Here is a 72,089-nt window from a genome sequence, read left to right on the forward strand (position 1 = left end):
TGATAAACATCACATGCAATCAAATAGTGACATGATATGGCCAATATCATTTTGCTCCTTTTGATCTCCATCTTCGGGGCGCCATGTTCATCATCGTCACCGGCATGACACCATGATCTCCATCATCATGATCTCCATCATCGTGTCTTCATGAAGTTGTCTCGCCAACTATTACTTCTACAACTATGGCTAACGGTTAGCAATAAAGTAAAGTAATTACATGACGTTTCAGTTGACACGCAGGTCATAAATAAATTAAGACAACTCCTATGGCTCCTTCCGGTTGTCATACTCATCGACATGCAAGTCGTGATTCCTATTACAAGAACACGATCAATCTCATACATCACATATATCATTCATCACATCCTTCTGGCCATATCACATCACATGACACTTGCTGCAAAAACAAGTTAGACGTCCTCTAATTGTTGTTGCAAACTTTTACGTGGCTGCTATAGGTTTCTAGCAAGAACGTTTCTTACCTATGCCAAAACCACAACGTGATATGCCAATTTCTATTTACCCTTCATAAGGACCCTTTTCATCGAATCCGATCCGACTAAAGTGGGAGAGACAGACACCCGCTAGCCACCTTATGCAACTAGTGCATGTCAGTCAGTGGAACCTGTCTCACGTAAGCGTACGTGTAAGGTCGGTCCAGGCTGCTTCATCCCACGATGCCGCCGAATCAAGATAAGACTAGTAACGACAAGTAAATTGACAAAATCGACGCCCACAACAACTTGTGTTCTACTCGTGCATAGAAACTACGCATAGACCTAGCTCATGAGCCACTGTTGGGGATCGTAGCAGAAATTAAAATTTTCTATGCATCACCAAGATCAATCTATGGAGTTTACTAGCAACGAGAGGGGAGGAGTGCAACTACATACCCTTGTAGATCGCGAGCGGAAGCGTTCAAGAGAACGGGGTTGATGGAGTCGTACTCGTCGTGATCCAAATCACCGATGATCCAAGCGCCGAACGGACGGCACCTCCGCGTTCAACACACGTACGGAGCGGTGACGTCTCCCACGCCTTGATCCAGCAAGGAGGAGGGAGAGGTTGAGGAAGAAGGCTCCAACAGCAGCACGACGGCGTGGTGGTGGAGGAGTGACAGTTCTCCGGCAGGGCTTCGCCAAGCACACGCGGAGGAGGAGAGGTGTTGGGGAGGGGAGGGGTTGCGCCTTGGATGTTCTGTTGCAGCCCTCCCCTCACCCCTCTATTTATAGGGAGAAGGAGGAAGGGGGCCGGCCCCTCTAGATGGGACCTAGAGGGGGGCGGCGGCCAAGGGGGAGGTGGCTTGCCCCCCAAGCAAGGGGGCGCCCCCTTTAGGGTTCCCCCAAACCCTAGGCGCATGGGCCCTAGGGGGTTTGGCGCCCCAGCCCACTTAGGGGCTGGTTCCCTTCCACCTACAGCCCATAAGGCCCTCCAGGGCAGGTGGACCCTCCCGGTGGACCCCCGGAACCCCTTCGGTGGTCCCGGTACAATACCGGCATACCCCCGAACACTTCCGGTGACCGTATGGTGACTTCCCATATATAAATCTTTACCTCCGGACCATTCCGGAACTCCTCGTGACATCCAGGATCTCATCCGGGACTCCGAACAACATTCAGTAATCACATACAAACCTTCCTTATAACCCTAGCGCCATCGAACCTTAAGTGTGTAGACCCTACGGGTTCGGGAATCATGCAGACATGAATGAGACACCTCTCTAGCCAATAACCAACAGCGGGATCTGGATACCCATGTTGGCTCCCACATGTTCCACGATGATCTCATCGGATGAACCACGATGTCGAGGATTCAAGCAATCCCGTATACAATTCCCTTTGTCAATCGGTACTTTACTTGCCCGAGATTCGATCGTCGGTATCCCAATACCTCGTTCAATCTCGTTACCGGCAAGTCACTTTACTCGTTCCGTAATGCATGATCCCGTGACTAACTACTTAGTCACATTGAGCTCATTATGATGATGCAATACCGAGTGGGCCCAGAGATACCTCTCCGTCATACGGAGTGACAAATCCCAGTCTCGATCCGAGCCAACCCAACAGACACTTTCGGAGATACCTGTAGTGCACCGTTATAGCCACCCAGTTACGTTGTGACGTTTGGTACACCCAAAGCATTCCTACGGTATCCGGGAGTTGCACGATCTCATGGTCTAAGGAAATGATACTTGACATTAGAAAATCTTTAGCAAACGAACTACACGATCTAGTGCTATGCTTAGGATTGGATCTTGTCCATCACATCATTCTCCTAATGATGTGATCCCGTTATCAATGACATCCAATGTCCATGGTCAGGAAACCGTAACCATCTATTGATCAACGAGCTAGTCAACTAGAGGCTCACTAGGGACATGTTATGGTCTATGTATTCACACATGTATTACGATTTCCAGATAACACAATTAAAGCATGAACAATAGACAATTATCATGAACAAGGAAATATAATAATAACCATTTTATTATTGCCTCTAGGGCATATTTCCAACATGAGCAGCACCCCCAGCCCCTTCTCTCTGTTCAGCCCAGCAGTGCTCCAGATTCAGCCCGCTTCTATTTTTTTTCCTATCAGCGAATTTCCTAATTATCCAAAGAACGTTGTTTTACAGAAAAGTCCCTCTAGATCATGCATTTAATAACTCACAAATGGTGCATCGGATTAAAATGATTTTAATATGTAAAATGCTTAGAATTTCATCTAGTTTCATAATATGCTACTTTCATCCATGTTTAAAATGATTAAAATGCTGTTTGTTTAAATTTTGCATAAATGCCATGTTAAAATTATTTATTTCATAACTAATTAACCGTAACTCGGAATTTAATAAACTTTATATGTAAATGGGGTAGAAAAATGCCTAGTTTAACATGGTGCACTTTATTTTGCTGTTTAACAACATTAAAATTGTGTTTATGGCAGAACAGTACCAAATCTAAAATATGCACATGAGGATTTTCCGGAATTGTTGTTTGTTGTTCCGGCCTCATTTAAACTTGCCTAGATAGGTAGTTTTCATATGCTTCACCCCTTGCCATGTTTAATAACATTTAATATTTTTGGGTACATAAACGAGAGAGAACTAAATAAGTGATGTGGTGTTTCGTCAATATGCAACTCGTTGCATATTGAGCTCCACTTAATTTGTAGTGTTGTTTGTTGCACTTTGCCATCCCATGCCTCATTAAATCGGACATGCATCATACTTGATTTTGCATCATGCCATGCTTATGTGATGGTTGTTTACCATCTTGCTTACTTCTTTCCGGTTTACGTCTCTCGTTAGCTTCGGTTTCGTTCCGGAGTTGTGAGGATTCGTTCGACTACGTCCGTTTGTCTTCTTCATGGATTCGATCTTCTTCCTAGCGGGATCTCAGGCAAGATGACCATACCCTCGAAATCACTTCTATCTTTGCTTGCTAGTTGTTCGCTCTATTTCTATGCCGCGCTACCTACCACTTGCTATATCATGCCTCCCATATTGCCATGTCAAGCCTCTAACCCACTTCTCCTAGCAAATCGTTGTTTGGCTATGTTACCGCTTTTGCACAGCCCCTCTTATAGCGTTGCTAGTTGCAGATGAAGATGAAGTTTGCTCCATGTTGGAACATGGATATGTTGGGATATCACAATATCTCTTATTTAATTAATGCATCTATATACTTGGTAAAGGGTGGAAGGCTCGGCCTTATGCCTGGTGTTTTGTTCCACTCTTGCCGCCCTAGTTTCCGTCATACCGGTGTTATGTTCCTTGATTTTGCGTTCCTTACGTGGTTGGGTGATTTATGGGACCCCCTTGACAGTTCGCTTTGAATAAAACTCCTCCAGCAAGGCCCAACCTTGGTTTTACCATTTGCTACCACATATCCCCTTTTCCCTTGGGTTCTGCAGACTCAAGGGTCATCTTTATTTTAACACCCCCCCCCCCGGGCCAGTGCTTCTCTAAGTGCTGGTCTGAACCGAGCAGACTGCGGGGCCACCTTGGGGAAACTTGAGGGCTGGTTTTACTCGTAGGATGTCTCATCCGGTGTTGCCCTGAGAACGAGATATGTGCAGCTCCTATCGGGATTGTCGGTACATCGGGCGGCTTTGCTGGTCTTGTTTTACCATTGTCGATATGTCTTGTAAACCGGGATTCCGAGACTGATCGGGTCTTCCCGGGAGAAGGTTTATCCTTCGTTGACCGTGAGAGCTTATAATGGGCTAAGTTGGGACACCCCTACAGGGTATTATCTTTCGAAAGCCGTGCCCGCGGTTATGTGGCAGATGGGAATTTGTTAATGTCCGGTTGTAGAGAACTTGACACTTGACTTAATTAAAATACATCAACTGTGTGTGTAGCCGTGATGGTCTCTTTTCGGCGGTCCGGGAAGAGAACACGGCTTTTGGGTTATGTTTGACGTAAGTAGGAGTTCAGAATCACTTCTTGATCATTACTAGTTGACGACCGTTCCGTTGCTCCTCTTCTCGCTCTTATTTGCGTATGTTAGCCATCATATATGCTTAGTGCTTGCTGCAGCTCCACCCCACTACCCCTTTCCTACCCTTAAGCTTAAATAGTCTTGATCTCGCGGGTGTGAGATTGCTGAGTCATCGTGACTCACAGATTCTATCAAAACAGTTGCAGGTGCCGACGATACCAGTGCAGGTGACGCAACCGAGCTCAAGTGGGAGTTCGACGAGGAACTTGGTCGTTACTATGTTTCGTTTCCTGTTGATCAGTAGTGGTGCCCAGTTGGGGACGATCGGGGATCTAGCATTTGGGGTTGTCTTCTTTTATTTTGGTTCCGTAGTCGGACCTATGTGTGTACTCTGATTGATGTATGATTTATTTATGTATTGTGTGAAGTGGCGATTGTAAGCCAACTCTTTATCCCATTCTTGTTCATTACATGGGATTGTGTGAAGATGACCCTTCTTGCGACAAAACCACAATGCGGTTATGCCTCTAAGTCGTGCCTCGACACGTGGGAGATATAGCCGCATCGCGGGTGTTACAATCATGAAGCTCATCATCACCCAAAGATTGCTCTTTCTTTATTTTAGATCAGTTTGTAGTACATCCCACTCCCCATAACATACTTCATTTCCATATTGGAGAAATTGTTGGAGCTCGTGAACAAAAAATAAGCATTCAGTCAATTCAGTGGGAAGACAAGTGCTCCCTCCGTTCCTAAATATTTGTCTTTCTAAAGATTTCAACAAATGACTACATATGAAGCAAAATGAGTGAATCTACACTCTAAAATATGTCTATATACATCCGTATGTGGTAGTCCATTTGAAATCTCTAAAAAGACAAATATTTAGTAACGGAGGGAGTATTACCTTCTAGTAAGAAAATGTGTTACTCAACAACCATATTTCTGTACAAACCGTATTAGAAGTACGTCCACAACTGGAAAATATTAGTGATACTGGAAGACTACCTACAATACTTTATCATGAAAGCAGACAAAAATACTTTGAGGAAAAATGTCAGTGCTAGAAATGTTAGATTGAAATTTGGAATGGGAGGAGAGATGAACAAACCTTCCATAAATCCCGTCAAAAAATTCAACAATAAAGAACTCTACTAATCTGCAGTGTCACAATTAAATTTTTAGTCAATTGTCTGAATCTATACATTACACGATCAATTTCTAATAGTACCACACCTTTTTCTGAATGGCTCCTATAATTTTTGAGAGTGCAGATCAATGAGATTAGCTCAACAAGTATCATGGTTCAACTTATGCAACTATCAACATTGATTTTATTGAAACAGAAGAGACTTAACTTAACTACATTATCTCACAATTTCATTAGAGACTACAGCAGCAGGAAGAAAGCCTCATGGTTTAGGCTTCGTAACTACCAAAATGTGATATCATGCGAAAAAAGGACAATAAATTGTTCGGCTTAGCATCATGTGTCAGCTTACACAACTACGAAAATATCAGGCTAAGCCATTGTCTTATAGTGTCAGGAAAAAGGATTACAAGTTCACCCATTAATGTGATTCAGGTTCATCCTACCATAAGGTCAGAGAAGTTAATCGTCCTCCGCGTTGGCTTCATCTAGTGCACTGTTTTGTTCCTGCCGCACTGGTTCTTTATCCAGTTTCTGTATATGGAGTTATCAAGCTGTACCTACGGCAGCCACGCATATACGTACTTTAAACACACTGGACCTGTGGTCATCTATATAATGAGTTCATCTTGCACCCATCGCATCCCTGCCTAGTTCTACACTGTACTCCAGTCCGCAACGACGTTTAATAGGATCAGAAACTCCCTGCAAAGAAAGATGTTCAGCTTCTTAATACTGCACATGGCATCATTGAAAGTAACGTATATGTATTTCTCCATGAGATGGAAAAAAGGAAGTCAATTAGCTTAATCATGGAGCAACCAAACTGAAGAGTATCGGCAAAACACCTTCATTTTAATGATTTTCGTCAAGAGACTGGAAGTACTCAACTTCTCCAGCTCCCTCACCTAGTAGAGCTTTGTATTCCCCTCCAAGGACTTCGTATCCATCTCATGTACTACAGCCTGTAGGCACCAGAATGAAATAACACACATTGACAATGACTTGATAAGGAAATGACGTTTACGGTTAAGACACATTGAAGTTACAGGGAAGCTAGCAGGTATGTTGCTCTCCTGCTAAAGGTCTGCTTACACTGCAAAGTCAATAGTTTTTTAGTTTGACTAAAACAACAATTGCAATTGCCTGACAGATCTAGGGCCATAAGAGTCTCCAGAATTAGAATACTTAGCTGATTTCTAAGAGGAGACGTGATCCTTTTGCTTTGATATCCAGCTGTTTCTTTCCAACGTCAGATTCATGTTTATTATTTAGTGAGCGACACATGACAGGTTGGATGTTCCTTTGCTATAGGAGGAGGATGGGAAGCATGGAGTACCTTGTCTATGCTCCCTCCTAAGTTGAGCATTTCATATCTCTTCCCTGCAATAACACAACATATCAATATTTAGATGAAGCTATTAACTACAGTTTCAAACATGGCTAAATTATTTTCGACGCTGAAAGCATATACAAACAGAGCTAGTCTGCAGCTCCTCAATCAATCAACTTTGCTTTTCAAATAAAAATGAGTGCCATATATCTGAAGGGACAAGTATAGGTCAGATAGCAGACCAAAATATCATGTAGTTAGTTTCCAATGATGCGGGGATAAAATATCAATCAAAGAACAGAAGCTCCATCCTTTTAGCTTCAAATACAGCTTTAGAAGAAACTGGTGCGACGTCCTCAAATGATTCCGGGGAGACCCTCCAACGTTCAAATTAGTTCACTGTCAATCAGTGTGAAAGACCAGATACTAAACTAACGATCTCATGTACCTTCCATCATGCATTTTAGAGTAGCAGAGTAGTCTCCAAGATGTGACTTTAATAGGTTAGTTTTTATACCAGTGCATTAGTCCAAAGAACAAATAAATTACAGAATTATGATAGACATGCACTGCAGTGAATGAAACATTCATCTCTAGGAAATGAACATGGGACTTCTGTTAGTGTTGAAGAACAACTGCACATTCTCGTTCCACAAACCGGCGGCCAGGGGGCCGCTACCGCAGAGGCCGAGCTCGTCGGCTGGCATGACATGGTAGAGGCTGGGACATGAAGGAGACGACGGGCAGGCGAGAGCGGAGGGAGAGGAAGGGGAAAATGCAGTGTACGTACAAGCATCAATCACATGAGAGTACAATAAGCTCACAACAGTTGAAGCTCATATCCGCAATGTAACTCTGACCACGGTGGTAAGGGGATAGAGGTAAACTAATGCTACAATTCCTAAATCAGTATCTGTTCTAACAAGTTAGGTTTCTTTCAGCGAATCAACTTGAGTGAGTTCAGGTGTGTGCCACATAAAGAACCTTCGGTTCAGGTTTAAGAAACAGGAACAGTCAGTTACTCCGGCTATAAGGATGCAAATTGGAAAAGCTAAACTATTGTTACTATTTACCCTAATCACAACGAGTACCTGTACAAATAGTCAATCAGTTTAACTTCACTTTAGTTAACTGAAAGTCTGAAACCTCTATGGTGTGTTTCAGCTTAACTGAAAAACAACTTAAGTTCTGGTTTTGTAACGGGATTTATAGTAGCTTACACTGTTTTGGTTTCTCTAATGGAAATCGGAAGAGGAGAGCCCTTCTTCTATCAAAAAAGAGGAAGGTTTCGTAACATGCGACAGATCTAGATGCTTCCCAAGCCTACTAGGTGAGGCAAAGGCAAAATTTGATTAAACTGAATTGATATCAACGCTGACCCCAAGGATTAGTGCAATACGCGAGCGTCCCAGTCCCTCCTGTTGCGGAACGTAGTAATTTCAAAAAAATTCCTACGCACACGCAAGATCATGATAATGCATAGCAACGAGAGGGGAGAGTGTTGTCCACGTACCCTCATAGACCGAAAGCGGAAGCGTTAGCACAACGCGGTTGATGTAGTCGTACGTCTTCACGATCCGACCGATCAAGTACCGAACGTACGGCACCTCCGAGTTCAGCACACGTTCAGCCCGATGACGTCCCTCGACCTCCGATCCAGCCGAGTGTTGAGGGAGAGTTTCGTCAGCACGACGGCGTAGTGACGATGATGATGTTCTACCGACGCAGGGCTTCGCCTAAGCACCGCTACAGTATTATCGAGGTGGACTATGGTGGAGGGGGGCACCGCACACGGCTAAAAGATCAAACGATCAATTGTTGTGTCTTTGGGGTGCCCCCCTGCCCCCGTATATAAAGGAGCAAGGGGGGGAGGTGCGGCCGGCCAGGGAGGAGGCGCGCCAGGAGGAGTCCTACTCCCACCGGGAGTAGGACTCCCTCCCTTCCTTGTTAGAATAGGAGAAGGGGGGAAAGAGGTGGAGGAGAAGAAGGAAATGGGGGGGGGGGCCGCCCCCCTCTCCTTGTCCTATTCGGACTAGGGGGGAGGGGCGCGCGGCCCTTGCCCTGGCCGCCTCTCCTCTTCTCCACTAAGGCCCACTATGGCCCATTAACCCCCGGGGGGTTCCGGTAACCCCTCCGGTACTCCGATAAAATCCCGATTTCACCCGGAACATTTTCGATATCCAAATATAGGCTTCCAATATATCAATCTTCATGTCTCGACCATTTCGAGACTCCTCGTCATGTCCGTGATCACATCCGGGACTCCGAACAACCTTTGGTACATCAAAACATATAAACTCATAATATAACTGTCATCGAAACTTTAAGCATGCGGACCCTACGGGTTTGAGAACTATGTAGACATGACCGAGACATGTCTCCGGTCAATAACCAATAGCGGAACCTGGATGTTCATATTGGCTCCCACATATTCTACGAAGATCTTTATCGGTTTAAACATGTGTCCCTTTGTCATCGGTATGTTACTTGCCCGAGATTCGATCGTCGGTATCTCAATACCTAGTTCAATCTCGTTACCGGCAAGTCTCTTTACTCGTTCCGTAATACATCATCCCGCAACTAACTCATTAGTTGCAATGCTTGCAAGGCTTAAGTGATGTGCATTACCGAGTGGGCCCAGAGATACCTCTCCGACAATCGGAGTGACAAATCCTAATCTCGAAATACGCCAACCCAACAAGTACCTTCGGAGACACCTGTAGAGCACCTTTATAATCACCCAGTTACGTTGTGACGTTTGGTAGCACACAAAGTGTTCCTCCGGTAAACGGGAGTTGCATTATCTCATAGTCATAGGAACATGTATAAGTCATGAAGAAAGCAATAGCAACATACTAAACGATCGTGTGCTAAACTAACGGAATGGGTCAATTCAATCACATCATTCTCCTAATGATGTGATCCCGTTAATCAAATGACAACTCATGTCAATGGCTAGAAACATAACCATCTTTGATCAACGAGCTAGTCAAGTAGAGGCATACTAGTGACACTCCGTTTGTCTATGTATTCACACAAGTATTATGTTTCCGGTTAATACAATTCTAGCATGAATAATAAACATTTATCATGATATAAGGAAATAAATAATAACTTTATTATTGCCTCTAGGGCATATTTCCTTCAGTCTCCCACTTGCACTAGAGTCAATAATCTAGATTACACAGTAATGATTCTAACACCCATGGAGTCTTGGTGCTGATCATGTTTTGCTCGTGGAAGAGGCTTAGTCAACGGGTCTGCAACACTCAGATCCGTATGTATCTTGCAAATTTCTATGTCTCCCACCTGGACTAAATCCCGGATGAAATTGAAGCGTCTCTGGATGTGCTTGGTTCTCTTGTGAAATCTGGATTCCTTCGCCAAGGCAATTGCACCAGTATTGTCACAAAAGATTTTCATTGGACCCGATGCACTAGGTATGACACCTAGATCGGATATGAACTCCTTCATCCAGACTCCTTCATTTGCCGCTTCCGAAGCAGCTATGTACTCCGCTTCACACGTAGATCCCGCCACGACGCTTTGTTTAGAACTGCACCAACTGACAGCTCCACCGTTCAATGTAAACACGTATCCGGTTTGTGGTTTAGAATCGTCCGGATCAGTGTCAAAGCTTGCATCAACGTAACCATTTACGATGAGCTCTTTGTCACCTCCATACACGAGAAACATATCCTTAGTCCTTTTCAGGTATTTTAGGATGTTCTTGACCGCTGTCCAGTGATCCACTCCTGAATTACTTTGGTACCTCCCTGCTAGACTTATAGCAAGGCACACATCAGGTTTGATACACAGCATTGCATACATGATAGAGCCTATGGCTGAAGCATAGGGAACATCTTTCATTTTCTCTCTATCTTCTAAAGTGGTCGGGCATTGAGTCTTACTCAATTTCACACCTTGTAACACAGGCAAGAACCCTTTCTTTGCTTGATCCATTTTGAACTTCTTCAAAACTTTGTCAAGGTATGTGCTTTATGAAAGTCCAATTAAGCGTCTTGATCTATCTCTATAGATCTTGATGCCCAATATATATGCAGCTTCACCGAGGTCTTTCATTGAAAAACTCTTATTCAAGTATCCCTTTATGCTATCCAGAAATTCTATATCATTTCCAATCAGCAATATGTCATCCACATATCAGAAATGCTACAGAGCTCCCACTCACTTTCTTGTAAATACAGGCTTCTCCAAAAGTCTGTACAAAACGAAATGCTTTGATCACACTATCAAAGCGTTTATTCCAACTCCGAGATGCTTGCACCAGTCCATAAATGGATCGCTGGAGCTTGCACACTTTGTTAGCTACCTTTGGATCGATAAAACCTTCCGGTTGCATCATATACAACTCTTCTTCCATAAATCCATTCAGGAATGCAGTCTTTACATCCATTTGCCAAATTTCATAATCATAAAATGCGGCGCTAACATGATTCGAACAGACTTAAGCATCGCTACGGGTGAGAAGGTCTCATCGTAGTCAATCCCTTGAACTTGTCGAAAACCTTTCGCAACAAGTCGAGCTTTATAGACAGTAACATTACCGTCAGCGTCAGTCTTCTTCTTGAAGATCCATTTATTCTCAATGGCTTGCCGATCATCGGGCAAGTCAACCAAAGTCCACACTTTGTTCTCATACATGGATCCCATCTCAGATTTCATGGCCTCAAGCCATTTTGCGGAATCTGGGCTCACCATCGCTTCTTCATAGTTCGTAGGTTCGTCATGGTCTAGTAACATAACCTCCAGAACAGGATTACCGTACCACTCTGGTGCGGATCTTACTCTGGTTGACCTATGAGGTTCAGTAACAACTTGATCTGAAGTTCCATGATCATCATCATTAACTTCCTCACTAATTGGTGTAGGTGTCACAGGAACAGGTTTCTGTGATGAACTACTTTCCAATAAGGGAGCAGGTACTGTTACCTCATCAAGTTCTACTTTCCTCCCACTCACTTCTTTCGAGAGAAACTCCTTCTCTAGAAAGGATCCATTCTTAGCAACGAATGTCTTGCCTTTGGATCTGTGATAGAAGGTGTACCCAACAGTCTCCTTTGGGTATCCTATGAAGACACATTTCTCCGATTTGGGTTCGAGCTTATCAGGTTGAAGCTTTTTCACATAAGCATCGCAGCCTCAAACTTTAAGAAACAACAACTTTGGTTTCTTGCCAAACCACAGTTCATAAGGCGTCGTCTCAACGGATTTCGATGGTGCCCTATTTAACGTGAATGCAGCCGTCTCTAAAGCATAACCCCAAAACGTTTTTGCGGTAAATCAGTAAGAGACATCATAGATCGCACCATATCTAGTAAAGTACTATTACGACGTTCGGACACACCATTACGCTGTGGTGTTCCGGGTGGCGTGAGTTGCGAAACTATTCATCATTGTTTCAAATGTAGACCAAACTCGTAACTCAAATATTCTCCTCCACGATCAGATCGTAGAAACTTTATTTTCTTGTTACGATGATTTTCAACTTCACTCTGAAATTCTTTGAACTTTTCAAATATTTCAGACTTATGTTTCATTAAGTAGATATACCCATATCTGCTTAAATCATCTGTGAAGGTGAGAAAATAACGATATCCGCCACGAGCCTCAACATTCATCGGACCACATACATCTGTATGTATGATTTCCAACAGATCTGTTGCTCTCTCCATAGTACCGGAGAACGGCATTTTAGTCATCTTGCCCATGAGGCACGGTTCGCAAGTACCAAGTGATTCATAATCAAGTGATTCCAAAAGTCCATCAGTATGGAGTTTCTTCATGCGCTTTACACCGATATGACCTAAACGGCAGTGCCACAAATAAGTTGCACTATCATTATCAACTCTGCATCTTTTGGCTTCAACATTATGAATATGTGTATCACTACTATCGAGATTCATCAAAAATAGACCATTCTTTAAGGGTGCATGACCATAAAAGATATTACTCGTATAAATAGAACAACCATTATTCTCTGATTTAAATGAATAACCGTCTCGCATCAAACAAGATCCAGATATAATGTTCATGCTCAACGCTGGCACCAAATAATAATTATTTAGGTCTAATACTAATCCCGAAGGTAGATGTAGAGGTAGCGTGCCAACGGCGATCACATCGACTTTGGAACCGTTTCCCACGCGCATCGTCACCTCGTCCTTGGCCAGTGTTCGCTTAATCCGTAGTCCCTGTTTCGAGTTGCAAATATTAGCAACAGAACCAGTATCAAATACCCAGGTGCTACTGCGAGCTCTAGTAAGGTACACATCAATAACATGTATATCACATATACCTTTGTTCACCTTGCCATCCTTCTTATCCGCCAAATACTTGGGGCAGTTCCGCTTCCAGTGACCAGTCTGCTTGCAGTAGAAGCACTCAGTCTCAGGCTTAGGTCCAGACTTGGGTTTCTTCTCTTGAGCAGCAACTTGCTTGCTGTTCTTCTTGAAGTTCCCCTTCTTCTTCCCTTTGCCATTTTTTCTTGAAACTGGTGGTCTTATTGACCATCAACACTTGATGCTCCTTCTTGATTTCTACCTTCGCAGCCTTTAGCATTGCGAAGAGCTCGGGAATCGTCTTATCCATCCCTTGCATGTTATAGTTCATCACGAAGCTCTTGTAGCTTGGTGGCAGTGATTGAAGAATTCTGTCAATGACGCTATCATCTGGAAGATTAACTCCCAGTTGAATCAAGTGATTGTTATACCCAGACATTTTGAGTATATGCTCACTGACAGAACTATTCTCCTCTATCTTACAGCTATAGAACTTATTCGAGACTTCATATCTCTCAATCCGGGCATTTGCTTGAAATATTAACTTCGACTCCTGGAACATCTCATATGCTCCATGACGTTCAAAACGTTGTTGAAGTCCCGGTTCTAGGCCGTAAAGCATGGCACACTGAACTATCGAGTAGTCATCAACTTTGCTCTGCCGGACGTTCATAACATCTGGTGTTGCTCCTGCAGCAGGTTTGGCACCTAGCGGTGCTTCCAGGACGTAATTCTTCTGTGCAGCAATGAGGATAATCCTCAAGTTACGGACCCAATCCGTGTAATTGCTATCATCATCTTTCAACTTTGCTTTCTCAAGGAACGCATTAAAATTCAACGGAACAACAGCATGGGCCATCTATCTACAATCAACATAGACAAGCAAGATACTATCAGGTACTAAGTTTTGTTGGGAATCGTAGCATAATTTAAAATTTTCCTACGCTCACCAAGATGCATCTATGGAGTCTACTAGCAACGAGGGGAAGGGAGTGCATCTACATACCCTTGTAGATCGCGAGCGGAAGCGTTCCAATGAACGTGGATGACGGAGTCGTACTCGCCGTGATCCAAATCACCGATGACCGAGTGCCGAACGAACGGCACCTCCGCGTTCAACACACGTACGGTGCAGCGACGTCTCCTCCTTCTTGATCCAGCAAGGGGGAAGGAGAGGTTGATGGATATCCAACAGCACGACGGCGTGGTGGTGGATGTAGCGGTTCTCCGGCAGGGCTTTGCCGAGCTTCTGCGCGAGAGAGAGAGAGAGGTGTTGCAGGGGAGGAGGGAGGCGCCCAAGGCTGTTGTGTGCTGCCCTCCCTCCCCCCCCCCTTTATATAGGCCCCCTGGGGGGCGCCGGCCCTGGAGATCAGATCCAAAGGGGGGGGCGGCGGCCAAGTGGGGGGAAGGGGTGCCTTGCCCCCCAAGGCAAGGGGGAACTCCCCCCCCCTAGGGTTCCCAACCCTAGGCGCATGGGGGGAGGCCCAAGGGGGGCGCCCCAGCCCACTAAGGGCTGGTTCCCTTCCACTTTCAGCCCACGGGGCCCTCCGGGACAGGTGGCCCCACCCGGTGGACCCCCGGGACCTTTCCGGTGGTCCCGGTACAATACTGGTAACCCCCGAAACTTTCCCGGTGGCCGAAACTTGACTTCCTATATATAATTCTTCACCTCCGGACCATTCCGGAACCTCTCGTGACGTCCGGGATCTCATCCGGGACTCCGAACAACTTTCGGGTTTCCGCATACATATATCTCTACAACCCTAGCGTCACCGGACCTTAAGTGTGTAGACCCTACGGGTTCGGGAGACATGCAGACATGACCGAGACGCCTCTCCGGTCAATAACCAACAGCGGGACCTGGATACCCATGTTGGCTCCCACATGCTCCACGATGATCTCATCGGATGAACCACGGTGTCGAGGATTCAATCAATCCGTATGCAATTCCCTTTGTCAATCGGTATGTTACTTGCCCGAGATTCGATCGTCGGTATCCCAATACCTTGTTCAATCTCGTTACTGGCAAGTCTCTTTACTCGTACCGCAATGCATGATCCCGTGACTAACGCCTTAGTCACATTGAGCTCATTATGATGATGCATTACCGAGTGGGCCCAGAGATACCTCTCCGTCACACGGAGTGACAAATCCCAGTCTCGATCCGTGCCAACCCAACAGATACTTTCGGAGATACCCGTAGTGCACCTTTATAGTCACCCAGTTACGTTGTGACGTTTGGCACACCCAAAGCACTCCTACGGTATCCGGGAGTTGCACGATCTCATGGTCTAAGGAAAAGATACTTGACATTGGAAAAGCTCTAGCAAACGAAACTACACGATCTTTTATGCTATGCTTAGGATTGGGTCTTGTCCATCACATCATTCTCCTAATGATGTGATCCCGTTATCAATGACATCCAAATGCCCATAGTCAGGAAACCATGACTATCAGTTGATCAACGAGCTAGTCAACTAGAGGCTTACTAGGGACACGTTGTGGTCTATGTATTCACACATGTATTACGATTTCCGGACAATACAATTATAGCATGAACAATAGACAATTACCATGAACAAAGAAATATAATAATAACCATTTATTATTGCCTCTAGGGCATATTTCCAACAGTCTCCCACTTGCACTAGAGTCAATAATGTAGTTACATTGTGATGAATCGAACACCCATTGCATCCTGGTGTTGATCATGTTTTTGCCCTAGGGAGAGGTTTAGTCAACGGATCTGCTACATTCAGGTCCGTATGTACTTTACAAATGTCTATGTCTCCATTTTGAACACTTTCACGAATGGAGTTGAAGCGACGCTTGATATGCCTGGTCTTCCTGTGAAACCTGGGCTCCTTCGCAAGGGCAATAGCTCCAGTGTTGTCACAGAAGAGAGTCATCGGGCCCGACGCATTGGGAATCACCCCTAGGTCAGTAATGAACTCCTTCATCCAGACTGCTTCCTGTGCTGCCTCCGAGGCTGCCATGTACTCCGCTTCACATGTAGATCCCGCCACGACGCTTTGCTTGCAACTGCACCAGCTTACTGCTCCTCTATTCAAAATATACACGTATCCGGTCTATGACTTCGAGTCATCCAGATCTGTGTCGAAGCTAGCGTCGATGTAACCCTTTACGACGAGCTCTTCGTCACCTCCATAAACGAGAAACATATCCTTAGTCCTCTTCAGGTACTTCAGGATATTCTTGACCGCTGTCCAGTGTTCCTTGCCGGGATTACTTTGGTACCTTCCTACCAAACTTACGGCAAGGTTTACATCAGGTCTGGTACACAGCATGGCATACATAATAGACCCTATGGCCGAGGCATAGGGGATGACACTCATCTCTTCTATATCTTCTGCCGTGGTCGGGCATTGAGCCGTGCTCAATTGCACACCTTGCAATACAGGCAAGAACCCCTTCTTGGACTGATCCATACTGAACTTCTTCAATATCTTGTCAAGGTATGTACTCTGTGAAAGACCAATGAGGCGTCTTGATCTATCTCTATAGATCTTGATGCCTAATATATAAGCAGCTTCTCCAAGGTCCTTCATTGAAAAACACTTATTCAAATAGGCCTTAATACTTTCCAAGAATTCTATATCATTTCCCATCAATAGTATGTCATCCACATATAATATGAGAAATGCTACAGAGCTCCCACTCACTTTCTTGTAAACACAGGCTTCTCCATAAGTCTGTGTAAACCCAAACGCTTTGATCATCTCATCAAAGCGAATGTTCCAACTCCGAGATGCTTGCACCAGCCCATAGATTGAGCGCTGGAGCTTGCATACTTTGTTAGCATTCTTAGGATCGACAAAACCTTCCGGTTGCATCATATACAACTCTTCCTTAAGGAAGCCGTTAAGGAATGCCGTTTTGACGTCCATCTGCCATATCTCATAATCATAGTATGCGGCAATTGCTAACATGATTCGGACGGACTTCAGCTTCGCTACGGGTGAGAAAGTCTCATCGTAGTCAACCCCTTGAACTTTTCGATAACCCTTAGCGACAAGTCGAGCTTTGTAGATGGTCACATTACCATCTGCGTCCGTCTTCTTCTTAAAGATCCATTTGTTTTCTATGGCTCGCCGCTCATCGGGCAAGTCAGTCAAAGTCCATACTTTGTTTTCATACATGGATTCTATCTCGGATTTCATGGCTTCTAGCCATTTGTCGGAATCCGGGCCCGCCATCGCTTCTTCATAGTTCGAAGGTTCACCGTTGTCTAACAACATGATTTCCAGGACAGGGTTGCCGTACCACTCTGGTGCGGAACGTGTCCTTGTGGACCTACGAAGTTCAGTAACTTGATTCGAAGCTTCATGATCATCATCATTAACTTCCTCCCCAATTGGTGTAGGCACCACAGGAACATTTTCCCGCGCTGCGCTACTTTCCGGTTCGGAAGGGGTGACTATCACCTCATCAAGTTCCACTTTCCTCCCACTCAATTCTTTCGAGAGAAACTCCTTCTCCAGAAAGGACCCGTTCTTGGCAACGAAGATCTTGCCTTCGGATCTGAGGTAGAAGGTATACCCAATGGTTTCCTTAGGGTATCCTATGAAGACGCATTTTTCCGATTTGGGTTCGAGCTTCTCAGGTTGAAGTTTCTTGACATAAGCATCGCATCCCCAAACTTTTAGAAACGACAGCTTAGGTTTCTTCCCAAACCATAATTCATACGGTGTCGTCTCAACGGATTTAGACGGAGCCCTATTTAAAGTGAATGCGGCAGTCTCTAAAGCATAACCCCAAAATGAGAGCGGTAAATCGGTAAGAGACATCATAGATCGCACCATATCCAATAGAGTGCGATTACGACGTTCGGACACACCATTCCTCTGAGGTGTTCCAGGCGGCGTGAGTTGTGAAACTATTCCACATTTCCTTAAGTGTGCACCAAACTCGTGACTTAAATATTCTCCACCACGATCTGATCGTAAGAATTTTATTTTCCTGTCACGTTGATTCTCAACCTCACTCTGAAATTCCTTGAACTTTTCAAAGGTTTCAGACTTGTGTTTCATTAGGTAGACATACCCATATCTACTTAAATCATCAGTGAGAGTGAGAACATAACGATATCCTCCGCGAGCCTCAACACTCACTGGACCACACACATCGGTATGTATGATTTCCAATAAGTTGGTTGCTCGCTCCATTGTTCCGGAGAACGGAGTCTTGGTCATCTTACCCATGAGGCATGGTTCGCACGTGTCAAATGATTCATAATCAAGAGACTCCAAAAGTCCATCTGCATGGAGCTTCTTCATGCGCTTGACACCAATGTGACCAAGGCGGCAGTGCCACAAGTATGTGGGACTATCGTTATCAACTTTACATCTTTTGGTATTCACACTATGAACATGTGTAACATCACGTTCGAGATTCATCAAAAATAAACCATTGACCAGTGGGGCATGACCATAAAACATATCTCTCAAATAAATAGAACAACCATTATTCTCAGATTTAAATGAGTAGTCATCTCGAATTAAACGAGATCCAGACACAATGTTCATGCTCAAAGCTGGCACTAAATAACAATTATTGAGGTTTAAAACTAATCCCGTGGGTAGATGCAGAGGTAGCGTGCCAACGGCGATCACATCGACCTTGGAACCATTCCCGACGCGCATCGTCACCTCGTCCTTTGCCAGTCTCCGTTTATTCCGTAGTTCCTGCTTTGAGTTACAAATATGAGCAACCGCACCGGTATCAAATACCCAGGAGCTACTACGAGTACTGGTAAGGTACACATCAATTACTTGTATATCACATATACCTTGGGTGTTGCCGGCCTTCTTCTTGTCCGCTAAATATTTGGGGCAGTTCCGCTTCCAGTGACCACTTCCCTTGCAATAAAAGCACTCAGTCTCGGGCTTGGGTCCATTCTTTGACTTCTTCCCGGTAACTGGCTTACCGGGCGCGGCAACTCCCTTGCTGTCCTTCTTGAAGTTCTTCTTACCCTTGCCCTTCTTGAACTTAGTGGTTTTATTCACCATCAACACTTGATGTTCTTTTCTGATCTCTACCTCAGCTGATTTCAGCATTGAATATACCTCAGGAATGGTCTTTTCCATCCCCTGCATATTGAAGTTCATCACAAAGCTCTTGTAGCTTGGTGGAAGCGACTGGAGGATTCTGTCAACGACCGCGTCATCCGGGAGATTAACTCCCAGCTGAGACAAGCGGTTGTGCAACCCAGACATTCTGAGTATGTGCTCACTAACAGAACTGTTCTCCTCCATTTTACAGCTGAAGAACTTGTCGGAGACATCATATCTCTCGACCCGGGCATGAGCTTGAAAAACCAGTTTCAGCTCCTCGAACATCTCATATGCTCCATGTTTCTCAAAACGCTTTTGGAGACCCGGTTCTAAGCTGTAAAGCATGCCGCACTGAACGAGGGAGTAATCATCAGCACGCTGCTGCCAAGCGTTCATAACGTCTTGGTTCTCAGGGATTGGTGCTTCACCTAGCGGTGCTTCTAAGACATAATCTTTCTTGGCTGCTATGAGGATGATCCTCAGGTTCCGGACCCAGTCCGTATAGTTGCTGCCATCATCTTTCAGCTTGGTTTTCTCTAGGAACGCGTTGAAATTGAGGACAACGTGGGCCATTTGATCTACAATACATAGTGTAAAGATTTTAGACTAAGTTCATGATAATTAAGTTCATCTAATCAAATTATTTAATAAACTCCCACTCAGATAGACATCCCTCTAGTCATCTAAGTGAAACATGATCCGAGTCAACTAGGCCGTGTCCGATCATCATGTGAGACGGACTAGTCAAGATCGGTGAACATCTCCATGTTGATCGTATCTTCTATACGACTCATGCTCGACCTTTCGGTCCTCCGTGTTCCGAGGCCATGTCTGTACATGCTAGGCTCGTCAAGTCAACCTAAGTGTATTGCGTGTGTTCCGAGGCCATGTCTGTACATGCTAGGCTCGTCAACACCTGTTGTATTCGAACGTTAGAATCTATCACACCCGATCATCACGTGGTGCTTCGAAACAACGAACCTTCGCAACGGTGCACAGTTAGGGTGAACACTTTCTTGAAATTATTACAAGGGATCATCTTACTTACTACCGTCGTTCTAAGCAAATAAGATGCAAAAACATGATAAACATCACATGCAATCAAATAGTGACATGATATGGCCAATATCATTATGCTCCTTTGATCTCCATCTTCGGGGCACCATGATCATCTTCGTCACCGGCATGACACCATGATCTCCATCATCATGATCTCCATCATTGTGTCTTCATGAAGTCGTCACACCAACGATTACTTCTACTTCTATGGCTAACGCGTTTAGCAACAAAGTAAAGTAATTTACATGGCGTTATTCAATGACACGCAGGTCATGCAAAATAATAAAGACAACTCCTATGGCTCCTGCCGGTTGTCATACTCATCGACATGCAAGTCGTGATTCCTATTACAAGAATATGATCAATCTCATACATCACATATATCATTCATCACATCTTCTGGCCATATCACATTACATAGCACTTGCTGCAAAAACAAGTTAGACGTCCTCTAATTGTTGTTGCAAGTTTTTACGTGGTTTGTAGGTTTCTAGCAAGAACGTTTCTTACCTACGTATGACCACAACGTGATTTGCCAATTTCTATTTACCCTTCATAAGGACCCTTTTCATCGAATCCGTTCCGACTAAAGTAGGAGAGACAGACACCCGCTAGCCACCTTATGCAACTAGTGCATGTCAGTCGGTGGAACCTGTCTCACGTAAGCGTACGTGTAAGGTCGGTCCGGGCCGCTTCATCCTACAATGCCGCCGAAACAAGAAACGACTAGTAGCGGCAAGAAGAATTGGCAAACTCAACGCCCACAACTGCTTTGTGTTCTACTCGTGCATAGTAACTACGCATAGGCCTGGCTCATGATGCCACTGTTGGGAATCGTAGCATAATTTAAAATTTTCCTACGCTCACCAAGATGCATCTATGGAGTCTACTAGCAACGAGGGAAAGGGAGTGCATCTACATACCCTTGTAGATCGCGAGCGGAAGCGTTCCAATGAACGTGGATGACGGAGTCGTACTCGCCGTGATCCAAATCACCGATGACCGAGTGCCGAATGGACGGCACCTCCGCGTTCAACACACGTACGGTGCAGCGACGTCTCCTCCTTCTTGATCCAGCAAGGGGGAAGGAGAGGTTGATGGATATCCAACAGCACGACGGCGTGGTGGTGGATGTAGCGGTTCTCCGGCAGGGCTTCGCCGAGCTTCTGCGCGAGAGAGAGAGGTGTTGCAGGGGAGGAGGGAGGCGCCCAAGGCTGTTGTGTGCTGCCCTCCCTCCCCCCCCTTTATATAGGCCCCCTGGGGGGGCGCCGGCCCTGGAGATCAGATCCAAAGGGGGGGCGGCGGCCAAGTGGGGGGGAAGGGGTGCCTTGCCCCCCAAGGCAAGGGGGAACTCCCCCCCCCCCCCTACGGTTCCCAACCCTAGGCGCATGGGGGGAGGCCCAAGGGGGGAGCCCCAGCCCACTAAGGGCTGGTTCCCTTCCACTTTCAGCCCACGGGGCCCTCCGGGACAGGTGGACCCCCGGGACCCTTCCGGTGGTCCCGGTACAATACCGGTAACCCCCGAAACTTTCCCGGTGGCCGAAACTTGACTTCCTATATATAATTCTTCACCTCCGGACCATTACGGAACCTCTCGTGATGTCCGGGATCTCATCTGGGACTCCGAACAACTTTCGGGTTTCCGCATACATATATCTCTACAACCCTAGCGTCACCGGACCTTAAGTGTGTAGACCCTACGGGTTCGGGAGACATGCAGACATGACCGAGACGCCTCTCCGGTCAATAACCAACAGCGGGATCTGGATACCCATGTTGGCTCCCACATGCTCCACGATGATCTCATCGGATGAACCACGGTGTCGAGGATTCGATCAATCCGTATGCAATTCCCTTTGTCAATCGGTATGTTACTTGCCCGAGATTCGATCGTCGGTATCCCAATACCTTGTTCAATCTCGTTACTGGCAAGTCTCTTTACTCGTACCGCAATGCATGATCCCGTGACTAACGCCTTAGTCACATTGAGCTCATTATGATGATGCATTACCGAGTGGGCCCAGAGATACCTCTCCGTCACACGGAGTGACAAATCCCAGTCTCGATCCTTGCCAACCCAACAGATACTTTCGGAGATACCCGTAGTGCACCTTTATAGTCACCCAGTTACGTTGTGACGTTTGGCACACCCAAAGCACTCCTACGGTATCCGGGAGTTGCACGATCTCATGGTCTAAGGAAAAGATACTTGACATTGGAAAAGCTCTAGCAAACGAAACTACACGATCTTTTATGCTATGCTTAGGATTGGGTCTTGTCCATCACATCATTCTCCTAATGATGTGATCCCGTTATCAATGACATCCAAATGCCCATAGTCAGGAAACCATGACTATCAGTTGATCAACGAGCTAGTCAACTAGAGGCTTACTAGGGACACGTTGTGGTCTATGTATTCACACATGTATTACGATTTCCGGACAATACAATTATAGCATGAACAATAGACAATTACCATGAACAAAGAAATATAATAATAACCATTTATTATTGCCTCTAGGGCATATTTCCAACAGTCTCCCACTTGCACTAGAGTCAATAATGTAGTTACATTGTGATGAATCGAACACCCATTGCGTCCTGGTGTTGATCATGTTTTTGCCCTAGGGAGAGGTTTAGTCAACGGATCTGCTACATTCAGGTCCGTATGTACTTTACAAATGTCTATGTCTCCATTTTGAACACTTTCACGAATGGAGTTGAAGCGACGCTTGATATGCCTGGTCTTCCTGTGAAACCTGGGCTCCTTCGCAAGGGCAATAGCTCCAGTGTTGTCACAGAAGAGAGTCATCGGGCCCGACGCATTGGGAATCACCCCTAGGTCAGTAATGAACTCCTTCATCCAGACTGCTTCCTGTGCTGCCTCCGAGGCTGCCATGTACTCCGCTTCACATGTAGATCCCGCCACGACGCTTTGCTTGCAACTGCACCAGCTTACTGCTCCTCTATTCAAAATATACACGTATCCGGTCTATGACTTCGAGTCATCCAGATCTGTGTCGAAGCTAGCGTCGACGTAACCCTTTACGACGAGCTCTTCGTCACCTCCATAAACGAGAAACATATCCTTAGTCCTCTTCAGGTACTTCAGGATATTCTTGACCGCTGTCCAGTGTTCCTTGCCGGGATTACTTTGGTACCTTCCTACCAAACTTACGGCAAGGTTTACATCAGGTCTGGTACACAGCATGGCATACATAATAGACCCTATGGCCGAGGCATAGGGGATGACACTCATCTCTTCTATATCTTCTGCCGTGGTCGGGCATTGAGCCGTGCTCAATTGCACACCTTGCAATACAGGCAAGAACCCCTTCTTGGACTGATCCATACTGAACTTCCTTCAATATCTTGTCAAGGTATGTACTCTGTGAAAGACCAATGAGGCGTCTTGATCTATCTCTATAGATCTTGATGCCTAATATATAAGCAGCTTCTCCAAGGTCCTTCATTGAAAAACACTTATTCAAATAGGCCTTAATACTTTCCAAGAATTCTATATCATTTCCCATCAATAGTATGTCATCCACATATAATATGAGAAATGCTACGGAGCTCCCACTCACTTTCTTGTAAACACAGGCTTCTCCATAAGTCTGTGTAAACCCAAACGCTTTGATCATCTCATCAAAGCGAATGTTCCAACTCCGAGATGCTTGCACCAGCCCATAGATTGAGCGCTGGAGCTTGCATACTTTGTTAGCATTCTTAGGATCGACAAAACCTTCCGGTTGCATCATATACAACTCTTCCTTAAGGAAGCCGTTAAGGAATGCCGTTTTGACGTCCATCTGCCATATCTCATAATCATAGTATGCGGCAATTGCTAACATGATTCGGACGGACTTCAGCTTCGCTACGGGTGAGAAAGTCTCATCGTAGTCAACCCCTTGAACTTTTCGATAACCCTTAGCGACAAGTCGAGCTTTGTAGATGGTCACATTACCATCTGCGTCCGTCTTCTTCTTAAAGATCCATTTGTTTTCTATGGCTCGCCGCTCATCGGGCAAGTCAGTCAAAGTCCATACTTTGTTTTCATACATGGATTCTATCTCGGATTTCATGGCTTCTAGCCATTTGTCGGAATCCGGGCCCGCCATCGCTTCTTCATAGTTCGAAGGTTCACCGTTGTCTAACAACATGATTTCCAGGACAGGGTTGCCGTACCACTCTGGTGCGGAACGTGTCCTTGTGGACCTACGAAGTTCAGTAACTTGATCCGAAGCTTCATGATCATCATCATTAACTTCCTCCCCAATTGGTGTAGGCACCACAGGAACATTTTCCCGCGCTGCGCTACTTTCCGGTTCGGAAGGGGTGACTATCACCTCATCAAGTTCCACTTTCCTCCCACTCAATTCTTTCGAGAGAAACTCCTTCTCCAGAAAGGACCCGTTCTTGGCAACGAAGATCTTGCCTTCGGATCTGAGGTAGAAGGTATACCCAATGGTTTCCTTAGGGTATCCTATGAAGACGCATTTTTCCGATTTGGGTTCGAGCTTCTTAGGTTGAAGTTTCTTGACATAAGCATCGCATCCCCAAACTTTTAGAAACGACAGCTTAGGTTTCTTCCCAAACCATAATTCATACGGTGTCGTCTCAACGGATTTAGACGGAGCCCTATTTAAAGTGAATGCGGCAGTCTCTAAAGCATAACCCCAAAATGAGAGCGGTAAATCGGTAAGAGACATCATAGATCGCACCATATCCAATAGAGTGCGATTACGACGTTCGGACACACCATTCCTCTAAGGTGTTCCAGGCGGCGTGAGTTGTGAAACTATTCCACATTTCCTTAAGTGTGCACCAAACTCGTGACTTAAATATTCTCCACCACGATCTGATCGTAAGAATTTTATTTTCCTGTCACGTTGATTCTCAACCTCACTCTGAAATTCCTTGAACTTTTCAAAGGTTTCAGACTTGTGTTTCATTAGGTAGACATACCCATATCTACTTAAATCATCAGTGAGAGTGAGAACATAACGATATCCTCCGCGAGCCTCAACACTCACTGGACCACACACATCGGTATGTATGATTTCCAATAAGTTGGTTGCTCGCTCCATTGTTCCGGAGAACGGAGTCTTGGTCATCTTACCCATGAGGCATGGTTCGCACGTGTCAAATGATTCATAATCAAGAGACTCCAAAAGTCCATCTGCATGGAGCTTCTTCATGCGCTTGACACCAATGTGACCAAGGCGGCAGTGCCACAAGTATGTGGGACTATCGTTATCAACTTTACATCTTTTGGTATTCACACTATGAACATGTGTAACATCACGTTCGAGATTCATCAAAAATAAACCATTGACCAGCGGGGCATGACCATAAAACATATCTCTCAAATAAATAGAACAACCATTATTCTCAGATTTAAATGAGTAGTCATCTCGAATTAAACGAGATCCAGACACAATGTTCATGCTCAAAGCTGGCACTAAATAACAATTATTGAGGTTTAAAACTAATCCCGTGGGTAGATGCAGAGGTAGCGTGCCAACGGCGATCACATCGACCTTGGAACCATTCCCGACGCGCATCGTCACCTCGTCCTTTGCCAGTCTCCGTTTATTCCGTAGTTCCTGCTTTGAGTTACAAATATGAGCAACCGCACCGGTATCAAATACCCAGGAGCTACTACGAGTACTGGTAAGGTACACATCAATTACTTGTATATCACATATACCTTGGGTGTTGCCGGCCTTCTTCTTGTCCGCTAAATATTTGGGGCAGTTCCGCTTCCAGTGACCACTTCCCTTGCAATAAAAGCACTCAGTCTCGGGCTTGGGTCCATTCTTTGACTTCTTCCCGGTAACTGGCTTACCGGGCGCGGCAACTCCCTTGCTGTCCTTCTTGAAGTTCTTCTTACCCTTGCCCTTCTTGAACTTAGTGGTTTTATTCACCATCAACACTTGATGTTCTTTTCTGATCTCTACCTCAGCTGATTTCAGCATTGAATATACCTCAGGAATGGTCTTTTCCATCCCCTGCATATTGAAGTTCATCACAAAGCTCTTGTAGCTTGGTGGAAGCGACTGGAGGATTCTGTCAACGACCGCGTCATCCGGGAGATTAACTCCCAGCTGAGACAAGCGGTTGTGCAACCCAGACATTCTGAGTATGTGCTCACTAACAGAACTGTTCTCCTCCATTTTACAGCTGAAGAACTTGTCGGAGACATCATATCTCTCGACCCGGGCATGAGCTTGAAAAACCAGTTTCAGCTCCTCGAACATCTCATATGCTCCATGTTTCTCAAAACGCTTTTGGAGACCCGGTTCTAAGCTGTAAAGCATGCCGCACTGAACGAGGGAGTAATCATCAGCACGCTGCTGCCAAGCGTTCATAACGTCTTGGTTCTCAGGGATTGGTGCTTCACCTAGCGGTGCTTCTAAGACATAATCTTTCTTGGCTGCTATGAGGATGATCCTCAGGTTCCGGACCCAGTCCGTATAGTTGCTGCCATCATCTTTCAGCTTGGTTTTCTCTAGGAACGCGTTGAAATTGAGGACAACGTGGGCCATTTGATCTACAATACATAGTGTAAAGATTTTAGACTAAGTTCATGATAATTAAGTTCATCTAATCAAATTATTTAATAAACTCCCACTCAGATAGACATCCCTCTAGTCATCTAAGTGAAACATGATCCGAGTCAACTAGGCCGTGTCCGATCATCATGTGAGACGGACTAGTCAAGATCGGTGAACATCTCCATGTTGATCGTATCTTCTATACGACTCATGCTCGACCTTTCGGTCCTCCGTGTTCCGAGGCCATGTCTGTACATGCTAGGCTCGTCAAGTCAACCTAAGTGTATTGCGTGTGTTCCGAGGCCATGTCTGTACATGCTAGGCTCGTCAACACCTGTTGTATTCGAACGTTAGAATCTATCACACCCGATCATCACGTGGTGCTTCGAAACAACGAACCTTCGCAACGGTGCACAGTTAGGGTGAACACTTTCTTGAAATTATTACAAGGGATCATCTTACTTACTACCGTCGTTCTAAGCAAATAAGATGCAAAAACATGATAAACATCACATGCAATCAAATAGTGACATGATATGGCCAATATCATTATGCTCCTTTGATCTCCATCTTCGGGGCACCATGATCATCTTCGTCACCGGCATGACACCATGATCTCCATCATCATGATCTCCATCATTGTGTCTTCATGAAGTCGTCACACCAACGATTACTTCTACTTCTATGGCTAACGCGTTTAGCAACAAAGTAAAGTAATTTACATGGCGTTATTCAATGACACGCAGGTCATGCAAAATAATAAAGACAACTCCTATGGCTCCTGCCGGTTGTCATACTCATCGACATGCAAGTCGTGATTCCTATTACAAGAATATGATCAATCTCATACATCACATATATCATTCATCACATCTTCTGGCCATATCACATTACATAGCACTTGCTGCAAAAACAAGTTAGACGTCCTCTAATTGTTGTTGCAAGTTTTTACGTGGTTTGTAGGTTTCTAGCAAGAACGTTTCTTACCTACGTATGACCACAACGTGATTTGCCAATTTCTATTTACCCTTCATAAGGACCCTTTTCATCGAATCCGTTCCGACTAAAGTAGGAGAGACAGACACCCGCTAGCCACCTTATGCAACTAGTGCATGTCAGTCGGTGGAACCTGTCTCACGTAAGCGTACGTGTAAGGTCGGTCCGGGCCGCTTCATCCTACAATGCTGCCGAAACAAGAAACGACTAGTAGCGGCAAGAAGAATTGGCAAACTCAACGCCCACAACTGCTTTGTGTTCTACTCGTGCATAGTAACTACGCATAGGCCTGGCTCATGATGCCACTGTTGGGAATCGTAGCATAATTTAAAATTTTCCTACGCTCACCAAGATGCATCTATGGAGTCTACTAGCAACGAGGGAAAGGGAGTGCATCTACATACCCTTGTAGATCGCGAGCGGAAGCGTTCCAATGAACGTGGATGACGGAGTCGTACTCGCCGTGATCCAAATCACCGATGACCGAGTGCCGAATGGACGGCACCTCCGCGTTCAACACACGTACGGTGCAGCGACGTCTCCTCCTTCTTGATCCAGCAAGGGGGAAGGAGAGGTTGATGGATATCCAACAGCACGACGGCGTGGTGGTGGATGTAGCGGTTCTCCGGCAGGGCTTCGCCGAGCTTCTGCGCGAGAGAGAGAGGTGTTGCAGGGGAGGAGGGAGGCGCCCAAGGCTGTTGTGTGCTGCCCTCCCTCCCCCCCCTTTATATAGGCCCCCTGGGGGGGCGCCGGCCCTGGAGATCAGATCCAAAGGGGGGGGCGGCGGCCAAGTGGGGGGGAAGGGGTGCCTTGCCCCCCAAGGCAAGGCGGAACTCCCCCCCCCCCCTACGGTTCCCAACCCTAGGCGCATGGGGGGAGGCCCAAGGGGGGAGCCCCAGCCCACTAAGGGCTGGTTCCCTTCCACTTTCAGCCCACGGGGCCCTCCGGGACAGGTGGACCCCCGGGACCCTTCCGGTGGTCCCGGTACAATACCGGTAACCCCCGAAACTTTCCCGGTGGCCGAAACTTGACTTCCTATATATAATTCTTCACCTCCGGACCATTACGGAACCTCTCGTGACGTCCGGGATCTCATCTGGGACTCCGAACAACTTTCGGGTTTCCGCATACATATATCTCTACAACCCTAGCGTCACCGGACCTTAAGTGTGTAGACCCTACGGGTTCGGGAGACATGCAGACATGACCGAGACGCCTCTCCGGTCAATAACCAACAGCGGGATCTGGATACCCATGTTGGCTCCCACATGCTCCATGATGATCTCATCGGATGAACCACGGTGTCGAGGATTCAATCAATCCGTATGCAATTCCCTTTGTCAATCGGTATGTTACTTGCCCGAGATTCGATCGTCGGTATCCCAATACCTTGTTCAATCTCGTTACTGGCAAGTCTCTTTACTCGTACCGCAATGCATGATCCCGTGACTAACGCCTTAGTCACATTGAGCTCATTATGATGATGCATTACCGAGTGGGCCCAGAGATACCTCTCCGTCACACGGAGTGACAAATCCCAGTCTCGATCCGTGCCAACCCAACAGATACTTTCGGAGATACCCGTAGTGCACCTTTATAGTCACCCAGTTACGTTGTGACGTTTGGCACACCCAAAGCACTCCTACGGTATCCGGGAGTTGCACGATCTCATGGTCTAAGGAAAAGATACTTGACATTGGAAAAGCTCTAGCAAACGAAACTACACGATCTTTTATGCTATGCTTAGGATTGGGTCTTGTCCATCACATCATTCTCCTAATGATGTGATCCCGTTATCAATGACATCCAAATGCCCATAGTCAGGAAACCATGACTATCAGTTGATCAACGAGCTAGTCAACTAGAGGCTTACTAGGGACACGTTGTGGTCTATGTATTCACACATGTATTACGATTTCCGGACAATACAATTATAGCATGAACAATAGACAATTACCATGAACAAAGAAATATAATAATAACCATTTATTATTGCCTCTAGGGCATATTTCCAACAAGTTTATGATAAATTTAAGTTCAATTAATCATATTACTTAAGAACTCCCACTTAGATAGACATCCCTCTAATCCTCTAAGTGATCACGTGATCCAAATCAACTAAACCATAACCGGTCAACACGTGAAATGGAGTAGCTTTCAATGGTGAACATCACTATGTTGATCATATCTACTATATGATTCACGCTCGACCTTTCGGTCTCAGTGTTCCGAGGCCATATCTGCATATTCTAGGCTCGTTAAGTTTAACCTGAGTATTTCGCGTGTGCAAAACTAGCTTGCACCCGTTGTAGATGGACGTAGAGCTTATCACACCCGATCATCGCGTGATGTCTGGGCACAACGAACTTTGGCAACGGTGCATACTCAGGGAGAACACTTTTATCTTGAAATTTAGTGAGAGATCATCTTATAATGCTACCGTCAATCAAAGCAAGTAAGATGCGTAAAAGATAAACATCACATGCAATCAATATAAGTGATATGATATGGCCATCATCATCTTGTGCTTGTGATCTCCATCTCCGAAGCACCGTCATGATCACCATCTTCACTGGCACGACACCTTGATCTCCATCGTAGCATCGTTGTCGTCTCGCCAAGCTTATGCTTCTACGACTATCGCTACCGTTTAGTGATAAAGTAAAGCATTACAGGGCGATTGCATTGCATACAATAAAGCGACAACCATATGTCTCCTGCCAGTTGCCGATAACTTGGTTACAAAACATGATCATCTCATACAATAAATTTAGCATCATGTCTTGACCATATCACATCATAAGTTTGTTGTTGTTGTTGCAAGTTTTACGTGGCTGCTACTGGGCTTAGCAAGAACAGTTCTTACCTACGCATCAAAACCACAACGATAGTTTGTCAAGTTGGTGTTGTTTTAATCTTCGCAAGGACCGGGCGTAGCCACACTCGCTTCAACTACAGTTGAATAAACTGACACCCGCCAGCCACCTGTGTGCAAAGCACGTCGGTAGAACCAGTCTCGCGTAAGCGTACGCGTAATGTCGGTCCGGGCCGCTTCATCCAACATACCGCCGAACCAAAGTATGACACACTGGTAAGCAGTATGACTTATATCGCCCACAACTCACTTGTGTTCTACTCGTGCATATGACATCTACGCATAAAACCAGGCTCGGATGCCACTATTGGGGAACGTAATAATTTCAAAAAAATTCCTACGCACACGCAAGATCATGGTGATGCATAGCAACGAGAGGGGAGAGTGTTGTCCACGTACCCTCGTAGACCGAAAGCGAAAGCGTTAGCACAACGCGGTTGATGTAGTCGTACGTCTTCACGATCCGACCGATCAAGTACCGAACGTACGACACCTCCGAGTTCAGCACACGTTCAGCCCGATGACCTCCCTAGAATTCCGATCCAGCCGAGTGTTGAGGAGAGTTTCGTCAGCACGGCGGCGTGGTGACGATGATGATGTTCTACCGATGGAGGGCTTCGCCTAAGCACCGCTACAGTATTATCGAGGTGGACTATGGTGGAGGGGGTCACCGCACACGGCTAAAAGATCAAACGATCAATTGTTGTGTCTTTGGGGTGCCCCCTGCCCCCGTATATAAAGGAGCAAGGGGGGAGGTGCGGCCGGCCAGGGAGGAGGCGCGCCAGGAGGAGTCCTACTCGAAAGAGGTGGAGGAGAAGAAGGAAAAGGGGGGGCGCCGCCCCCCTCTCCTTGTCCTATTCGGACTAGGGGGAGGGGCGCGCAGCCCTTGCCCTGGCCGCCTCTCCTCTTCTCCACTAAGGCCCACTATGGCCCATTAACCCCCGGAGGGTTCCGGTAACCCCTCCGGTACTCCGGTAAAATCCCGATTTCACCCAGAACACTTCCGATATCCAAATATAGGCTTCCAATATATCAATCTGCATGTCTCGACCATTTCGAGACTCCTCGTCATGTCCGTGATCACATCCGGGACTCCGAACAACCTTCGGTACATCAAAACATATAAACTCATAATATAACTGTCATTGAAACGTTAAGCGTGCGGACCCTACGGGTTCGAGAACTATGTAGACATGACCGAGACACGTCTCCGGTCAATAACCAATAGCGAAACCTGGATGCTCATATTGGCTCCCACATATTCTACGAAGATCTTTATCGGTCAGACCGCATAACAACATACGTTGTTCCCTTTGTCATCGGTATGTTACTTGCCCGAGATTCGATCGTCGGTATCTCAATACCTAGTTCAATCTCCTTACCGGCAAGTCTCTTTACTCGTTATGTAATACATCATCCCACAACTAACTCATTAGTTGCAATGCTTGCAAGGCTTAAGTGATGTGCATTGCCGAGAGGGCCCAGAGACTCCGACAATCGGAGTGACAAATCCTAACCTCGAAGTACCTTCGGAGACACCTGTAGAGCACCTTTATAATCACCCAGTTACGTTGTGACGTCTGGTAGCACACAAAGTGTTCCTCCGGTAAACGGGAGTTGCATTATCTCATAGTCATAGGAACATGTATAAGTCATGAAGAAAGCAATAGCAACATACTAAACGATCGTGTGCTAAGCTAACGGAATGGGTCACGTCAATCACATCATTCTCCTAATGATGTGATCCCGTTAATCAAATGACAACTCATGTCAATGGCTAGGAAACATAACCATCTTTGATCAACGAGCTAGTCAAGTAGAGGCATACTAGTGACACTTTGTTTGTCTATGTATTCACACAAGTATTATGTTTCCGGTTAATACAATTCTAGCATGAATAATAAACATTTATCATGATATAAGGAAATAAATAATAACTTTATTATTGCCTCTAGGGCATATTTCCTTCACTTCCACCCAATCGTAACGCGTTTTTCTTTCATCTCCTTGTGATGACATGTCAAAAATATCCCAATAACTGAGTGAATAGCCTGGTTCCTATTGGCCGTGGTCAACGAAAACTTATAATCAGGGACAGACAAACTGGAAAAACTGCAATAGCTATCGATACTATATTAAACCAAAAGCAAATGAACTAAAGGGGGGCCTTTTTGCCAATAGAATAGACAATCTCGACATCAAATTCATCAGCACAAACCCCCGAGAACAAATCTGATTTCATTGCCACTACATATTTAGATAGAGAATGAGAATGAGTCTAAAAGTAAATGACGGAAGACATAATTGAAAAGCAGAAAATAAATAGGTTGCAGAGCCCACAACAAATCTTTGAGCATTATTGTCCTTATCTTTGAGGGCTCTGCCTGATGCATTTTTCAAAACATAATCTGCCGCATCCTCGAGATCTCTACTTATCAACGATCATTAAGCATATAGGAAAGTGGAAGGAAATTAATCCGATCCGTATCTGTTGATATGGTAAGCCTAAAATTGGTGTTTGTTATAGATCAGACAGGGGGGTGGGTACCTGATCGGATCTGCGGCGACTCAGCTTGGGTGACCCAACGATGTGCCATCGTGTCCGCGGTTGCCAGACGAAGCCGCTGTGTTTCAGTGACGATTTGGCGATGTCGTGTCCTCAAACCAAAGCTGGCGATGCAGTTCAAATGCATAGTTTAAGTATGATGAAAACTTGTGGAAAACTAAAAAATCGCACATCCAAATAACACAAATAATGTAAAATGAGCAGATCAGTGCATCATGGCAGAGTGGGCTTAGAGGCAAGAACACTTAGGACAGATAAGAAGCAGATGACTATTGTAAAAAAGACTAAGATATGGTTATTGACTTCAGAAACACGTTTAGATTGACAATGAATATATCATTGCAGAAAATAAAATGAAGGAGGGTGGATATTAGATCCTTATCATCTTGACGCAGTTAACTTTTAGGCAACCTATGAACAGGATGTAGTAGGCATTCCTATAAAACTAACTGTTTACTTCACACTAACCTGGCTCACAGAGAACACATTTGAGCAGAAAGAGGGGCAGCAGTGCTTGCCTACAATTGTAGTTGGATAAAATACTTGTGCGTTAGCATGTCGGATCATTTGGCAACAGAACTGGTAGATTAAACATCTTTCACATACCGACCATAAGTTATGTCAGCATACAAATCAGATGAGCAAAAATCTGCAATACGTCAACTGCACAAAACAAAAGAAATGTGGATTAGTAACCTGATGCATAAAGGCATAATTGTAACAGCCATATGCAACATTTGACAGGAGTGCAACCATCCTTGGACTCTGAAATCAAAACTGAAGGTGTAACTATAACCATATGCAAAATCAGACACACTTGTGATGTAAGCGATAACATGAGACAACCTGGAAGTGATTCCCACACTGACTACCTTGAGATAAAAAGGAGCAGAAGTGCCCTTTCCTTTGATCTCCAGCAGGATTCTTTTGAGGTAGTATCATTGTTATGGTTTACCGGATTTGGCGAAGTATCAAAATGATTATAACTGAATGTATTGCTACTCCATAGATGTGTCATAAACAATGTAAAAAATAGCATGCTATCAAAAATAGCGAGGCCCTTCTCCAAATGCTATACAAGTTATAGCGTGCTATATTCAAAATAGCGTATTGAAAAAAAATTGCCTAGTATATTCAAAATGTCAAGTATATCACAGAAACTGAAATAAAGGTATGAAGCATACAACCATCAGCCTGAAGGCACACACACAACATGAATTTTTTCAGTATTTCCGCACACACAAACCCTCAATTTCAGATATGGCTAGAGAAGCAAAGTTTTAGACAAGCTGAAACTGAAATATAAACAATGCATTTAAGCATAAGGAGAGGCCATTTTCAGTATGAAGTGCTGATAACAATTGTGACAACAAACATAACTGAAATATAGAACAAAAAATGAAGAATTTGTTTAACTGACCACACAAGTGCTGCTAACAATTCATCCATTATGTACATGTTGTTCACTACAGGAGCAAGCACAGAACTATCAATCACTACAGGAGCAAGCACCAAGCACGTACATACAGGGTCAGCAAGTGTTCTGAAGTCTGAACATCTAGATTCTAGAATAAAAACAATCTACAGAGCACCAAGCACGTACATAAGAACTGTCAATCACTAGGGGAGCTAGCACATAATTACAGATTCTAGTTCATAATAGGTGCAAGCACAAAGCACTGAACTGCAGATGACAGAAGAAACTACAGAGGACAGCACGAAGCGCCATCTCTGACAACTTCGCCGTCGGCGGCATGAACCGTGTACGGGTGCAGGATGGCGGCCGCGTGATCTGCCTTCTGAGACGGTGAGACCGTCCATGAACTCTTTCGGTCCGAGGCCGCGGCGTGGAGGCCCGTCTGCGCGCTGCCGGTGTGCCGTTGCCCGACGGCCGTGCTCTTCTGATCTTTTTCTCATAGCCCTACTCTAGCGAACAGAGGTTGCTTATCTCACCGCTCTCACCTGATGGCTGAGTTGCCAGCGCCACCGTGGCTGACATCGGCGTAGCAGGTGTTGGAAACGCCGTCGCCGCCGCCTCGTAGCCACGAGCTAGACCTGGGAAAACTGGGGATTGTGCGATGTCCCTAGGTCAGGCCATGGTTGCTGTGGGAACTGGGCACTCGTCTGCATCAAATCTGAGAGAGACGGAGGTAGATGTGAGGGTCAGAGCTCGAGCGAGGTAGAGAGGAGGAGGGGGGGGGATGAACTCACCAATGGAGAGGAGGTACGGCCCGAAGCCATCGGGCACGGGAGGACTGTCCACGAGGCGGAGCCACACGTGGCGGGTGGGGGTGGGGGGAGGGGGAGGGCGACGGAGACGAGCCGCCGGAGGCCGCCGGACCTCGCCGGCACGAAGGGGACGCCGCGCTGAAACCCTAGCCACGGCTGCGGGTCGGGACTCGGGAGCGAGCGCGGGAGGCTTCTAGCGACGAATCTGGATGGATGGGAGGAAGGAGCGAGGTGTTGGGAGGTCGTTGGTGTGCTACTCGCCGCCAGGACTCGCTGGAATCGGCCGGCGTGGGTGATGGAAGAGGCGGAGGCGAGGAGGCGGCGGCTACGTTGGCGTGCGGAACGAGAGGAGGTCACGGGCGTGGGGGAGAATGTGAGAGGCGAGGAACCTGATTTTTTTTTTGTCTCTCTCTTTCTGCCCGCGAGCGTCCCAGTCCCTCCCACTCAATCGTAACGCTTTTCATCTCCTTGTGATGACGTGTATAGCGCGAGAAGCCGCCCTTCATGCACACGTTAATGCGTTTAATGGGCGTCGGAATTCTGTTGCGAAAGCTGGTCTTCGGTCGTGGACTCGTTCTGCTACATATGCACGAGTAAACAATGTAATCAGATGCGTGTTGCTGCACGTACCTACACCCTTCTCCCTTCGTTTCAAAATAGATGACTCAACTTTATTCTAACTTTAGTACAAAGCTAGTATAGAGTTGGGTCATCTATTTTGGAACAGAAGGAGTAGTACTGTAGTGGTAGTAGTCTGATGATGTACTCCATGCCTTTTCTTGAGGGGACAAGCATGTGCAGCATTTTGGTGTGCCTAACCTCCGGCAATTGCGGTGCGCTCGGATCAAAAGTCGTTATTTGCTTCGAGCAACCAGCATTGAAATTCTTTGGACTAGAGTCTATCTATCTACTCTCTGTCTCTGGAGTAGGAGTACTTCTAAATCCGTAAGCGTAAAGCACCAGAATCCAAAAATGCTAGATATATAAACAATTACAACATTTTACAGGCTCTTTACTTCTAACAACCAATCACAAACTTTGCCCCCCCTGATTTTCAGGGGGTGTGCCGCCTCCCACACCAATTGACCGATCAAATTAATCCAATCTGTAAAAACTGTAACTTGTTTGTACGTGTAGCATTACTGCAAGGCATCCATATGTGCAGACCGTAGCATAAGAATTAGGCAGCATTAGAAATCTTATCCATCGATCGATCCTTTTAGATCATCTTTCTTGAGCTAATAAAAGGTAGTACAACTGTGAACACGGAACACTCAAATGAACAGGTTAAGGCTCAAGCTAATTAACTAATTGGGTGTATGATTGGTGCATGCTGCGTGAACTGGGCCCAAAAGGTATTATACTCCACTTTGACTAAACAGAATATTGTTAGGCGCAGAGTAGTACTAGGAATAACGAATATTCACCCGCAAAAAAAACGAATATTCATGTCTGATCCCGGGCTCATCTGCTCATGGTGAAATACTATACCGTCAGTGGATAGATATAATTCAAGATCTTGAAAATCCGCTTATGAGCCCAGGCTCATCTGCACCCGCGCTGATGAAAAAAGTCAAAACAAATACTAGAAAAAATCCAAAAAAATTGCATGGTAGATAATTTGATGCATAAGGTCCGTCCCAATTTTCAAATCATCTGGACATCTGTGCAGCTCTTGGCAAAAAAGACCAATTTGGGGTCTATAAAAAGATTTACTGTTCATGCATTGTTCTGATCCGATTTGTTTTTTTGCCAAGAGTTGTTCAGATGTCCAAATGATTTGAAAATTGGAGCAGATCTCACGCACTAAATTGTCTGCCATGCAAAGAAACTAGGACTTCTTTGAATTTGTTTTGAATTTTTATTTTATTTTATTTTCTGACCGAGTGCAGATGAGTTTGGGCACCGAAACGCTGCACTCGATCTTTTTTCACATGTATGCTATAGAATTTGCTGATGCACGTACGTACGTATTTTTATGTTGCCTTGAGGAGAGAATTCACGTTGAATTGTCCATGATAGCTATAGATAGATATATGAATGTTTTGATCATGACCATGCATCATGCATGCCACCAGTTTCTAAGGATGAGCATGCATGGGCCAAATAATACCGCCGGAGACCGGGTCCGCCTGTATGTCCTCGAAACTTGAAAAAAAATATGAGAAAATTCAGCAGGATGGTCGGATCATCATCTCTTTCATGACCATGTACCGGTAGGCAGTAGCTACATACTGATCGAGACGTGGATAATTTCCTTGACATTTGTTGGGTAGCGGAACGGTGATGCAAAAATTAATTTAATTAAGAAAATCATCAGCGTGCTAATGTACTCTTCCTGTGCCAAAGTGTCGCCTTAAAGTCCATGTCAGTGTTACAAAAAATGATCTAGATTTGACTCGGAGATGCTATGTAGAGTAGCTAGCAAACACACAGTCGGTAGCGGAAGGCAGTCGGTAGTTTTCAGTAGCACAGGAAAGCAACATGAGGATACGGAGTCATCCATGCAAGCATGATTGCCATGATTCTTTACTTAACCGTCTCGATTGCACAGTGTCGGCAGGCAGCTTTTCTACACCAAAAAATGTTCGTTTTTCACGAGCTACGACGTTACGTATACTCTACCAGCTACACGGCCGGATCGATGTAGCTAGCACCGTGCGAAACGCGTTATTCTAATGCGCGCGCCCGTTTGGATCAACTCTCAAAGTCCACCGGAGTTGGTGAAGACGATGATGCAATCTAATAATATACGATGGCAGACTAGTACTCCTAGCTAGTATAATCATGGCCGGCGGCGTGAGCTAGGCTTTCCCTCCTATAAATACCGGCCGCCCGGCATTCCTCCACCATCCAGCAAACAAGCTCTCAAGCCACTATCTATCTAGCTAGCTACTAGCTAGATAACACACTTGACTCGATCGATCATCAGCAACGTAAACCCATAGATCGATCATGGCGGCGCGCGCCATTGTCGTCCTGGTCTCGCTCATCCTTGCGGTGGTCGCCGGCGGCGCGTCGGCGCAGCTGTCGTCGGGCTTCTACTCCCGCTCGTGCCCGGGCATGCTCAAAGCCGTGCGCTCGGCGCTGCGGCCGGCGATCGCCAGGGAGCGACGCGTGGGCGCCTCCATCGTCCGCCTCTTCTTCCACGACTGCTTCGTCCAGGGCTGCGACGCCTCGCTGCTGCTGGACGACGCCCCGGGCCTGAGCGGCGAGAAGAACGCCAAGCCCAACAAGAACTCCGTCAGGGGGTTCGACGTCATCGACGCCATCAAGACGGCCGTCGAGAAGGAGTGTCCCGGCGTCGTCTCCTGTGCCGACATCCTCGCCATCGCCGCCGAGGAGAGCGTCGTCTTGGTAAGTATCCATGCATATAAAGCCGTGCTTAGCTATAGCTTGTACTACGTATTCTTCAACAAAGTCTAACACTACCGTGACATGCGTTGTGTACGTGTAGCTGGGTGGCCCGAGTTGGGAGGTGAAGATGGGACGGAGGGACTCGACGACGGCGAGCTTCAACGGCGCCGAGAACAACATCCCACCACCGACATCGGGGCTCGCAAACCTTACGTCGCTCTTCGCCGCGCAGGGGCTCTCCCAGAAAGACATGGTCGCCCTCTCAGGTAGTACTACACACTTAGCACATGCAAATGCACGTTAACCGCCAAATGAACAACAAATATCTTGCATATTAATCTCTTTTTACTGGAACTTTCAGAAGAAAAAAAATTACAACATAACATCGATATGTTTCTGTTCCCACTCCATCATTGAACTTGAAATACTGTTGCAGTCTTAATAACCAACATTCCCCTAAAAAGAAGTCTTAATAACCAACATAAGTCGTGATCACGTAATATATATTTTCCTTTCCTGAAGCAAGGTAAAAAAAATGACTACTTCTCCACACTGTTAATTTCTCAAGGTAGCTTTGGTAGCTGCAAAACAGCTCGGATCAACCAACGGAACTGATAGCCACGTTTTGACTCGAAAGCTAAAAACTTCTACATAAGACCTTTTCTCAGGATTAACCAAATAGACTTTACAAGTGGTGAATTAGAAAGTTGGTAGTAACTAATTACCATTGACCTGAACCTCTGGAAAATTTGCTCTGTAAGACTACTATAGACAACAACAGCAAAAACTGATCTTTCTCAAAACAAAAACAAAAATTGATCTGCTCCGTGATCACTTAAAATACGTAAAAGCGCCAATTACGGAAGTTGGTGAATGATTGTTACCGATGGAAAGAAAAAGAGTAACCATTTAACGGTAACCTGACGCGACCCATCACTTGTTCCAGGAGCCCACACGATCGGCCAAGCACGCTGCACATTCTTCCGGGACCACATCTACAACGACACAAACATCGACTCCGGCTTCGCCAGGAGCCGCCAGTCAGGCTGCCCTCGTACCGCCGGCTCCGGCGACAACAACCTGGCGCCACTGGACCTGCAGACCCCGACCACCTTCGAGAACGACTACTACAAGAATCTCGTCCAGAAGAGGGGCATCCTGCACTCGGACCAGGAGCTCTTCAATGGCGGCGCCGCTGACGCGCTGGTCCGGCAGTACATCGGCAGCCAGAGCACCTTCTTCAAGGACTTCGTGGTGGGGATGGTCAAGATGGGGGACATCACGCCGCTGACGGGATCCAACGGACAGATCAGGAAGAACTGCAGGAGGATCAACTAAGAAAAGATCCTCCACTTTCTGCGCAGACAGTTGTGAAATCCCTAGAAATGCAGCACAATCCGTAGCAATCCAGGATGTGTTTGGTCGCGCCCATGCTTGCAAGCAAGCTTGTGGTTTCCTCTCGTTCGACTCTGTTTATGCAATTGTGAAATCAATGTACGTTGTGCCTGGTGGATTAATAAAAGGTCTACCCCGTCTCTATAGTCAGAAATTATTGGTGAAAACTGAAAAGCCTACAGCACGACAACAAGATAACCTTATTTTTCGCAACTGAAGAACCATATAATCATAGGCCATGAAGAAGCTGTGACCCTCTGGAACGACAGCTACTTTATCATTGCGTGCAGAAGATCATAGAATAAATGGAGGCTAGCAGCAGCAAAGTTTGGCCGCCTGGACACACTAACTATTCTTAGGCATGCCCTTGTAGCTCAAGTTACTAGTATTACCTTAGCACGTTGCGAAAATAACCAAATTGGCTTGCAAATGGTGATTCGAATTTTCGCAACTGAAGAACCAGATGGGCCATAAATAGCTGCGCCAATAATTGACTTGGCACATCTACGCAAATCAATCAGAACAGAACACAAAAGGGCACAATCTGAGAGCATCAAAATCATCTGCCAGCTGTTACTACTATCCCCGGCCCCCAACATCAAGCCTCATATGAATAGCATCAACATCGTGCAATGTAATTCTCATCAGACCAAATCTACCTAATTAAATCAAATTTAACACAAGCGCAATAGGTGCTCCGCAATTGCCAACTGAAAAAACAGCATTTCCGACAGAATGGTAGCCATTTGCATCAACGAAGACGGTAACAAATCATGTTCGCAGAAACAAGAGTCCGTGCGGATCATACAAAAAACTCTGAAAATAGTGCATGTCCAAACTGCGACTACAGAACACAACAACTTCCAGAGCTAGTAAAGATAAAGTAAACATGCACCTTTCACTTCAGAAGTTCACGAAAGGGTCGCCAATAGAACTACCCGGTGCTCTCTTGAAGTTCCCCATGCCACCATCTTCAGCATCAGAACACCCAGTGACCATGATTTTGGAGCCTGCACTGGCCCGTTTCATGGACCGCAGAGGATTCACTTTGGAATGCATATCCTCCATCGAAGTGAACCATGCATTGGCCAACACTATCACCACATGCTTCAGCACCAGCGCACTCTCAAAGAAAAACTTGAGAAAAGCAAGCTCACTCCGATCCCCTCGGAAATCATGGAAAACCAGCAGGTTGATGCGCGAGCTGATGCATTCTATGGTACCAGACTCATTCCAGAACTTGAGGTTGTGCTTGCCAGAGGGTTGACCAGTTTTTCCAGACTGAAAAAATAATTAAGTTAGTGCACATGAAGTTCATCAGATGTTGATGGATCCTGATACAATAGCAGCAATTCACAGTATGATGCTAGTACATTATGGTGCAAATGAATGCCAAAAGAAGCATCAGGGGCTTCACCATGATGTGGAGCGTCTCAACATTGGGAAAGCATCTGAGGACAGTCGGGATCATCTTGACATCATTGCGGACTCCACAACGCACCTCCAAAGCCAGGACCCTCACACTTGGTACCATGGTGCTTGGGCTCACCTTTGTCCCAGCCTGCCATTGAAACCTCAATGCACTCAATTAAGAGAAGAAAGATCACACATAAAAATTGATCATTTTGGTATCATGTACACCAATGGAACAAATGGAAAAAATGTGGCACCTTGATGACGGTGTTGCCGAACTCTAGGTCATGACTTCCTGAATCCAAGTATCCCAACGAGTGCAACTTGGGGGCATAACCGATCTTCACCTTGGTGCAAACCCCGCCGCGGCTCCAACATCCTGTTAGGATGAGTCTCTCAAGGCGCGGGGCGTCCACCACAGCGATTTCTTCAAAGGAGGACATGAGGATCTTCACGCACCGGAGGCTTTGGCTGACAAGGCGAAGACTAAGCTTGAAAAGATTACCATGGATATAAAGCGTCTCCAGCACGGGGCTCCTGTCGAGGATGAAGTCCAGATCCTTGCTCTCCATGATGAGGCTGCAGAGCCCGAGCTCAAGGAGGTTAGGGAGACAGGTGGCGCTCGGGATGCCGGCCGTGTCGGGGAACTTCCAGAGGCCGAGGTAGAGGCGGGTGAGGGTGGTCATGCCTAAGAAGGTGGAGGGGAGAACGAGGTCGAGCGGCCAAGGGCGATTGACGAGGACGAGTTCCTGGATCCCCTTGTTGGCGAGGATGCGGAGCCAGCGCGTGAGCAGGCCATGGAACTCTTCCATGTGGCTGCTGGTGAGGTGGACGCAGCGGAAGGGTCCCGGGTGCGCGGCGAGGATGCGGGACACAGCAGAGGTGATGCGCCGCGCGTCGCCACGCGCGGCCGCGGTGGCTGCGGCTGCGGGGAGGATGTGAGAATCGACGAGGACGAGCGGGGCAGAGCGCCAGACCCCGCGCCAGCGCCGGGAGAGCACCGCGGTGCGCGCGCCTTCCTTGACTGGGAGGCGAGAGACGATGTTGCGGAGGAGCACGTCGGGAAGGCGGCTGAAGCCGTCGACGGAGTGGTGGGGGAGGAGACCGAAGAGGCGAGCGTCGACGGAGACGGGCGGGTCCGGGAGGGCGTAGTGGGTGTAGGAGAGCACGCGGGCGAAGAGGGCTTCCATCTCGTCCGGGTCCTGGCCGTCGAGCCGGAACATCACCGCCGTCGCCGGATCCATGGGAACGGGCGGCACCCGGGTGTCCATGGCCGTCGCCGGAAGCGCCGCGGTGGGGATGAGGGTTTTGGGGCGGCGCGTGTCCTCTGTGGAGTGGAGTGGAGCAGGAGCGGCGGAAGAGAAGGGAAATTGCTCCTGAGCCGGAACAGGCCCAATGTCCCGAAAACTTCTGAAGGGGTCGGCGAACGGTACTCGCTGGATGGGCCTCTCAATGGGCACGTGCGAGCGCGCTGAGGGGCAGCCGCGTGCTGCGACCAGACCGCAAAATTATACTTTTAACGATTATTATATTATATTTAATCTAAAAAACAATTATACCTTTTCCTAAACTTTTAAAAAAATCATGTGTATTGCACATACATTTCTTAACCACTATAACAACATCTTTGCATTAAGCCACCAACATTTCCTTAGCACTAGGTGGACCGGTTCTTATTTAGATAAATCATGAACATTCTTCAAATACATAGTTATAACACGTTACCAACACTTTTTCCAAAAAATTAAAATAATTTAATTTAATTGTAAAAAAATCCACCTAATTTACTTGATTTACATTCATCAAGTCCTACACATACATTTCTTAACTACCAAACCAACATTTTTCCTTTGAGCAAGCAACATTTGTTACCACTAGTTTGTACATTTCTTGTCTTGTCCTAAAGGTTTTGTTGAAATTTTTTCTAAAGCAATTTTTAACTAAAATTTCAACACTTTTTTCCAAAGGAAAATACATTTAGCAGCTGTATCTTTTCCAACCATTTTTAATCTTCATGTATCTTACACATACTTCTGTAAATCAACATCATTCCTTTGAGCATTCAATATTTTCTCACTATTAGGTTAACATTTTATTTATTAAGCCATATCAAAAATATTAAATACATTTTTAAACACATTACCAACACTTTGTTTAACAGGTGTTGATCTTAATTATGTTTTCCGTGTTGATCTTAGTTATGTTTTTGACTGATGCTATATTTAGCAATCCCCGTTCAAGGAACTATTCTAATTGCCCCTATAAAAAGAACCATTTGTATTTCACAGATAAGGATGGATGTAGTCTAGCATCCAGTAGACGTGGCCCCCATGGCCCCATTTCAGTTTTCTCAAATGTTCAGAATTTTAGTTACTCGCCTTAATTAACCCTTATTTATCTCCATACAAGTCTATGTCTGTTAGCTCCTTGCGCCCGCCGCAAATAACTACACATATGTCTTTCTCCAGGATGTAATGTGGTGGACCAAATAATATTCTGCCCCACTCATTAACTTATTCATCGAGGGAGACTCATAAGAAGTACATGCAAGCTACTGCAAAGATGACGAATACCACGAAACCACCAATGTGTATTACTTTCAGAGAAACCGTTGCACGTAAGACAACAACACAAAACTGAGGATCATCCGTTCAGGTCCAACAAATACATCTTCGAGTACATTAAGAATGGAACCCCTTAGATGTCTACTCCCTCCGTCCGGGTTTATTGGGCCTGCTAGCCAAAGTTCGAGTACCAAGGGAGAATATTATTGGCAAGCATCCATGATTTCTGAGCATAACTGCAACCAATTAGATTAGTCTGCAGTTATTTCCAAGCGTCATGGCAGCTGGTTGCTGGTTTTGCTTTTGCATGCAACGAATCAGCGCACCTCCACAGGCGGTAGTTATTGCGTACAGCTGGTTCTATGCGTGCATGCATCGACTCACAAAAAACTGCAGCCAACCGGCGCGCGTTCAGCAGAGGGGATCGAGGAAAGTGAACACGCACATCGATCGAGGAAAGTTCAGTCCGTGTCTAGTTTGCTAAGAGGCCCAAAAAACCCGAACGGAGGGAGTAGATAGTTCTCAACGAAGAAGGCCTCCCACCCTGGCAACTATAAATAAATTTAAGCATATATTATGCTCTTTTATATTCAATAAATAAATATGACTATACATATGTATTTTCTAGATTCAATTATCAGAGTTTTATACAAACATTTAGCTTCTATACAAACAAGAAAATTGGTGAAACATTGTTATGGATGGAATGAAAAAGAGTAACTATTTAACTAACTGTAATCTGAGCTGACCTATCACCTGTTTCAGGAGCCCTCACGATGGGCCTAGCACGCTGCACAAACTTCCAGGATCACATCTAGAAGAACACCGACATCAACGTCGGCTTCGCCAGGAGTCGCCAGTCAGACTGTCCTCGCACCGCCGGCTCCGGCAACAACAACCTGACCCCGACCGTCTTCGAGAATGACTACTGCACGAACCTTGGCCACAAGAGAGGCCTACCGCACTCGGCTCAACGGGCTGGTCCGGAAGTACGTCGCAGCCAGAGCGCGGAAGTAGGACAAAGTCCAAAATAAACCTTGAACTTGTAGATGAAAGCTAAATCAAACCCTGAACTTTCAATCTCTGAAATCAGCACATCAAACTCTTCGATCCCGGTCTATTTTTAACCTTGAGATTATTTCGCTGGTATTCGCTGACATGGCAAGTTAAATTGGGCCGCCCATTAGAGCAGTAGCTTGCGCGCCCGCTCTGCTATGGGTTTTCATTTTTTTCATTTTCTTTTATTTTTTTCCTTTGCGTTTTCTTTATATTCATTGGTTTCCTTCGGCTTTTTCCCTTCGTTATATTTCGTTTTTCAAATACATTATTACATTGTTACACTCTGACATTGTTAAGCTTTTGACATTTTTCAAATATATTGTATACATTAACATGCACATGAAACATTTTTTGGATGCACTTTCGACATTTTTTGAATACATTATGTACATTGTTTTTAAAATACATGTTTACAACACTTTTTGAATATACAGTAACATTTTGCCAAATACATGTTTAACATTTTTTAAATGATAATAAACATTTTCTCAACCGATACAAACATTTTTTACATTCTTTAAAAAGCTGCTCCCATTTAAAATATATCAATTGTTCAGACCTTTTTTCATGTTTCAAAATTACTTCCCATTTTTTCAAAACATGATTATGTTTCAAAAAGTGTTCCCATTTTTTAAAAGCTGTTCATTTTTTAAGAAGTACTCCATCTGTAAAGAATTATAAAAGTGCTTAGATCACTATATTTCTTTACGGAGGGAGTATTCAACATTTTTCTCACACATCTGTTCAGGTTCCAAAAGTTGCTCCCATTTAAAAAAAAATAGAAAGTGTTTGCATTTTGAATTTTGTTCAGGTTTCAAAATTTGTTCCGATTTTTTCAAGAAGCATTATGTTTAAAAAAGTGTTCACATTTTCGATTTTGTTTTCAAAAGTTGTTCGTTTTCACAAATTATTTATGTTTTCGATATTTATTTGCCATAAAAAATGTTTCTTGCTAATCTGGACTTTACGGTGTGATTAAATACTTAGGGCCTCTCATTAAATCAATAGCAGCCATTTATTCTGGTGGCTTGCGCGACGAGTTCAGCAGCATCAGCTTGCATGTTCGACTCTCTCCCTGTTGTCCTTTTCTGTGTATTTTTATACGTCGCGCGATATGATAAACGAAAAATAAAAACTCCCTTCGTCATGTGGTGGGCCGCCCCTGTGCAATCAACTGTTGACTATTTTTCTGGCTATTTTTATTACACGTCGCGTATTACAAAAAAGGAAAAAAAATAGACTGAACAAAAAAGAAAGAAAAAACTCGCTTCGCGCCTGTTGGGCGGGCCCAGTCGTGTGCACAGTCAACAATCCTGGGATTCAACCCGCCATGTCAACAATCCCTGTTTGAAAACGCTCTCAAGGTTCAAAGTAGACCGGGATCGAAGAGTTCGGTGTGCTGATTTTAGGGATTGAAAGTTCAGGGTTTGATTTAGCTTTCATCTACGAGTTCAAGGTTTATTTTAGACTTTTTTCCGCGAAAGTACATCGCAACCTTCTTCAACGACTTTGTGGAGGGGATCGTCAAGATGGGCGACATCACGCCGCTGACAAGGTCCAACGGGCAGATCAGGAAGAACCGCAGGAGGATCAACTAAGATTCTGCATTTTCTGCGGAGACAATTGTGAAATCCCTAGCATCCAGCACAATCCCTAGCAACCCAGAATGTGTTTGGTCACGCCTATGCTTGCAACCAGCTTTTAGTTTCCTCTCGTTCAATCCCAGTTTCTGCAACTGTGAAACCAATGTATGTTGTTCCTAACCTCCGTTTTTCGCAACTGAAGAACCAGAGAGGCCATAAAGAGCTGTGACTAATTGTGTACTCTCTGGAACGACAACTACTTTATCATCGTGTGGAGAAGATCTGAGAATAAATGGCATTAAGACTGGACATATCATTCCCCGCAAAACAAACAAAAAAAACTGCGCATATCATAGTTTGCCCGCCTGGACAAACCATTTTTTGGCACGCCGCATGCCCATCCAGCTCAAGTTACCATCACCTTAACACGTCACGAAAATAACCAAATTAGCTTGCGAATGAGGATTCAAATTTCACAACTGAAGAACCAGAGAGGGCATACAGAGCTGCCGTGATAATTGACTCGGCACATCTATGCAAATCAATCAGAACACAAAATGGCACAATCTGAGAGCATCAAAATCTTCAGCCAGCTGGAACAAATATTCCAAGTACGGGATTGCTAAATCAAAAGATGAACTAACTCACATGTCAGTAATTCTCCCCAATCTCCAGCATCAAGCCACATTCCTATAGCAGCAATTATGCAATGTAACACCATCCTCAACAGATCAAATCTAGATAATGAAATCACATTTAACACAAGTACAATAGGCGCTCTGTAATTGCCAGCAGAAAAAACAGTGTTTACCACATAATGGTAGTCATTTGCATCATCGAAAAGGGTAGCATTAAGCCATTAACTTCAACACTTTTTCTCGAAAAGGGGGGTCTCCTCGGCCTCTGCATCAGAGTGATGCATACGGCCATCTTATTAACGAAAGAAAAGGTTCCAACAAGGTTCCAAAGTCTCCGACTGAAAAGTAATAAAAAGACAGCTCACACAGAGCAAAAGAGGCTGGACACACAGATTAGCCAAGAAAAGACGCCACATCCGGCTGGCTAAATATAGATAGGTAAACTAATTGCCTATCCTATTACATGACCGCCATCCAAACCGGTTGAAGATATCCCGAGCTACCATCTCCCAGCGGATAGATCCAGAAACCAAATGCTCCCTGGCCACCATCGGAGTGAGTAGCGACCATGAACGGATCATGGCCGTGGCTCGGAAAATAACCTGCAAAAAATGAATACGTGATGTTCTGTTAAAAACCAAATCATTTCTGCAAGTCCAGATAGTCCACAACAAAGCACAAACTCCAACACGAATATGTCTCGCTAATTCAGGCTCAACCCCAGTGAGCCATGTCCCAAATAACGTGGTGACAGAATTCGGTGGAGTAATATTAAAAGCAATGTGAACCGTCCGCCAAAGTACTCTGGCAAGCGGGCAATCAAAAAAGAGATGCTTGATCGTCTCGTCCCGATCACAGAAGCTACACCTCGTAGGTCCTGTCCAATTACGCTTAATTAAGTTATCCTTGGTTAAAATAACCTGTTTATGGACAAACCACATAAACACTTTTATTTTCAAAGGAACTTTGACAGCCCAAACATGCTTGGAGGTAGGAATGGAGCTCGAATTAATCACATCAATATACATTGATTTAACCGTGAAAACTCCAGACCTAGTCAGTTTCCAGCGCAATTCATCGGGTTGTTGAGAAAGATGGACATCCATTAGTCTCCGAACTAGACGGAGCCAATCTTCCCAGCGATTGCCCACTAACGACCGTCTGAACTGAATATTAAGGGGGTTGGATTGAAACACCGTAGCAACGAACACCTCACGTCGTTGAACAATACGATATAAAGACGGATATTGAATGGCCAAGGGTGTCTCACCAAGCCAAGTATCCTCCCAGAATCGTGTACTAGCGCCGTTAACTTCAACACTTAAGCTAGCCATGTTTCCAGAAACAATAGTCGGGGTGGATCATCAAAAAGCTGAAAACAGAGCATGTCCATACTGCGACAACAGAGCGTAACAACTTCCAGAGGTAGAGACCATGAATAAACATGTACCTTTGACTTCAGTAGTCCCCGAAAGGGTCGAGAAGAGAAAAGTCGGATGCTCTCTTGAAGTTCCCAATGCTACGTCCATTAGTATCAACCATGATTGAGGAGTCCCTGGCCCGTTTCATGGACATCAGAGGCTTCACTTTGGAACGAATATCCTCCATTGTGGTGAAACTTCCATTGGCCAACACTAACACCACCTCCTTCAGCACCAATGCGCCCTCAAAGAAGAATTTGAGGAAAGCAAGCTCACTTCGATCCCCTCGGAAATCATGGAAAACCAGTAGCTTGATGCACGAGCGGATGCATTCTATGGTGCCGGACTCATTCCAGAACTTAAGGTTCTTGCCAGAGGGTTGGCCACTTTCTTCAGACTGAAAAAAATAATTAAGTTAGTGCACATGAAGTTTATCAGATGTTGATGGATCATGCAGCAACAGCAGCAATTCACAATATGATGCTAGTACATGATGGTGCAAATGAATGCCAAAAGAAGCATCAGGGGCTTCACCTTGATGTGGAGCGTCTCAACGTTGGGAAAGCATCTGAGGACAGTCGGAATCATCTTGACATCATTGCGGCCTCCACAACGCACCTCCAAAGCCAGGATCCTCACACTTGGTACCTTGGTGCTTGGGCTCACCTTTGTTCCAGCCTTCAGTGCAGTCAATCAAGAGAAGAAAGATCAAACATATGCATTGATCATTTAGGTATGATGTACAATAAATCAAATCGAAAAGATGAGGCACCTTGATGACGGTGTTGCCGAACTCTAGGACATGACTTCCTGGATCCATGTATCCCAACGAGTGCAGCTTGGGGGCATGACCGATCTTCACCTTGGTGCAAACCGCGCCGCGTGTCCAACATCCTGTTAGAATGAGTCGCTCAAGGCATGGGGCGTCCACAAGAGCGATTTCTTCAAAGAAGGACCCGGTGATCTTCACGCAACGGAGGCTTTGGCTGACAAGGCAGAGGCTAAGCTTGAAAAGATTCCCGTGGACACAGAGCTTCTCCAGCACGGGGCTCCTGTCGAGGATGAAGTCCAAATCCTTGCTCTCCATGAAGACGCAGCAGAGGCCGAGCTCAAGGAGGTTAGGGAAACAGGTGGAGCGCCTGACGCCTGCCGTGTCGGGGAACTTCCAGAGGCCGAGGTAGAGGCGGGTGAGGGTGGTCATGCCCAAGAACGTGGAGGGGATAACGAAGTCGAGCGCCCAAGGGCGGTTGACGAGGACGAGATCCTGGATGCCCTTGACGGCGAGGATCTGGAGCCAGCGCGCGAGCAGGCCAGGGAAGTCTTCCATGTGGCTGCTGGTGAGGTGGACGCAGCGGAAGGGCCCCGGGTGCGCGTCTAGGATGCGGGAGACGGCGGAGGTGACGCGACGAGCGTCAGCGCGCGCGGCCGCGGTGCCTGCGGGGAGGATGTGGGAGTCGACGAGGACGAGCGGGGCCGAGCGCCAGACCCCGCGCCAACGCCGGGAGAGCGCGGCGGTGCGCGCGCCGTCCTTCACGGGGAGGCGGGAGACGATGTTGCGGAGGAGCACGTCGGGGAGGCGGCTGACGCAGTCGACCGAGTCGTGGGGGAGGAGACCGAAGAGGCGAGCGTCGACGGAGACGGACTGGTCCGGGAGGGCGAAGTGGATCCGGGAGAGCACGCGGGCGAAGACGGCCTCCATCTCATCCGGGTCATGGCCGTCGCGCCGGAGCCTCTCCGCCGTCGCCGGATCCATGGGAACGGGCGGCACCCGGGTGTCCATGGCCGTCGCCGGAAGCGCCGCGGCGGGGACGAGGGTTTTGGGCAGCGCGTGCTCTCTGTGGACTGGAGTGGAGTCGAGCAGGAACGGCGGAAGAGAAGGGATTTTTTTTTCGAGGGTAAAGGGAGTTTTATTGCAAATTCATAGAGTTACAGTCGAGAGGCCATACATCCTCAATACAAAGAGGAATTGAGCCTAGCCACACAGCGGTAGCTCGCTCCGTACGGCTATAGTTTGCCAAACGATCGGTCACTCTATTTTGAACATGACTAAGTTTCTGAGAATTCTCCCTAATACCAGATAAGTACTTGATTTCCAACACCAATTGACCATAAGCTGAACGTTGGAGGGCCTCCATAGCCAGGCAAGACAACGCTTCAGAAGAGTCCGATTGAAGAATCACCGGAGCCGTGGAATGCTCGATAGCCAGCGCCATACCTTGCATCATCGCGTGTAATTCCGCCTCAAGAGAGTCATTGCAGTGAAACACATATCTGTATGCTGCAAAGAGGATGCCCCCCTCATGGTTTCTTAGGACCATTCCAACCGCCGCAGAGCCATCCTCGGGGTGGAAGGAGCCATCGACAGACAGGGCCACGGACCCCAGCGGTGGAACCGGCCATGGCATGACAGTCACACCAGGTTTTTGGCGCGGTACCACAGGGGCTGCCGAGGGCATCTTGCCTTTGACGATCTCCTCCACTGTAAACTTGCCCGCCAGGTTGATAGACTTGTAGTAGCTATCCAAGAACTCGACCGAGGCCAACACCGGGGGGGGGGGGCTTCCTTGCCATGATATATTTCATTACGGACTTGCCATATCCTCCAAATCAACAAGATTACCATATCTGCAACCGCCTCCGAGCATAAACTGAGAAGGGACATGAGCCATTCCTTCCCTTATCGACAAGGGCGACATCATCCGGCAGAGGCCATCCGGAAGAGAAGGAAAATTGCTCCCGAGCCTTGGGAAAAGGCCCAAATGTCCAGAAACCCTCTCAAACCCCACTAGTCAGTGACTCCGGTGTTTCTATTTCTGAATACAACGTGTATAGTGTATAACAACTTTTTGAAAAGAGAGAATGATGATATACACATTTACGAAAGTGTTATTCTAATCCCGAGCTAGGGCGAACAGAAAAATAATAAAAAAATCTAATTTTCTTCTTGTGAAACATTGACCAAAATTTTGATAGCTTGCAAAATTTCATCTTGAAAAGACATTCGAGGAAAATGGCGCAAAAAAACCAAAAATTGATGCTCCGAAATTCATTTGAAAATAACAGTTTGGAGCATCGATATTGTTTTCTTTGCCACTTTCCGTGAATATCATCCGGTGATGAAATTTTGTAAGCTATCAAAACATTTGTCAATGTTTCACACAAAAGAATCAGAATTTTTCAGGAAAAAATTATGTTACTGTTCACCCGAGCTCGGGATCAGAACAGTCGTGTGCTACACATTCACATATATTTTCTTAGTTATTAATGGTCATAAGAAAATCCTAACATCGATGTGGTACGAAACAATTTAAAGAAAAAAAACCGAGGAAGCTCCTATAGGACGCGGTTTTTTTTGGAGAAAACTCGCCCACTTTATTGTTTCATCTCAATGATCCACATAGGGGAGGCCATGACTGGGCCAGCCCATTTCTATACCCCTATATAGTGTGCGAATAACTTTAAAAGTTGGTCGTTGGATGAAGCCAATCCGACGGTAAAGAGATGACAAATTCGAGCATTACTGACTGTTGGATATCATCTACATTTCACCAGATTCTGCCACACATGTACAATTTAGAAACTCCATGGTTGAACTTAAGCATAATGCACAAACCTGAAAACACAAGCACTTCTCCTTTGTTCTAGAATCTTCCATATCTTAATTGCCCAAACTTTTTTTTCTAAATGAATTGTCACTTTTTGTTTTTACTTTATGCTTTACAACGCACAATTCCATGAATCTTAAAATAGATTTTTTTATAAAACTAATTGATTTTGGATGAGATGAACTATAAGAATTAAACGAACATCTACATCATGCATATATGACTCAAAGCTTACATGCTATAGTGTGGTATTTATTCATAATTTGATTACCAAATCTCATGCATGCAATGCACATGTACCTTACTAGTAGTGTGTAGTGTATCGATTAATGCACTGTAGCAAGTATGTTCACTCTAGGAACCGGTTAAAAACAAGTATATTTTTATTCAAGCAAACAACTTTTGATTTTGTTAAATTCCAAACAATATCTAAAAACATGAAAAACAAATGAAAAGTTTCCAAATATTTTTTGAAAACGCCATGGCTCGACGGGGAGCTTGAGCTCCCGGGGCTGTGTGTGGCCGTATGAGAGAGGGAGGTGGTGGTAGGAGGCGATCTAGTGGCATTGGCGCTCTTGCGGGAACTGGCGGTCGGGGCCGATCAAATTGGGGATAGGGTGGGTGGCTATTTGGGTTTCCAAGGGGTGTTGAGGTTGGGCTAAAAGGCGGACCGGACTCGGCAGGGTTTTTTTAGCCACCAGACTTGGCAGGTTATGTACAGTACCGGTGGCCCTAGGGTTTTTTTGCCAGAAACTTATGGGAGCTTTATTGACTTAGTAGCATGTAATTACAATCAGCCCTGAGGCTGTTAACTAGGAAAGGAGGGCAGTCCTCAAGCCGGCACTCCGAAACCAATAAGGCGGAAGCCTTCTTGGCACACAGATCGGCCAAAGTGTTCACCTCTCTGGACACATGCCTAAGCGAAAAGGAAATAAAGGACAAAGACTTCTCCCGAATTTCATCTAAGATAGGCGCGACAATTGACCTCGAACTATCACGGGAAGATCAGAGGTTGACAACCTCTAAACAATCCACCTCCATCACTACGTGTGAGAAACCATGTAGTTGTGCAAAGATAAATCCTTCCCGTAATGACAGAACTTCCGCAACGAAAGGATCTGACACTCCCGGAAAAGGTTTGCTCCACGCTCCCATGAACGACAGATGAGACCTCGCCACACCTCCTCCTCCCGCGCATGAAGCTTCAGTGTTTATTGCTCCATCCGTATTGATCTTAATCCATCCCGCATCAGGAGGACGCCATTGGAGACCCAAGACGCCTCGAACTGGCTTTGGAAATTCAAGCAGCAGCAGATCATTACGAACAGTTTTTATCGCGTGAACTGGATCATAAGCTGGTTAATCATGGGTCCACCGATTCCTCGACGACCAAATCGCATGCATGACTGTAATAATTTTACATCTGTCTGTTGGGGAACATAGTAATTTCAAAAAAAATCCTACGCACACGCAAGATCATGGTGATGCATAGCAACGAGAGGGGAGAGTGTTTTCCATGTACCCTCATAGACCGAAAGCGGAAGCGTTAGCACAACGCGATTGATGTAGTCGTACGTCTTCACGATCCGACCGATCAAGTACCGAACGCACGGCACCTCCAAGTTCAGCACACGTTCAGCCCGATGACGTCCCTCGAACTCCGATCCAGCCGAGTGTTGAGGGAGAGTTTCGTCAGCACGACGGCGTGGTGACGATGATGATGTTCTACCGACGCAGGGCTTCGCCTAAGCACCGCTACAATATTATCGAGGTGGACTATGGTGGAGGGGGCACCGCACACGGCTAAAAGATCAAACGATCAATTGTTGTGTCTCTAGGGTGCCCCCTGCCCCCGTATATAAAGGAGCAAGGGGGGAGGTGCGGCCGGCCAGGAGGGGCGCGCCAGGTGGAGTCCCTCCCTTTTCCTAGTTGGATTAGGAGTGGAGGGGAAAGAGGTGGAGGAGAGGAAGGAAAGGGGGGGCGCCGCCCCCTCTCCTTGTCCTATTCGGACTAGTGGGGGAGGGGGGCGCGGCCCTGCCCTGGCCGCCTCTCCTCTTCTCCACAAAGGCCCACTATGGCCCATTAAGGCCCCGTGGGGTTCCAGTAACCCCTCAGTACTCCGCTAAAATCCCGATTTCACCCGGAACACTTCTGATATCCAAATATAGGCTTCCAATATATCAATCTGCATGTCTCGGCCATTTCGAGACTCCTCGTCATGTCCGTGATCACATCCGGGACTCCGAACAACCTTCGGTACATCAAAACATATAAACTCATAATATAACTGTCATCAAAACGTTAAGCGTGCGGACCCTACGGGTTCGAGAACTATGTAGACATGACCGAGACACGTCTCCAGTCAATAACCAATAGCGGAACCTGGATGCTCATATTGGCTCCCACATATTCTAAGAAGATCTTTATCGGTCAGACCGCATAACAACATACGTTGTTCCCTTTGTCATCGGTATGTTACTTGCCCGAGATTCGATCGTCGATATCTCAATACCTAGTTCAATCTCGTTACCGGCAAGTCTCTTTACTCGTTCCGTAATACATCATCCCACAACTAACTCATTAGTTGCAATGCTTGCAAGGCTTAAGTGATGTGCATTACCGAGAGGGCCCAGAGATACCTCTCCGACAATCGGAGTGACAAATCCTAATCTCGAAATACGCCAACCCAACAAGTACCTTCGGAGACACCTGTAGAGCACCTTTATAATCACCCAGTTACGTTGTTACGTTTGGTAGCACACAAAGTGTTCCTCCGGTAAACGGGAGTTGCATAATCTCATAGTCATAGGAACATGTATAAGTCATGAAGAAAGCAATAGCAACATACTAAACGATCGAGTGCTAAGCTAACGGAATGGGTCAAGTCAATCACATCATTCTCCTAATGATGTGATCCCGTTAATCAAATGACAACTCATGTCTATGGCTAGGAAACATAACCATCTTTGATCAACGAGCTAGTCAAGTAGAGGCATACTAGTGACACTCTGTTTGTCTATGTATTCACACAAGTATTATGTTTCCGGTTAATACAATTCTAGCATGAATAATAAACATTTACCATGATATAAGGAAATAAATAATAACTTTATTATTGCCTCTAGGGCATATGTCCTTCAGTCTCCCACTTGCACTAGAGTCAATAATCTAGATTACACAGTAATGATTCTAACACCCATGGAGCCTTGGTGCTGATCATGTTTTGCTCGTGGAAGAGGCTTAGTCAACGGGTCTGCAACATTCAGATCCGTATGTATCTTGCAAATTTCTATGTCTCCCACCTGGACTAAATCTCGGATGGAATTGAAGCGTCTCTTGATGTGCTTGGTTCTCTTGTGAAATCTGGATTCCTTCGCCAAGGCAATTGCACCAGTATTGTCACAAAAGATTTTCCTTGGACCCGATGCACTAGGTATGACACCTAGATCGGATATGAACTCCTTCATCCAGACTCCTTCATTTGCTGCTTCCGAAGCAGCCATGTACTCCGCTTCACATGTAGATCCCGCCATGACGCTTTGTTTAGAATTGCACCAACTGACAGCTCCACCATTTAATGTAAATACGTATCCGGTTTGCGATTTAGAATCGTCCGGATCAGTGTTAAAGCTTGCATCAACGTAACCATTTACGATGAGCTCTTTGTCACCTCCATAAACGAGAAACATATCCTTAGTCCTTTTCAGGTATTTCAGGATGTTCTTGACCGCTGTCCAGTGATCGACTCCTGGATTACTTTGGTACCTCCCTGGTAGACTTATAGCAAGGCACACATCAGGTCTGGTACACAGCATTGCATACATGATAGAGCCTATGGCTGAAGCATAGGGAACATCTTTCGTTTTCTCTCTATCTTCTGCAGTGGTCGGGCATTGAGTCTTACTCAACTTCACACCTTGTAACACAGGCAAGAACCCTTTCTTTGCTTGATCCATTTTGAACTTCTTCAAAACTTTGTCAAGGTATGTGCTTTGTGAAAGTCCAATTAAGTGTCTTGATCTATCTCTATAGATCTTGATGCCCAATATATACGCAGCTTCACCGAGGTCTTTCATTGAAAAACTCCTATCAAGTATCCCTTTATGCTATTCAGAAATTCTATATCATTTCCAATCAACAATATGTCATCCACATATAATATTAGAAATGCTACAGAGCTCCCACTCACTTTCTTGTAAATACAGGCTTCTCCAAAAGTGTGTACAAAACCAAATGCTTTGATCACACTATCAAAGCGTTTATTCCAACTCCGAGAGGCCTGCACCATTCCACAAATGGATCGCTGGAGTTTGCACACTTTGTTAGCTCCCTTTGGATCGACAAAACCTTCTGGTTGCATCATATACAACTCTTCTTCCAGAAATCCATTCAGGAATGCAGTTTTGACGTCCATTTGCCAAATTTCATAATCATAAAATGCGGCAATTGCTAACATGATTCGGACAGACTTAAGCATCGCTACGGGTGAGAAGGTCTCATCGTAGTCAATCCCTTGAACTTGTCGAAAACCTTTTGCAACAAGTCGAGCTTTATAGACAGTAACATTACTGTCAGCGTCAGTCTTCTTCTTGAAGATCATTTACTCTCAATTGCTTGATGATCATTGGGCAAGTCAACCAAAGTCCACACTTTGTTCTCATACATGGATCCCATCTCAGATTTCATGGCCTCAAGCCATTTCGCGGAATCTGGGCTCACCATTGTTTCTTCATAGTTCGTAGGTTCGTCATGGTCTAGTAGCATAACCTCCAGAACAGGATTACTGTACCACTCTGGTGCGGATCTTACTCTGGTTGACCTACGAGGTTCAGTAACAACTTGATCTGAAGTTCCATGATCATCATCATTAACTTCCTCACTAATTGGTGTAGGCGTCGCAGAAACCGGTTTCTGCGATGAACTACTTTCCAATAAGGGAGCAGGTAAAATTACCTCATCAAGTTCTACTTTCCTCCCACTCACTTCTTTCGAGAGAAACTCCTTCTCCAGAAAGATTCCGAATTTAGCAACAAAAGTCTTGCCTTCAGATCTGTGATAGAAGGTGTACCGAACAGTCTCCTTTGGGTATCCTATGAAGACACATTTCTCCGATTCGGGTTCGAGCTTATTAGGTTGAAGTTTTTTCACATAAGCATCGCAGCCCCAAACTTTAAGAAATGACAACTTTGGTTTCTTGCCAAACCACAGTTCATAAGACGTCGTCTCAATGGATATTGATGGTGCCCTATTTAACGTGAATGCGGCCGTCTCTAAAGCATAACCCCAAAACGATAGCGGTAAATTAGTAAGAGACATCATAGATCGCACCATATCTAGTAGAGTACGATTACGACGTTCGGACACACCATTACGCTGTGGTGTTCCGGGTGGCGTGAGTTGCGAAACTATTCCGCATTGTTTCAAATGAAGACCAAACTCATAACTCAAATATTCTCCTCCACGATCAGATCGTAGAAACTTTATTTTCTTGTTACGATGATTTTCAGTTTCACTCTGAAATTCTTTGAACTTTTCAAATGTTTCAGACTTATGTTTCATTAAGTAGATATACCCATACCTGCTTAAATCATCTGTGAAGGTGAGAAAATAACGATATCCGCCACGAGCCTCAACATTCATCGGACCACATACATCTGTATGTATGATTTCCAACAAATCTGTTGCTCTCTCCATAGTTCCGGAGAACGGCGTTTTAGTCATCTTGCCCATGAGGCACGGTTCGCAAGTACCAAGTGATTCATAATCAAGTGGTTCCAAAAGTCCATCAGTATGGAGTTTCTTCATGCGCTTTACACCGATATGACCTAAACGGCAGTGCCACAAATAAGTTGCACTATCATTATCAACTATGCATCTTTTATGAATATGTGTATCACTACTATCGAGATTCAACAAAAATAGACCACTCTTCAAGGGTGCATGACCATAAAAGATATTACTCATATAAATAGAACAACCATTATTCTCGAATTTAAATGAATAACCGTCTCGCATCAAACAAGACCCAGATATAATGTTCATGCTTAACGCTAGCACCAAATAACAATTATTTAGGTCTAAAACTAATCCCGAAGGTAGATGTAGAGGTAGCGTGCCGACCGCGATCACATCGACTTTGGAACCATTTCCCACGCGCATCGTCACCTCGTCCTTAGCCAATCTTCGCTTAATCCGTAGCCCCTGTTTCGAGTTGCAAATATTAGCAACAGAACCAGTATCAAATACCCAGGTGCTACTGCGAGCATTAGTAAGGTACACATCAATAACATGTATATCACATATACCTTTGTTCACCTTGCCATCCTTCTTATCCGCCAAATACTTGGGGCAGTTCCGCTTCCAGTGACCAGTCTGCTTGCAGTAGAAGCACTCAGTCTCAGGCTTAGGTCCAGACTTGGGTTTCTTCTCCTGGACAATAACTTGCTTGCTGTTCTTCTTGAAGTTCACCTTCTTCTTCCCTTTGCCCTTTTTCTTGAAACTGGTGGTCTTATTGACCATCAACACTTGATGCTCCTTTTTGATTTCTACCTCCGCAGCCTTTAGCATTGCGAAGAGCTCGGGAATCATCTTATCCATCCCTTGCATGTTATAGTTCATCACGAAGCTCTTGTAGCTTGGTGGCAGTGATTGGAGAATTCTGTCAATGACGCTATCATCCGGAAGATTAACTCCCAGTTGAATCAAGTGATTGTAGTACCCAGACATCTTGAGTATATGCTCACTGACAGAACTATTCTCCTCCATCTTGCAGCTGTAGAACTTATTGGAGACTTCATATCTCTCAATCCGGGCATTTGCTTGAAATATTAACTTCAACTCCTGGAACATCTCATATGCTCCATGACGTTCAAAATGTCGTTGAAGTCCCGGTTCTAAGCCGTAAAGTATGGCACATTGAACTATCGAGTAGTCATTAGCTTTGCTCTGCCAGACGTTCTTAACGCCGTCAGTTGCATGAGCAGCAGGCCTGGCACCCAGCGGTGCTTCCAGGACATAATTCTTCTGTGCAGCAATGATGATAATCCTCAAGTTACGGACCCAGTCCGTATAATTGCTACCATCATCTTTCAACTTTGCTTTCTCAAGGAACGCATTAAAATTCAATGGAACAACAGCACGGGCCATCTATCTACAATCAACATAGACAAGCAAGATACTATCAGGTACTAAGTTCATGATAAATTTAAGTTCAATTAATCATATTACTTAAGAACTCCCACTTAGATAGACATCCCTCTAATCCTCTAAGTGATCACGTGATCCATATCAACTAAACCATGTCCGATGATCACGTGAGATGGAGTAGTTTCAATAGTGAACATCACTATGTTGATCATATCTACTATATGATTCACGCTCGACCTTTCGGTCTCCGTGTTCCGAGGCCATATCTGTTATATGCTAGGCTCGTCAAGCTTAACCTGAGTATTCCGCGTGTGCAACTGTTTTGCACCCGTTGTATTTGAACGTAGAGCCTATCACACCCGATCATCACGTGGTGTCTCAGCACGAAGAACTTTCGCAACGGTGCATACTCAGGGAGAACACTTTTATCTTGAAATTTAGTGAGAGATCATCTTATAATGCTACCGTCAATCAAAGCAAGATAAGATGCATAAAAGATAAACATCACATGCAATCAATATAAGTGATATGATATGGCCATCATCATCTTGTGCTTGTGATCTCCATCTCCGAAGCACCATCATGATCACCATCGTCACCGGCGCGACACCTTGATCTTCATCGTAGCATCGTTGTCGTCTCGCCAATCTTATGCTTCTACGACTATCGCTACCGCTTAGTGATAAAGTAAAGCATTACTGGGCGATTGCATTGCATACAATAAAGCGACAACCATATGGCTCCTGCCAGTTGCCAATAACTCGGTTACAAAACATGATCATCTCATACAATAAAATTTAGCATCATGTCTTGACCATATCACATCACAACATGCCCTGCAAAAACAAGTTAGACGTCCTCTACTTTGTTGTTGCAAATTTTACGTGGCTGCTACGGGCTTAGCAAGAACCGTTCTTACCTACGCATCAAAACCACAATGATAGTTTGTCAAGTTGGTGCTGTTTTAACCCTCGCAAGGACCTGGCGTAGCCACACTCGGTTCAACTAAAGTTGGAGAAACTAACACCCGCCAGCCACCTGTGTGCAAAGCACGTCGGTAGAACCAGTCTCGCGTAAGCGACGCGTAATGTCGGTCCGGGCCGCTTCATCCGACAATATCGCCGAACCAAAGTATGACATGCTGGTAAGCAGTATGACTTATATCGCCCACAACTCACTTGTGTTCTACTCGTGCATATGACATCTACGCATAAAACCTGGCTCGGATGCCACTGTTGGGGAACGTAGTAATTTCAAAAAAATTCCTACGCACACGCAAGATCATGGTGATGCATAGCAACGAGAGGGGAGAGTGTTGTCCACATACCCTCGTAGACCGAAAGCGGAAGCGTTACCACAACGCGGTTGATGTAGTCGTACGTCTTCACGATCCGACCGATCAAGAACCGAACGCACGGCACCTCCGAGTTCAGCACAAGTTCAGCCCGATGACGTCCCTCGAACTCCGATCCAGCCGAGTGTTGAGGGAGAGTTTCGTCAGCACGACGGCGTGGTGACGATGATGATGTTCTACCGACGCAGGGCTTCGCCTAAGCACCGCTACAGTATTATCGAGGTGGACTATGGTGGAGGGGGGCACCGCACACGGCTAAAAGATCAAACGATCAATTGTTGTGTCTCTAGGGTGCCCCCTGCCCCCGTATATAAAGGAGCAAGGGGGGGAGGTGCGGCTGGCCAGGAGGGGCGCTCCAGGTGGAGTCCTACTCCCACCGGGAGTAGGACTCCCTCCCTTTTCCTAGTTGGATTAGGAGTGGAGGGGAAAGAGGTGGAGGAGAGGAAGGAAAAGGGGGCGCGCCGCCCCCCTCTCCTTGTCCTATTCGGACTAGGGGGCAGGGGCGCGCGGCCCTGCCCTGGCTACCTCTCCTCTTCTCCACAAAGGCCCACTATGGCCCATTAAGCCCCCGGGGGTTCCGGTAACCCCTCGATACTCCGGTAAAATCCCGATTTCACCCGGAACACTTCCGATAGCCAAGTATAGGCTTCCAATATATCAATCTGCATGTCTCGACCATTTCGAGACTCCTCGTCATGTCCGTGATCACATCCGGGACTCCGAACAACCTTTGGTACATCAAAACATATAAACTCATAATATAACTGTCATCGAAACGTTAAGCGTGCGGACCCTATGGGTTCGAGAACTATGTAGACATGACCGAGACACGTCTCCGGTCAATAACCAATAGCGGAACCTGGATGCTCATATTGGCTCCCACATATTCTACGAAGATCTTTATCGGTCAGACCGCATAACAACATACGTTGTTCCCTTTGTCATATGTATGTTACTTGCCCGAGATTCGATCGTCGGTATCTCAATACCTAGTTCAATATCATTACCGGCAAGTCTCTTTACTCGTTCCGTAATACATCATCCCACAACTAACTCATTAGTTGCAATGCTTGCATGGCTGAAGTGATGTGCATTACCGAGAGGGCCCAGAGATACCTCTCCGACAATCGGAGTGACAAATCCTAATCTCGAAATACGCCAACCCAACAAGTACCTTCGGAGACACATGTAGAGCACCTTTATAATCACCCAATTACGTTGTGACGTTTGGTAGCACACAAGGTGTTCCTCCGGTAAACGGGAGTTGCATAATCTCATAGTCATAGGAACATGTATAAGTCATGAAGAAAGCAATAGCAACATACTAAACGATCGAGTGCTAAGCTAACGGAATGGGTCAAGTCAATCACATCATTCTCCTAATGATGTGATCCCGTTAATCAAATGACAACTCATGTCTATGGCTAGGAAACATAACCATCTTTGATCAACGAGCTAGTCAAGTAGAGGCATACTAGTGACACTCTGTTTGTCTATGTATTCACACAAGTATTATGTTTCCGGTTAATACAATTCTAGCATGAATAATAAACATTTATCATGATATAAGGAAATAAATAATAACTTTATTATTGCCTCTAGGGCATATTTACTTCACTGTCATGGTCCACAATCTGATCATCCATGAGCACATCTCTTGCCCACGTGCCCGAATTCAACAGCGGCAGATTGACTCCCATAAAATCACGAGCTGCACTCCAACACAAACCCGCATGAGAACAGCCAATCAACGCATGGTGCAAGTCTTCCGTCATTGTCTTGCATATATCACATATCGCCGTTGTACGGATATGACGATGATGTAGGGTAGCATAGTACGGGAGGATTCCCCGTAACACTCGCCACCAGAACACTCTTACTCTGGGAATAACCTTGAGCTTCCACAAGGCAGTCCACATATGTTTTTCTGACGATGATGGATCCGTTATCGTTCCTTCCTCTGGAGCAGAATGCTCATTATGAGTCACTAGAGCACAATAAGCCGACTTAACAGAATAAACACCAGACCTCTCCAAATCCCAGGCAAAAAATTCCTCACCTCCGGATGCTCTTACTGGTATGTTCATTATAACCGCAACATCTGATGGTAGAAAGTTCCTTCGGACTAGTTCGACATCCCAAGACCCCATCTCATGATCGAACAGCTCTGAGACCCGAGGTATCGGATCGACCCCAGTCCGACCAGTTGGCTTATGAGTACTTGTGTTCAGGATCCACCTATCCGACCAAGTGGATATAGATTCACCGTTCCCAACACGTTTGATCAAGCCACATTCTAGCGCCTTCCGACCTGCTATGATCGCCTTCCAAGTCGCCGATGCTGAGCGAGGCGCCTGTGCTTCCATAAAATCACAGTTATGGAAATATTTTCCCTTCAAAACTCTGGAGCATAGGGAATTGGGATGGGTCAGCAGCCGCCATCCGTGCTTGCCAAGCAAGGCTAGGTTAAAACTTTCAAAATCCCTAAACCCCATACCTCCATTCACCTTTGAAGCAGTGAGATTTTCCCAAGACACCCAATGCAAAGACCGGCGGTCAATGGAGCTACTCCACCAATACTTTGCCATCGGAGATGTAAGTTGCGAGCAAACTTTCTTGGTCAACTGAAAACAAGACATGCTAAATGTGGGTATAGCCTGAACCACTGATTTGAGCAAGATCTCCCTACCTGCACATGCCAAGTTTCTCTCGGACCATCCTTGCATTTTGCTTCTGCCCCTCTCAACAACATGAGCGAAACTACCACTCGTAATCTTGCCAACCGCTGTTGGTAGACACAAATATCACTCAGTCCACAGCGATTCCAAGTGTTTGCTTAATATCCCTTCTCAACTCATGAGAAGCATTGGGGGTGAAGTAAACTGCACTTTTCTCCCGGTTGACTGCCTGGCCAGAGCAAGCAGCATAGATCCTGAGAATATCATTTAATCGGTTTGCACTTTCCACTTTGGAGTTCATGAATATTAAACTGTCGTCCGCAAAGAGCAAATGATTAATCCACGGGGAGTGAACGCTCACTCTGATCCCCCTATCAATATATGCACCACCATAATAATTCATCAAGGAGGTTAGGCCTTCTGCACATATCAAAAAAAGAAAGGGAGAGGCTGGATCACCCTGGCGTAAACCTCTGGACGGCGTGAAGTATGGCAATAACGATCCGTTGACCTTCACAGCAAACCGGACGGAGGTAACGCATTTCATAACGAGACGAACAAACTTCTCGCCGAAACCAAGCCTAGATAGCATAGCCTCCAAATAGTACCACTCAACCCGATCATAGGCTTTCAACATGTCAAGTTTAACAGCACATGAGGATTGCTTGCATCGCTTCTTTTTCTTCATCGCATGTACAGTTTCGGAAGCTACCAGTACGTTGTCTGTAATCAGACGTCCTGGTACAAAAGCACTTTGTTCCTCTCCAATAATCTCGTCCATCAAGCCCCGGAGCCTGTTTGTGATTGCCTTCGATGCAGCTTTGTACAAAACAGGGCACAACGAAATTGGTCGGAATTGAGAGATTTTTTGGGGGTTACGTACCTTGGGAATGAGGGTAATAGCTGTATCGTTTAGGCCCAAAGGTAGTTCACCCCCATTCAGAAAATCTAGGATAGCAACGGTGACATCTGCCCCTAAGATATCCCAATGGCGCTAGAAAAATCCCGCCGTAAATCCATCCACCCCTGGCGCCTTGGAGGGCGCCATATGGAAAAGAGCCACCCGCACCTCCTCCGCTGTGAAATCCTTTTCCAACAAAGCATTCATGTGACGCCCGAAGAATTATGCTACAGTAATACCCTGCTAATGGTGCCACGTCACCCCGGCTACTGTTGCTAATCTCGCGTTGGATCAAAACTTTTCAAATTCAAAAATTAAATAATGTCAATCATCAAACTTTTCAAAAGTTAAAACAAAAATGTTCGGGTAGTGCCTAATATTACATAGGTAATTATAGTGAAGAGAACTCCTTTTTAGAAAATGCCTAAATATTTTAAAATGTTTTAAAACAGAAAAGAAAATAAATAAAAAGAAAAGAAAACTAACAAAAAAAGAAGGAAAAGAACACCCCCGGGGCTCCGGCCCAGCAGGCCATTGGGCCAACCCACCTGGCCGGCCCACCCCGCACCCCATAACCTCCCCCACTCCCCCACTCACCCACCGACACCCCCACATCCCCCCGAAATATCTTCCCCCTCTCTCTCCCGATTGGATCGGGATCGAGAGGAGGAGGCCGCCGACGCCGCCCGGTGCCGCCTCGCCGCGACGCCGCCGCCTCCACCTCGTCGTCTACCCCGCCGGCATGCCTCCCGCTCCGCCGCGTCGTCCCCGTCGACCACCCCGAGCCTCCCCGAGCACGCTGCCTTGCCCCCTACACCCGCAGTGAGCTCCCCCTCCTCTCTCTCCCTCGCGCGTTCCGGCGCCCTGCTGCCTACCTCACCGCGGGCCCGCGTCGTCCCGTGCCCGTGCACGCGTCGTGGCCGCGGCCTCCTTCCCCGCACCGCGCCTGGGCAGCGCGCCCCATTGTCCCGCTCCTCGCGCCACCGCGTTGGCCTCGCCCGCTGACCCCACGCCTGGGCAGCGCGCCCCACCGTCCCGGTCCTCGCGCCACCGCGTTGGCCTCGCCCGCTGACCCCGCGCCTCCGTTGCCGCCTGCTCACCGCGCGGCACTGCTCCGCCCTGCCGCTGCTGCCGCTCCCCGCGCTCGCCTGCGACTACCTGCGCCTCTGCTCGCCGCGGCCGCCTCACTGCACACGCGCCCGTGCGCGCCTCCCCACACGCGCGCCCGCTGCACTTCGCGGCCTCGCCGCTGCCCAACATCGCCGACCCGCCGCCCTTCACCGGCGCCGTCCGCGGCCGGCTCGTCGTGGCCGCGCTCCGGCGGGCCACTCGCCGGCGCCCCGATTTTCCCCGTTCGGGCGTGATGCCCGCCAGCGCCCGTGTGCTAACGGGGCTCCGCCCGCTAGCCCCCCTGGGGCCTATGACAAGGCCCCCCCCAGAACGTTTTTTAGAAAATAATGGTAATAATAATAAATTTAATTAATTAATTAAATTAATTAATTAAGTTAATTAATCCTATTTAATTAATCTAATTAACCTCTTAGTTTAAATAAATAGTAATTAGTTTAACCTAAACCCTAATTAACCTAACAGTGTATGACAGGTGGGTCCCACTGGGCCCACACGTCAGTTTGACCAGTCAACACCTCTGTTGACTGCTGACGTCATGATGACATCAGCAGACACTGTTCTGGATAATGTTGAATTAAAATATTTAAATTAATCCTAAAAATGATTTAAATCTTTTAAAATTAATATAAAATTAACCGTAGCTCACATGAAAATACTTTCTACATGAAAGTTGCTCAGAACGACGAGACGAATCCGGATACGCAGGCCGTTCGTTTACCACGCATCCCTAACCTATCGAACTCGCAACTTTCCCCCTCCGGTTCATCTGTCCGAAAACGCAAAACACCGGGAATACTTTCCCGGATGTTCCCCCCTTCGCCGGTATCACTTACTACCGCGTTAGGGCTTACCTAGCACCGCGTATTGCCTCGTTATGTTTTGTGGTGCTTTGTTTGCTCCGTATTTACTGTTTCTTCCCCCTCTTCTTCTCCGGTAGACCCCGAGACCGGCGCTGAGGCCACCGAGTACGACTATGTCACCGACGACCCTTCTCCCTGTACAACAGAGCTTCCAGGCAAGCCCCCCTTGATCACCAGATATCGCCTATTCTTCTCTATACTGCTTGCATTAGAGTAGTGTAGCATGTTACTGCTTTCCGTTAATCCTATCCTGATGCATAGCCTGTCATTGTTGCTACAGTTGTTACCCTTACCTGCTATCCTACTGCTTAGTATAGGATGCTAGTGTTCCATCAGTGGCCCTACACTCTTGTCCGTCTGCCATGCTATACTACTGGGCCGTGATCACTTCGGGAGGTAATCACGGGTATATACTATATACTTTATATACATGACACATGTGGTGACTAAAGTCGGGTCGGCTCGTTGAGTACCCGCAAGTGATTCTGATGAGGGGGCTGAAAGGACAGGTGGCTCCATCCCGGTAGAGGTGGGCCTAGGTTCCTGACGGCCCCCGACTGTTACTTTGTGGCGGAGCGACAGGGCAGGTTGAGACCACGTAGGAGAGAGGTGGGCCTGGCCCTGGTCGGCGTTCGCGGATACTTAACACGCTTAACGAGATCTTAGTATTTGATCTGAGTCTGGCCATTTGGTCTATACGCACTAACCAACTACGCGGGAACAGTTATGGGCACTCGACGTCGTGGTATCAGCCGAAGCCTTCGTGACGTCAGCGACCGAGCGGCGCGCGCCGGATTGGACTGGAACGCCACTAGGCTAGGTCTGCTTCCGGCCGCGTTCGCAACGTGCAGGTGTGCAATGGGCGATGGGCCCAGACCCCTGCGCGCATAGGATTTAGACCGGCGTGCTGACCTCTCTGTTGTGCCTAGGTGGGGCTGTGACGTGTTGATCTTCCGAGGCTGGGCATGACCCAGAAAAGTGTGTCCGGCCAAATGGGATCGAGCGTGTTGGGTTATGTGGTGCACCCCTGGAGGGAAGTTTATCTATTCGAATAGTCGTGTCCCTCGGTAAAAGGACGACCCGGAGTTGTACCTTGACCTTATGACAACTAGAACTGGATACTTAATAAAACACACCCTTCCAAGTGCCAGATATAACCCGGTGATCGCTCTCTAACAGGGCGACGAGGAGGGGATCGCCGGGTAGGATTATGCTATACGATGCTACTTGGTGAACTTACCATCTACTCTCTCCTACATGCTGCAAGATTGAGGTGGCCAGAAGCGTAGTCTTCGACAGGATTAGCTATCCCCCTCTTTTCTGGCATTCTGCAGTTCAGTCCACCGATATGGCCCTTTACACATATAACCATGCATATGTAGTGTAGATCCTTGCTTGCGAGTACTTTGGATGAGTACTCACGGTTGCTATTCTCCCTCTTTTCCCCCTTTCCCTTCTACCTGGTTGTCGCAACCAGATGCTGGAGCCCAGGAGCCAGACGCCACTGTCGACGACGACTCCTACTACACCGGAGGTGCCTACTACTACGTGCAGGCCGCTGACGACGACCATGAGTAGTTTAGGAGGATCCCAGGCAAGAGGCCTGCGCCTCTTTCGATCTGTATCCCAGTTTGTCATAGCCTTCTTAAGGCAAACTTGTTTAACTTATGTCTGTACTCAGATATTGTTGCTTCCGCTGACTCGTCTATGATCGAGCACTTGTATTCGAGCCCTCGAGGCCCCTGGCTTGTATTATGATGCTTGTATGACTTATTAATGTTTTAGAGTTGTGTTGTGATATCTTCCCGTCAGTCCCTGATCTTGATCGTACACATTTGCGTGCATGATTAGTGTATGGTCAAATCGGGGGCGTCACAAGTTGGTATCAGAGCCGACTGCCTGTAGGAATCCCCCTTTCCAACTCCTTAGCTGAAGTCGAGTCTAGTCATTGAAAAACTTTTACTAACATGGCTGTGTGGCTTAAGGGCCCACGTCGCCATTGGGTGGTATTAGGATCTTTTACTCCTTGTCTATACTCCGGGACTCTGATCTCTCTTCTATTCGGGTTAAATGATTTTGCTAAAAAGACTAACTGTAGGTTCTCGTAAATACTTTCTCCCGGAGAGCCCCTTCCGGCCAGATGATCGCCTGCTGCACCAGAAGATTCTGAAGACACTCTCTGATGCTTTCCCGAGACCCTTGTGCCCTTCGCTTTTGCAATTCCCTTCCATCGATAAACTCCTATGGATAACCACGTATACTCGCCATTCATACAATGTTTCCCAGTTGATCTTGTTATTACAAGATACCCCGAAATTCTCTTTGTTGTTCCGAGAATCCTTTGAGCTTACTGCCTTGCTGTTCTTTGTCACCTGAATACCCCTACGGATAATTCTCGCACCTACCGAGTATCCACTCACCCCCAGTTGATTCAAGTATTTCACAAAAGTGTTCAAAATACCATTCGATCTTTCGAAAATCCTGAGCAGCCTGTTGCTCTTGAAATTCTTGCTTGCTTGCATTATGGTTAATCCCATAAGTCTCGTAATCTTATTGGCATCCCTTGTCTTTATCATTTTAAGTCCGTTGATTCAATATGTTGAGGATGCTCGCATTCCTCAGTCGAATCCTAGAATTCACCCTTCCGGCTCAGATGTCATTTTGAACAGGAGCTGGTTCTCAACTAATCAAATTGTCGTCGATTGTACCCCTAAGGCTATTCAACTTATCCATCCCTAATCAGAGCATTGCTTCTGATCCCTTGATTTGGAAATGATAAATCCTTTGCATTTGAGCTTTGAATTACTCAGTTGTTTTTATAGTCTGATGCCCTTTCGTTCCTTCTTCCTCTGATAGAGTACCGATACTCGCATCAGCTCCGTCGTAGACCACAAGACCCCTTGTTGGGTTATTATCCGACCGTGTCCTTCATAGTCAATAACCTTGTGATCATTTCCATGGATATATAGTGCCTTTGGTAATTTGTATCCTCTGCTTGATAACCATACTCTACTTTTGAGCTGGTGATTTTACTCTTGAAGTTTGAGGTATATGTTTCTAAGATGCCCCGATGGATTGAACCTATACCTTCCCTAAAAACCGTATGAACCCGAAGGTTTTCACAAGCCATACCCTTCTGGTATTTTACCAGATAATTTTCTACCATACAACTTCGTCGAATGCGAGAAGTGAATGAAAGGTTATGCATTGGAGAAGTGGGAGTCGACCTTGAACTTTGTGTTCATGCCCATGGACACGATGTAGATCTTATCAATTAAAGCTTCTCTTAAATTAATTATTCCCTGGGTATAAGTTCATCTTTATATCTGGGATCTGGCCTTTTTCAATCGTGGTTCTGACCATGTTCTCCTTTAAATACCATTTCTCGTGCAAGTTTAAGCACTTGTCCTTTGCAGAGCAATACCCCCGTCCAACCTCTACTTTGGTCTGTCGTCGAGTATTACCCCCCTGGTATCTCGAGAATGCCAAGGAACTACTTAAGTTCTTATGAGTTCTTCATCAACTAATATTCTTGCCGATTCCCTTTTTCCAACGGGTTCTGAGTTGTTAGAACCCCTCAAGGACACCGATAAGTGAATCAATTCCGCACTCCGATTCAATAACTCTAAGCAATTTTTGTTGCTTACGAGTTTAATAATCCTTCAAGTCATTCCTAGCCTGCTCGGCTATGTCATTATCGTGCCGATTTTAACTGTGCCACCTGGACCTTCCCAGCGCACAAATTTCGACAGTGAGCTAATCTTGCGTCGATCTTCCTCGTCATATCACTTCTCCTTGAACAGCAAACTTGATTTCGAGTTTGTGTCCTACCCGTGGTTCCAATAACCTTTCGCTTTCATCATTCCTTTGACTTGATGTCATCGTCGATTGATTACATCTTCATGAAATCTCTCGACAAATGTGTCGTGATCATCATCAGCATTCCAAGCTCTTCCAGGATATCAATTGAGTTCATGATGAGTAATACCATCCTTGCCCTTGATGATTTGTGTTATCATCGACCACTTTATTGACCTCCCTCCAACACAAACTTGTTCGTGTTTTGTGTTATACTTTGAGTCCCTTGCTATCCAGCTTCTGTTCTTCTTTACCTTGGAGTATTACCATCTTTTATGTCAAGAATGTCATGGGAATTTTCACCACCCCTTAAGAATTCTTGATACAAGTAATACTTATTACCATCACTGCTCTTTTCTTGGTGTCCGTGTTGTTTCTAACCGGAATGCCGACAAATGGTTTGTGATGTGTAAATTTAAAACTTCTAGTAACCTTATTGCTTTGAAGTTAATGGTCGATAGTTTCATTCTAAGTCTGTTGCTTATTGAATCATCATTCGAACATTGATCGTGCTACCTAGCCCATATTTCGGGTGCACATTTCAACCAATGTTTAACTGTGTATGTTTTCCTCGAGCATACATCATTAAGTCATTCGATCTAGCTAATGTTATCTCCTTGTTCACATAGTTGTGGAAATCCATCTTTTGGAAATCTCAATGGATTGTCGCTGAGTCAATCAGTCACCTCCTCACCTCTCCTTGATTTAATGATGAACCCTTGTTCGGAACTCGCTTCCATAGTTCATCTCCCGAGAATCTTCGATGTCGTTTCGACAATTTGTGTTGCCCCTTTCTTCTCAGGCATCCTGAGTCTGAGTTATCCTGACACCAATCAGATCTGAATCTTGGTCAGATATGATGGTTGGAACATATTTCCAAGAGTTATAACATTGGTCTATTTATGACCCGGTAAGGTGATGTCATGCCTAACACACCTGGCCAGAGGACCTATTGTTATAAGTTTTCCTTTTTAGCAAGGTTAGCTATTCTTCTATGAGGAAATTGTAAGACTTACTCTATAAGTTGTTCCTGATGGATCCTTTGTGTATCCATAGCCTGATCTTACCTAATGACCATGTCAATGCTATCTCGAAGCATGTCTGTGGTACTCGGATCTTCAATAAAAACATTTGAAGCACAATGCTAAATTTTCATTATCAATTACTCAAACACCGTTGTTTGGGTAATGTCATGAACTTCCTCTCCCCTAACCTAAATGGTTCTCTTCTAACCATTGTCCTTGGGAAGGATATACCCCTGAAATATGTGTTTAAACACATTTTCCTTTCCATTGTTCTGTTTAATCTGATAATCATATTTTCCTTTCCATTGGTTGGTTTAACGTTTCTGGTGATCATTATGATCTAAGCAGTATTAATTCCCTGCTTGTGCAAACACCTCGGTGTACAACCCTGTCAGTAAGAACCTGTTACTATTGTTGATGACATTCTGGTATCCACCGATGGACGAGAACTTTGCCTAATGGTCCGCCTCGTTCAACGAGCAGGAAAAGGGTTCTCTTCGTCCCTCGCCC

The 72,089-nt window shown here is 45.9% G+C and overlaps 3 protein-coding genes and 1 long non-coding RNA gene across 7 annotated transcripts; 1 reads left to right on the top strand and 3 right to left on the bottom strand.

Moving 5' to 3' along the window:
- Positions 1 to 32,621: 32,621 nt before the first annotated feature.
- On the bottom strand, positions 32,622 to 36,352 carry LOC120962787 (uncharacterized). 4 transcript variants are annotated; one of them, XR_005753751.3, is made up of 5 exons: positions 35,574 to 36,352; positions 35,325 to 35,497; positions 33,969 to 34,025; positions 33,831 to 33,880; positions 32,622 to 33,466 (listed from the first exon to the last, which is right to left on the bottom strand). It is a non-coding gene; the product is annotated as an uncharacterized lncRNA (long non-coding RNA). The 4 variants fall into 4 exon arrangements; XR_005753753.3 differs by having other exon boundaries at positions 32,622 to 32,854; positions 33,345 to 33,466; positions 33,969 to 35,497; positions 35,574 to 36,316; XR_005753750.3 differs by having other exon boundaries at positions 33,973 to 35,497; positions 35,574 to 36,316.
- A 2,049-nt stretch (positions 36,353 to 38,401) lies between these two features.
- On the top strand, positions 38,402 to 40,497 carry LOC109732167 (peroxidase 4). Its single transcript, XM_020291365.4, has 3 exons — positions 38,402 to 38,948; positions 39,049 to 39,214; positions 39,895 to 40,497. Exons 1-3 carry the CDS (start codon positions 38,547 to 38,549, stop codon positions 40,284 to 40,286), a joined length of 960 nt encoding a protein of 319 aa, XP_020146954.1. The 5' UTR covers positions 38,402 to 38,546; the 3' UTR covers positions 40,287 to 40,497.
- A 570-nt stretch (positions 40,498 to 41,067) lies between these two features.
- LOC109732163 (F-box/FBD/LRR-repeat protein At5g22660-like) lies at positions 41,068 to 43,153 on the bottom strand. The gene is made up of 3 exons (XM_020291360.4): positions 42,014 to 43,153; positions 41,761 to 41,904; positions 41,068 to 41,624 (listed from the first exon to the last, which is right to left on the bottom strand). Exons 1-3 carry the CDS (start codon positions 43,025 to 43,027, stop codon positions 41,247 to 41,249), a joined length of 1,536 nt encoding a protein of 511 aa, XP_020146949.1. The 5' UTR covers positions 43,028 to 43,153; the 3' UTR covers positions 41,068 to 41,246.
- Positions 43,154 to 47,834: 4,681 nt separating this feature from the next.
- Positions 47,835 to 50,904, bottom strand: LOC109732164 (FBD-associated F-box protein At5g60610). The gene is made up of 4 exons (XM_020291361.3): positions 49,794 to 50,904; positions 49,556 to 49,699; positions 49,051 to 49,418; positions 47,835 to 48,202 (listed from the first exon to the last, which is right to left on the bottom strand). The coding sequence occupies exons 1-3, from the start codon at positions 50,799 to 50,801 to the stop codon at positions 49,059 to 49,061; spliced, it is 1,512 nt and encodes a 503-aa protein (XP_020146950.1). The 5' UTR covers positions 50,802 to 50,904; the 3' UTR covers positions 47,835 to 48,202; positions 49,051 to 49,058.
- Between the last annotated feature and the right edge of the window lie 21,185 nt (positions 50,905 to 72,089).

Source organism: Aegilops tauschii, chromosome 4 (genome assembly GCF_002575655.3).
Source record: "Aegilops tauschii subsp. strangulata cultivar AL8/78 chromosome 4, Aet v6.0, whole genome shotgun sequence".
In the NCBI taxonomy this organism is placed as follows: Eukaryota; Viridiplantae; Streptophyta; class Magnoliopsida; order Poales; family Poaceae; genus Aegilops; species Aegilops tauschii.

Coding starts and splice junctions, on each gene's coding strand:
- LOC109732164 (XM_020291361.3), bottom strand. CDS start 50,801: ATGGACACCCGGGTGCCGCCCGTTCCCATGGATCCGGCGACGGCGGAG. Junction 49,700..49,793: donor TCGGCAACACCGTCATCAAG/GTGCCTCATCTT, acceptor ACTGCACTGAAG/GCTGGAACAAAGGTGAGCCC. Junction 49,419..49,555: donor TTGAGACGCTCCACATCAAG/GTGAAGCCCCTG, acceptor TATTTTTTTCAG/TCTGAAGAAAGTGGCCAACC.
- LOC109732167 (XM_020291365.4), top strand. CDS start 38,547: ATGGCGGCGCGCGCCATTGTCGTCCTGGTCTCGCTCATCCTTGCGGTG. Junction 38,949..39,048: donor CCGAGGAGAGCGTCGTCTTG/GTAAGTATCCAT, acceptor GTGTACGTGTAG/CTGGGTGGCCCGAGTTGGGA. Junction 39,215..39,894: donor AGACATGGTCGCCCTCTCAG/GTAGTACTACAC, acceptor CACTTGTTCCAG/GAGCCCACACGATCGGCCAA.
- LOC109732163 (XM_020291360.4), bottom strand. CDS start 43,027: ATGGACACCCGGGTGCCGCCCGTTCCCATGGATCCGGCGACGGCGGTG. Junction 41,905..42,013: donor TCGGCAACACCGTCATCAAG/GTGCCACATTTT, acceptor TTTCAATGGCAG/GCTGGGACAAAGGTGAGCCC. Junction 41,625..41,760: donor TTGAGACGCTCCACATCATG/GTGAAGCCCCTG, acceptor TTATTTTTTCAG/TCTGGAAAAACTGGTCAACC.